The sequence below is a fragment of the Poromitra crassiceps genome (genome assembly GCF_964638095.1).
Source record: "Poromitra crassiceps genome assembly, chromosome: 8".
Lineage (NCBI taxonomy): Eukaryota > Metazoa > Chordata > Actinopteri > Beryciformes > Melamphaidae > Poromitra > Poromitra crassiceps.
The window spans coordinates 30,355,201-30,427,289 of record NC_139629.1 but is presented as its reverse complement, the minus strand read 5'-3'; the positions used below and the strand labels follow the sequence as shown (position 1 = coordinate 30,427,289).

Below are 72,089 nucleotides of genomic sequence, written 5' to 3'. Positions count from 1 at the left end.
ATTCCCACTACCATCTTATACCCACTCATCCTATACCCCCAATACCTACATCTGAGTATGTGCAGAACTTGCTAGGGCTGCCACGATTATCGCATTACCGCGGTTATACAAAAAGTCATGCCCATCGCAGGGTCAAGCTGATTCTTGCATAATCGCTTTTTTTATGTTTTTGCTTGTAAAAGTTATGTGATCTGAAATAAATGCATTAGTTTTTAAATAATCATTATAATTGTGTGACATATTTTTTTCCACAGCGTGGAAATTTCCACTCACCAATTGGCAGTTTTCTGATCGGAGAAAGTGCTTTGATCTGCTGGCCGCGATTAAAAGGAGGAAGCACTTGCAGAAAAACAAATTATACTCACAAATCTCAAATGAATTTCTGTATTGCATATGTCGGATTTAGTCTAAAATAATCTGCAGAAACTAATATAAAAAGCTCAGAACAAAAATGTGTTGCTGGTAAATGAATTCCGCCTTTAAAGAGCACATCATTCAGCCGCGCCTACCCCACTCCACAGTCTGCAACTCTTGTGGGTACCCATAGAACCAATCATCATTCAGATATATTGAGGTGAATATGGCCATGCCTGTTTTTCCGTTGCCAAAATTTTGTAAAAATTTTGAGCGGTGTTTAGCCCCCCAGGTGCCCCACTAACTGCCCCCCCCCCCCCCACACACACACACACACGCCTCTGTACATCGCTGATGCAACACTTGGGTACTTCTGGTTGTTACCGGGAGGTGCCCATGCGGTCCAGAGCGGAGCTGACTCACAACTACAGGTGAGTGTAGCCTACCTCTGATTCAATCATGGGTATTTATGAATTATTGCTCCAGTTTCTGATCTTTCTTTCTTACATTTACTCCAATTGTAAATAGAATCTGTTGTTGACTCACCCCCATTAGAGATATTATACACCCTCGCTTATGCTATTGGGCAGGGACATCAATGGTGGCTTAAATCATGACATGTGTAGGTATGGATGTTAGCTGTTAAAGAGACACACCACATCATAAATGTTACAGCTTACAGACCCTGTCGCAGCCAGGAGTATAACAGTATACATAGTGGTTAATGTGACAGCCAGTAATGAGGTGGTCATGTCCTCCTGCTCCCGCTCTCTACTTTATACATCCAATCATAAATGGCCTCTCTCTCTGCATAACAATTCAAATTTGATCACTTGCAGATGCGGAGAAATGACTTTCCCTCTGGAACATACATTTCCTCTTTTTTTGTTGCGCCTAATGCAATTAGAGAGGTGCATTACTGGGAGTGAAGATTGGAAATGGAGCGGTCTGGGAGGGGGAGGAGTCAGGATAGAACGAAGTGAGTCAGAAGAAAACGATAATGTCACATGCTCCTGTGAACCCGGAGGAGAAAGTGCAATGAGAAGATGTGCTGCCATCGTGAAAGCTGCATCATCAGAAGTCCTTGAAATGGGAAACACAAGAAGTCTTTCTTTCAGCTCGTCTTGTTTCATAAAATTATGATATAACTATATTTTTGGCATTTATGAATCTAAGGAATGCTTGTGTTTATTTTTTGAATTTTATACCAAGTTCCAAAAGGGCTCCTCTTTAAAAACACATAAGCACAATCACAGGGATAAGACTGAAATAATGGAATAGGGAAACGGGTATTATCTTAATAAATCCATGCTGCACACTCAAAACATGGGAAAATAATCAAGCAAGCTAAAAAAAAAATGCTTATTGGTCTTTGTGCATGTAGCCAAGCTTGATTAATCAGAGTGGTTTATTTATTTAAATCCAGCATGGAGCATTTAATAGTGGCCATGATGTTTAACATCCATTACAAAGCTTGGCTACAGGACTGATGACCTACTGTAGTGAGCAGAGTGACTAAGGTGGTCATTTATTTCATTTGATGTATCCATTTTCTTCCTCTCTTCTCCTCTAGATGTTATATTATCAGACAGTAGATGGACTGTTCCAATTTGTTACACTTCTGTGTGATTGTTCCAAACAATTAACCGCACAGCAAAGAGAGGAGTCAATGTTTCTTGATATATGCCATTCAGATCAGAATAATTAGTCTAGTCATTAAGTTTGCTGATAATATTTCTATCATGTTTTCAAGAGAGGCCAGTTGGTAGGATTTGACAAACTTTATTTAGCAATCGGACTGGGGAGGTGGGTGGGGCAAAACAACGCTTCGGAGGACGGCTTCAAGGGAGATGGACTGCCGTGAAGCTAGCTGCTGCTATGATCGGCCAGAGAGAGAGAGGTGGCGTAGAACCCTTGCTATATATATGAGGATTAACTGACGTCATATTTGACGTCATAGAAGACGTCATACTAGGACTTTGACTGACCACGTTATGCTAGAACTTGACTGACGTCAGGGGATGATCGGATTATGCATGAGTGGCCTTCTGCTTGAAATATGGTCTGGAGACCTCACTTCAATCATGAGAGGCCAGTTGGTAGGATTTGACTAACTTTATTTAGCAATCAGCATGCATGGCAAATACTTTGGCGCATGACTCCATTGGCCAGTGGCGCTCCTCTTGAGGCAAGAGGAGGGCACCTGCATAGGCTAGGAGATCCCCTGCATAGGCTAGGAGATCCCCCCCCGTGGGATCAGGAGTCAAGACTCGTTGGTGGCGGACTGGGGAGGTGGGTGGGGCAAAACAACGCTTCGGAGGACGGCTTCAAGGGAGATGGACTGCCGTGAAGCTAGCTGCTGCTATGATCGGCCAGAGAGAGAGAGGTGGCGTAGAACCCTTGCTATATATATGAGGATTAACTGACGTCATAGAAGACGTCATAGAAGACGTCATACTAGGACTTTGACTGACCACGTTATGCTAGAACTTGACTGACGTCAGGGGATGATCGGATTATGCATGAGTGGCCTTCTGCTTGAAATATGGTCTGGAGACCTCACTTCAATCATGAGAGGCCAGTTGGTAGGATTTGACAAACTTTATTTAGCAATCGGCATGCAAATACTTTGGCGCATGACTCCATTGGCCAGTGGCGCTCCTCTTGAGGCAAGAGGAGGGCACCTGCATAGGCTAGGGGATCCCCCAAAAGGAAGATCTGATTACCGGAGGTTAATTGAGATCTGCAGGCGCCGGTAGTTGATGGTACTTTTCTGGCCTTCGACCTTTTAGCGACTTACAGCTATTTGCGGCTGGCGCTCCCAACTCGGTCGGGCCTTCGATCTTGATACATTAATGTTTAACTTGGCGCTTCCCAGCTTGGCCTACTTGGCCGCCTTGGCTCCTCACCATTTTAACTTGGCCTTCTTGGCCCCCTGACTTGGCCTTCTGACTGGCCCTGGCTTTCTCTGGCTCTCTCTCTTTCCCCCCAAAAATTAACCGGGAGATTTACTGCGCCTTACTGGGCGCCGTGCTTTTCGGGGAGCCACCACCAACGAGACATTATTTGGCACGGAAGTCCGGGACACTGTTCGTTGCCATGCTTGCCGATGAAGGGAGGAGGGTCCTTTGGGCCGCCGGTATGGCCACCCGCTCCGGGCGGATGTAGCTGGAGAATGCTGATGAAGACCGGCGGCCCGTTTACTGGAGGGAGGCGGAGGACACTCCTTGCACGGCGGCTGAGGTGGCCGCTCAGATCCTGAAGGAGTGGCTGGAGAAGTTCTTCGTCGGGAGGTTGCACTTCTGGAGCGTCCGCTTGAGGTGCAGGACGAACCAGGATCTTGTCATGTGGTGACGAGGTGCGATGGGGAACAGGGGAGCCGGGGGCCGGTCTGGGGCCTGAGCGGTCTTTCCCCTGATTTTGGGCTTAGCTGCAATGCTGTATGGGTCAGCAGTCATTACGTGATGAGATTGATGAGCTGAAAATAAACAATATGACACATGGACAGGATCGCTAGCTGGAGAGGCAGACAGAATTCACCCGATGCAAAATTCTTATGATAATAGCTTCAACGCTCTCAGCCCTTTCAGGGACGATTATTTCAGAATTACGAGCCAGTAATTCATGGGAATGCAAGCATTATTAGTAGCTATTTGAATGAAAATATACGGTGCTGGCCGGTGATGATGTCCTCAGATGGCGACCATCTTTTCCCCCCATGGGGAAGTCTGGGCAGATTCACGGTGATTGACGGGACCCGGCCTGGAGAAGCACTGATGCTGAAGTGCCATGGCATCTCGGGCACTCTGGACAGACCGGAAGATCCATGGGGCAAACGGTTCATTCTGGCGGCAACCCTATAGAGCTGAAATGTAATGCTTAATGCATGGGATATAAAGAACTGGTTAATAAACAAGTAAAAGAAAAACAGTGGTTTCACCAGCTTGCGAGTGCACCATAGACTGCTAGTTGCAACCATGGACCCATCATAAGATGGACTGGGCATCACACTGGTTCAGTGAAGCCGCTGCATGTTAGATCGCCGCTCTGGCGGTTGAATCCAGCATTGGGTCACGAGGCCCGCCTCCTCATGTTAGTGGTTGGGAAAATCAAAACCGAAATAGTCACAGTATACGTCAGATGGTTTTTTTTTTTTTTTTTTTTCAAAGGTGGTTTGTATCATTTTTAGATAGTCATTATCATGCTAATGCCTGTGCAAGTGGTCATTTTTCTGATCTTTTTTTTTTTTTTTTTAAGTAGTTATTTGACATGTAAAAAGGGGATAAAAATGGATGATTGGCAGCTGTGGCAGCCAGTCTCGAGCCGTCATTGGCTGGACAGGCTCTTCACATTATAGATCTATCGTCATAGACAAGACACGCGGCTTCATTGTTATGTAATGCTGCCTGGAGGTCGGGTGGCTCTGCTGGGTGTGTGGGGCCGGGAGATGGGCTCTTAGCTTGGGTAGTGCAGGCCTGGAGGTCGGGGTGGCTCATGGGATGAGGCCTAGTAGTAGGCCTACACACGCACCGTTAGCTCATCGCTAGCGGATTAGCATCACGTACGAACAGACGTTTTATTTTTGTAGGCTATTAAAGCAACAAACGTTTTTTATATGCATATCTGGGGGAAATGCTTTGACTGTGGGGATGTTCGTTCTTCACAAGCTCCTCTCTTAGTAACGATATACCAGGCGATGGACCGGGCAGCCTGGCTCGCGCACTCAATGGGCTAATGTTAGGTTGGGCTGAGGGTGAGTGAGGCCTGCCTCCACTTCCGGCCCGCGCTGAGAGCGCTGAGAGCACTCAGCAGCAGTGCGGAGATCTGAAGTCTCCGACAACCAAAATCAGATTTTCGTACAGGCGTCATTTTGATAAACTGATCTCGTAGTGGGAATCTTCCTGGTTACTTTCGGCGAGACAAAAATATTACAACTTAAAGTGTAATATTTACGGAGCTAGACTGTATATAAATATGCAACGCACTGTGCGCATTCTAGAAACAGCAGCTCAGAGGGGCGTGGAGCTCTCAGAGGTTCTCAATCAAGGGTGCTACTGCGCAGACTCTGGTTCACTGATCTGGCCGGATTTTGGCTTCAAAAACATACGGGGAGGAGATAGGGACACTCCCTCCATTCATATTATAACTCAATGGCTGCAACTTGCAGTGATATGTTATGGTAGGCCAACATATAACAATGAGATTCGCTGCCTCTTGTTACGTGACTAGCGTGACACTGTATTATTTTAGCTTTGGTATTATTTATGGTAAAAGAAACGCCAAGGCATTTCACTTTGAAATTCGTTAAGAACAGGAAGTGGTGTATTAAGACTGGGTAGCTTGACACGGAAAAAGACGTCAGCATCCCCTGGGCCGTCTGACTTCGGTCTGAAAGTTATAACACTCATTCGAACTGATGCTAGGACATGCTCCATGGGCCAAGGGTGTTTTGAATAACCCGTTGCGTGATTTTTTATTTTTTATTTTTTTTACCGGCATATCACGTGATCTCAACAACGTGCTGTCAAGAAGAATTGGGAATGAAATATACGATGTGCGGTGATCATCAGGCAGCGACATGACATCTTTCAACTCACACAAACTCCCGTTTATTTACGGTTAAAGACTTAACTGCCCGGTGATAGCAGAGGGATCCGCGCCTGCTGTACAATTGACCACGGGCGAGGTTGAGGGGACTGCCTGGTGCTGCCTGCTTACCTGGAGAATTGCCTGGGGACGCGATGATCGCGGTGCGGAAGCCTGAATGCTTGGACGCCTGGACACCCGTCCGATGAAGAATAGTGGGGCTGCATGCATGCTGCTTGCTGAACGAAAATGTTAGTCACTGATTGTCAGTCTGAAAGTCTGTTGTTGACTTGGGGCGGACTCCTGGCTGGAGGGAAATGGCCGCTTTGCTTGAGCCGATTTGCTCCGTGAATGGAGATAGCAAGGAAAAGATTGACGACGTGCAAGACAACGTAGAACATGGCGTCTCACGGCGGCCCCTCGCAGTGGAGCGCCCCGCGTTGGCAGCCTGCGGCCCGGCCGTCTCGGAAGGCCAATGCGCTCCGTGCCGATCCGGAACAGAGTATCGTTGTTTGAGCTGTCGTCGCTGCCCATGGACTGTTCTGGCTCGGGATCCGACATACCAGGAGTGGGGAGCGTTGAGAGATCCGCGGGGATTGTCCACGGGTAGAGAGGACTTGGGGGTGCTGATTCGGTCTGCAGATATGGTGCAAAACAACGCTTCGGAGGACGGCTTCAAGGGAGATGGACTGCCGTGAAGCTACTGCTGCTATGATCGGCCATAGAGAGAGAGGTGGCGTAGAACCCTTGCTATATATATGAGGATTAACAGACGTCATATTTGACGTCATAGCAGACATCATACTAGGACTTTGACTGACCACGTTATGCTAGAACTTGACTGACGTCAGGGGATGATCGGATTATGCATGAGTGGCCTTCTGCTTGAAATATGGTCTGGAGACCTCACAAGTCTGTGTCATGTTAACTGGTGTATTCAGAGCAAATAGGGAGATATAGAGCATTATCATCATGCTCTATATCTCCCTCTTTGCTCTGAATGAGTGAGAAAAGGAGAAAATACTGAATAATTACATCACAACAGTATCCTAATGTTAATTAAAAATGAGATATTCCTCTAAATATGGCTAAAAAAGGTAAAAAAAAATACATTTTTCTTTATTTAAAATGATATATTACTCTAAATATGGCTAAAAAAGGGGGGAAAAACTCAAATTTGTAACAGTCACAAATATACCTACTACATAGAGAGCCAAAGTCACGCCTATTAGGTATTAGGTTAGGCAAACGAACCAAGGGATTTCATCTGCCATCCTTTTTCCCCATAGATAGATATTTCGTAAGATACTTACGAAAATAGTTTGACTTGGTCAATGCAAGCGATTCAGCTATATTTGCAATCACGAGAGACCTAGAATATTTCACCGAAAAAAGAAAATAAAGTTTTGGTCTGAGTTTTGGTCTGAGTGAAATGTTCTATAGTCTCCTGTGATTCCAAATATCGCTGAATTGCTTCATTTGACCAAGTAAAACTATTTTTATAAGCATTTATGAAATGTAGATGAGAAAAGAATGGTGGAAGAAATCAATGATGACATCAATGATGACATCACAATTGCTTGTTTACATGAGACATAACTGCTTTTAACATCAAATATAAAGTGCGGTCCTGATTCATTGACATCCGCTGTGTGTGAGTGAGAGCAACCCGGACCCTCCGACACTTTCGTCACTTCTCCTGCTCTGCTGCGTGGGCGGTCCAGAGTCCTCACCCAGCCAGTCTCCTGCTCTGCTGCGTGGGCGGTCCAGAGTCCTCACCCAGCCAGTCTCCGTCTCCCTCCTGAACAGAACCGAAGCCACATTGGAGCAGCAGGTTCTCCCTCCTGAACAGAACCGGTGCGGGTGCTGCCACAGTGGGTGTGGCCGGCTCAGGAGCCGGGATCAGAACAGCCCACCAGGAACCCCTCCCTGAAGCAGCAGCTCTTCTCCTACGCCATCCTGGGCTTGCTCTGTCTGAGGCTATGGGTCTCTTCTGTCTGATGGTGGCCTTCCTCATCCTGTTCTCAATGAAAACCTGCAGCCACACAGCCACAGCTCCCCAGTCCCCTCACTTCTCCCTCTCTCCCACCTTCCCTTCCTTTCCAAGGGTGGTCTCCAGTATGGCTGGACAATATAGCCCAGAAAACTATCGGTTAATAATAATTATAATTATAATAATAATTAATTAAGAATGAATAATTAAATTATTAATTATTATTACATCAGTCGATATCCTAGGCAAAAATTCCCTGGGGGCCCCTCCATCCTCATCACCATTTTATTAATAACCTGACACCAATGAAAAATACATCAATATTATCATTGGAATTTCTCAAGTTCCTAGGACATATCTTATTAGCCTATTCATAACTTTCATACATGGTGCAAAGTAAACTTTTTTGTCCACTGGCCAAATAGTGAATGTTCAAATGTTACCAGCCACTCAATGGATTAGCATTGTTTGTTTTTGGCTGGTGGTGAGTGAATCAAATCTACCTACCAGCCACTTGCAGATTTAGATTTTATTACCAGCATTCGGCTGGTGAGTCGTGACTGGTGCTAATTGTGTGCCCTGCTTTCATAGCAATTAATAGCTTAACTATTAGCTTAGCCAGGTTAACTAACGAAAAAGAAAAAGTGACACCATTGCTAGCTGAATTTATTCAAATAGCCTATCTCCCCATAGGTTATACTAAAATAACAGTATTCAGTTGTCTGCCTAATCATATCTGCTCCACTTGTTTTTCCCCACATCCTCTTTTTTCTCTTTCGTTTTGACTTCCAGATCAATTAATTTACTTCATTCACTTTCAATTCAAGAGAATACGTGAATCATGCCATTTTGACGGGAAGGAGTTACATACTTGACTTGAATTGAAAGTGAAAGTGAATTCACGTCATTCAAAATTGTCCAGGCCAGGGGATGACATGGAGCCCCTTTAGGGAGGTTTCAATGCCATTGCAAATTTTCCATTGGTTCTTTAATGGATTGAGGGTAGTGGTCACTGCTGTGGAGTAAAGTTTGTAAGGCCTCAGGGGGCCCGAACGGACTGGGGCCCCAAGCAGCTGCCTGCCTTGCCTGTTCACAAGCTGCCCCTCTGCGTGTGTATTAAATCCCAATACTGACGTTGTCTGAGTCTGTCATGCCATGCTGATGCTATCCAGGAGCAACATAAAGCTAATGTAAGCTAGCTAACACAATACGAAGCTTGTTGCAAATTGTATCATGCATATGTCTGTGTATTTGTTCTGTTGAATATATGTAAAACAGCCAGAAGTTTTTCAGACGATGTACGATGGATGTTGGTCAAATAAGCAGGAGGGTTCTGGAGCTGTTAAAGAGAATGAACATTTTTGGGAGCATCTTGTTAATGTGATTTGATAGATCATTCAAAAGTGTAAAGCAATGGAATATCTGCTAGGGAGAAAAAATGTTTTATGGGAGGGGCAGGACGGATTGTTCAAAATATGTGATTTTATTGGTTCAATTGTTTATTGTTGTTGCCTTTTTGTTGCCTTTTTCTCTCTTGTTTTATATGATATTTTGGGTCTTTTTTGGCGTTGTCAAATAAGCTAAAAAGCTAAAAAGGTGAAAAAGTCCTTTTTCATTTCAGTGTGACGAAGACTCACCACAACCACAGTTTTTCCATCTTGGTCTGTGCTTGAGTTCCTGGAATTCTAAAGGATGGAATTAAGTTTGGCTCGGTGTCAAAGAGAGAGGGAGGACCAGTTGAATTTTCTTGGAAAGAACTGGTAATGTACATTTTTAGGAGTTCAACAGATGTTGTGACTTGGTACTTGTATATGTAAACACAAAGAGTATGTACTGTATATGTAAACACACAGCATAAGAGTATGTATATGTAAACACACAGCATAAGAGTATGTATATGTAAACACACAGCACAGTTCCCTGATCTTTGATAATGTCATGGAGGGAGCATCTTGTTCCTCTCAGCTATAAGTTTACTCCCACTGCCACGCCCCCGCATGTATGGAACATTAAAATTGCGACAATAATAATTTAATTATTAATAAAAGAATAACAAAATTAATGAATTTGTTAATTAATTAAAAGAATAAAAAAAACGATATACAGAACAAGATTGGTATATCTGCTTTAATTGCTTAATTTCCCCCCCATTTATTTATTCGTTTTTCATGGCGCTGGCCAGCCGGCCCGGCGGGTCAGAAGATGGTCAACTCAGGAGACTCACTGAGTGAAGCTGGGAATGGTTGGTTTGGATCCCCTGTAGGTTTGCTCAGCTAGAGCTGCGAGGCCATAGGGAGGCTGACCCGCGGCTGTGACTACTGCGTTGGCAGGAGCTCAGGTCCAGTAAAAGCCTCATTACAGATGCTGGGCCACAGAGAGCTGTGGTGTGACAGGTGGTGCGGCAGAAGGTGTCATAGGCAGCAGGCGTGCTGGAGTATTGAGCTGTGCCACAGGCGCAGGTGCTGACACTGGAGCAGGTTGTTGTGGCATCAGCAGGAGGGGCCGTCAAGACTGGAATTGCCTGTGGCGGGTAGCTGCACGTGGTGGAGCTAGCTGAATGGGTGCTGAATTCTGAGAGGTGGACTGGAGTGTGTCAGCCAGGCGGCTATACGCAACCTTAAGAACGTCTAGGAAAGTGTCTGGCATACTGGGAGGCTCAGCACAAGCTACTTGGCCATCTCTCAAGGTAACAAGCTTGGTTACTTCGCTGAGCTTCCTTGGCTTGGTCGAGGGCTTCATCTTGGAGCCACTGGGCTTCCTTGGCCTGGTCGTTTAGCCGTTTCCATTCCTTCTCAGCATTGAGCTCGTCCGCTGTACGCTTACTGGATCTGCTGTGGCTGGATGCACTTCTTTTGGATGTTCTCCAGTGTCTCTGGCCGATGAAGTCCACCTCATAGTCGTCCCAACGATGTAGAGGACGGGCCTGATGCTTCGGACGAGCTCCTTCTCTGTTGTAATCCCTGCTAGGGATAAGCGCTGCTGTCTGGCTCGAAGGACCAACATGGCCTGCAGGGACTTTAAAGTACTGTATGAGTTGATTCTCAGTAGTTAGCTGGCACTCACGCCGTTTGTGGTTGGGAAAACAAGACGACCAGGAGGACCAGTGACTGCGGGCTGCTGCTTGTGGTTGGGTTGCTGTGGGCTGTAGGATGGTGCTCGTCATCGTCAACTCTGAGGGTTGTACTCGTGCTTCTTCTTGTTCTTTGGTGTTTTGGATAAGGTAGGATTTGGGTTGGAGCTCTGGAGATGCTGGATGAATGCGTGATGCTGACACAATGTGAGTGATGACTGCACAAGTGTGATTGTGGTGATGGGGGCTTTATATAGTACCAGGAGAAGGGCATTTATGATGTCATAACTGATGTCATTTATGATGTCATAACTGATGTCATTTGGGCAACTGACGTCACACTGCAAAGGTGACGTCATGGAGAAGGTGACGTCGGAGATGGTGACGTCATTTAGTGACGTCATTTGGGCTGAGGGGTATGACAGCATGGGGTGCTCTATTAATGCCTTATTTGGTCTTCCATGATTGAAATTCAGTCTACGACTACACTTCAATCATGAGAGACTCTTAATATAATTTTAACAAACTTTATTGAATCAGAATAGACGGTTTGAGTATGGCGTATGACTCCATGATGTGACGCTCCTCTTGCTTATGAGAGAGGGCGTCGGTGCTTTATGAGATAGGACATCCCCCAAAGGAATTTAAAGTTATTTCAGGAACTGGGAGAGTGAAAACGGGGGTCATGGAGCTCGCCTGGGGTATGCTTTAGTCAGGTCGTGGGCTGACAGGGGGAGAATTTATGCATGCCGGGAGATGAGGGGCTGACCGGGGTTTTTTAAGGCAAAGCGGGGATGCAAGGGAGTGGATGTGGATAGCCCGGGCATGGGCGCATTGAAGAGAAAAGGAGAGTTTGATCGCCACCAACGAAGTGCTTGTTGCCTCTTTAGTCATGGAAGGAGGGATCTTTGGGCTGATAATATGGCGTCTTGCTCTGGACGAATGTAGGATGCATAGGCTGATGAGGACCAGCGCCCCAGTTGTTGAAGGGAGGCGGAGGACACCCCCTGCATGGCTGCTGATGTGGCTGCTCCGATCCTGAAGGAGTGACTGGAATAGTTCTCTGCAGGGATGTTGCATTTCTGGAGTGTGGTCTTGAAGTGAAGGATGAACCAGGATCTTGTCATGTGATGATGGGGAGAGATGAGGAAAAGGGGGCCAAGGGCTGATTGAGGTTTATGCAAATGCCGGAATGATGGGTTATGCAGATTGTCAGGACATTGGCTGACTTGTCAGGACGTGGGCTGACTGAAGTTTAAGCAGGATGCAGGGATAATGGGTTGAGCAAGTTGTCAGGATGTGGACTGACTTCTCAGGACGTGGGCTGACAGGTTTAAGCAGAATGCAGAGATAATGGGTTGAGCAAATTGTCAGGACGGGGGCTGACTTGTCAGGACATGGGCTGACTGATGTTTAAGCAGAATGCAGGGATAATGGGTTGTGCAAATTGTCAGGACGTGGTCTGACTGAGGTTAAGCAATGGCAAGGACACTTATGGGGTTATATGCAAATTGCCCGGCATGGGCACCAAACGGGGATTGGGAGAGAAGACCACCACCAATGAAATGCATTAATACTTCCTACCAATCATGGAAGGAGGCATATTTGGGCTGATAATATAGTAGCTTGCTCTGGATGGATGTAGGACGCATATGCTGATGAAGACAGCAGCCCAGTTGTTGAAGGGAGGTTTCATGACATCATCGATGATGTCACTATGCATCAGAGAGGGATTTATGACATCACTGAAAATCACTAGGAGTTATGACATCACTGATGATGTCATCAGTGCTCGCTGACATCACATTGTGACATCATGATGCACCAAGCAATTGTGATGTCACCAATGATGTCATCAGTGATGTCACTCGAGCAATTGTGGGGGGGAAATCGAGCAATTATTTTGTGATCCAAGCAGCTAGCTACGTTAGCTTCATGTTTCTTAGGCCTACATGTAACGTTAGCTTTTGGAGTTAAGACACAAATCCTGGACGTTTCATTTTGGCTAAAGCACGAGGTTCTCTATGGTTTACGCCAGCTCTGGGAGTGCGGCGATGTTTGGTCACAACGAGCTTGACCGCTGCCTGCTGAACTATATGTACGCTAGGCCACGGCCAGCTAGCTAACATTAGCCACAACAGCTAACGTTAAAGTCATTGACTGTATGTTAACGCTAAACAAATCCGCTGCCTCCTTCCCACGTATGGTTTAACGTAACACCAGCTCAGACTTTCCCCTAATCTCAGAAACCTTGCGGGACATGTATTGCAACGTTTATGTTTGGCTGGCGTCCATCATCGACGGCGCCGCCCATGGCTGCTGTGGCGTTACTGTGCTCTTATGTGAAAAAAGATTAATGCACCTTAATGCAAAAACAAGTTCCTATATGTTACATAACATAATGGTGAATAAATGATATCTGATTCTGATTCTGATTCTGATGGCTAGGCTACAGACTGGCTACTACTGGGAGAGATGCAGCTGCCTGTGTTTGGTGCCTCTGTTAAAAACTCTGTGCGGAAACAAAGCGAGCGAGACAGGTTCCTCTCCTTCCAGCGCTGTCTGGGCCGCACAGGAGTTTAAACTGACGGACTGTTGTGAAACAAAACACTCGGTGTAGCGGAGCCTCTGCGGTTATATAACCGTGACGTTTTAAATCGTGGTTAATAGTCAAACCGGTTAACCCCTGCATCCCTAGATCAGTGTGACATCATGATGTCAGGAGGTCCATTGCCCCTCTGGAAATTACCCATATAGCCTCGGCCAAAACACACAGGATGCGGAAGCAGCAGAGCGTGCTGAGAGAGTTCTCCTTTTTGGACAACAGTGCTCCAGCCATGACGTTGCAGTGGAACATCCCCCCCCCCCCCCCCCCCCCAGATTTTTTATCCCATTTTTATCCCCCATTAGTGCTAATCTAATTTATTTATCCTGGTTGCTGCTCCACCCTCTGCCGATCTGGGGAGAGCCGAAACTGGCTCCATGCTTCCTCCGAGACATGGGCAGTTAGCCAGCCGCTTCTATTCACCTGACAGGGGAAGCTTCACTGGTAGGACATAGCACGTGGGAGGTTCACGCTATTTCAACCAGTTCCCCTCCCTCCGAACAGGCGCCCTTAACGACCAGAGGAGGCACCACATCAGCAACCAGGATATTGCATGTTTTGGTGAAGGCAGGCCCGTATCTAGCTATGAGGTCACCGAGGTCCGGACCTCGGTAAGAATTTCAGAAAAAAAAAAAAAAAGCTCCATGGAAAGCATGGAAAACACGGGATCGCAGGCAGGCAGGAAGTCATCTGACACCGCGTCCACGGTGACTTGATTTCACTTGACAAGCGCAGGAGGTAGGAGCAGCAGGAAGACATGGTGACTGCCTGGCGAGATAATTGAAAGTGAGCGAGCTGCGAGACAGTGAGCGAGTGAACGACAGACGAGGTGAGTGAGTGACACTGACAGATTTTTTAGCAACAACCAAGAAAGTAAGTGTCTAGTCTGTCTCTTAAGTAATGTTACCTGTGTGCCACGTTGGGAAGCTACTGGCTAATCATGCATGATGAAGGCTCAATTAAGGCTTGTTATCAATCAGTGCCATGCTCCCGAAGTCAGGTATGCAGGTGGCTGTTTCATGCATGGTTTCAGTTTCATGACCCAATAAGTAACAAAAAGAGGTGACTTTGTGTGTTGTGTACGGCTTGGGTTGTGTACCTGTGTTTGTAGGTGTCATTTTGATATGAATTTTGCTAAAACAGTTTGTGTTTGTTAGTTACAATTATGTTGACAGGAGAGCTGAGCAGGTGGTGACATGAAAGAGAATATACTGAATAATGACATCACAACAGTATAATCCTAATGTTGATTTAGAATGAGATATTCCTCTAAATATGGCTAAAAAGGTTAAAAAAAATCATTTTATTTTATTTAAAATGATATATTACTCTAAATATGGCTAAAAAAGGGGGGAGGGAAAAACTCACATTTTTTTCGGGCACCACCAAATCCGCCTCCCCTTGCCATGTCTGGACCTCCCCAATTTCGAAACTCTGGATACGGGCCTGCACGAACGTCACACGCCGTGTGTAGCACCAAGTGCCAGAAGGGGCATCTAAAAACAGTCTAATGATCATGATTCATAATCAATAATTAAATATGATAGCTCGGTCTCTCTCCAAATGCAATGTTTTTAACCTCATATCGCTGAGGATGTCTTTTTTTATATTATCTGTTGGCCATTTTCCCTTTATTTGGTAGGATAGCTGCTATCCTATCAAATAAAGGCAAAAATGGCACACACACACACACACACACACACACACACACACACACAAAATAATAGGGGTGGAGCCGAATCCGGTATTCGGAAAAGCCCAAATACGTGTTTTTTTTTTTTTTTTTTTTACAAATCTTTAATTTATTTCAAACAGATATTTATGAAATTCTTTGTTTTCTCTCCCTCTGTGTGTCATGGATGTGTAACTAGCCTGAGCTTTATGGGTTTGTTTGTGTGGCTGAGTGGTGAGTGCAGTTGTCTCTATTCTGATAGACTAGGGATCAAAACTCGCTGTGGGAACCCTCCTTTGCAGTATAGTTTATTGAACATTTATGTTAACACTTTAGTATCCTCAAATTAATTAGAAGTGGAATAAAAACTCAAAGAAGATTGTTATGCCATGCAACTCTTAGCAACCAAGTTGAATTTCATCCACTAGGCATAAATATTACATTTCAATCATAAAGGTTCATAAGAAACAACATTACTGGGTCCAAGACATTTCCAGTAGATCATTGTGGAACCTTGCCCTAAAGCCTAAAGAGTAAATGTGGAGTGACACCAGAGGTTTAGAGCAGGTTTAAGCAGCCACCACCACCCCCCAAGCTGAATGTACCTGAAGGTAGCCTCGCTTTCGTGTGAGAAACATGGAGAGAGAGAGAGAGAACAGAGTTAAGCCAAAATCCCGCTGTAAAAGGTTTGACCTGGTAAAAAAAAGAAAAGAAAATCAGCTTTTTTCAGCATTTCAGCTGTCAGTTAACATAAAGCTGGTGTGTGTGCGCGCGCGTGTGTGTGTGTGTGTGTGTGTGTGCCACGGTATCCTGCAGTCTTTGATACGTCATCTGGACCAGATCTTTCCAGGTACTAAATCAGCTGGGATCCACTAGATCTGGATGCTGATTGATCAGTGTGAGGGAGTGGTTCTGTGTGGTGAACAGGCCATTGTCCAGAGGCCATAACGACAAAAGCTCTTTTCCATATGTGAGCTTCTGTCGGCTGTTTTTGGCTCCAGTTTGGATCTCATTATCAGTTTCTCATCTTATTGCAGATTTCTCTGATCCATGTCCACTGCCAAGGCTATAAAGACCATGTGCTAAACTGAGGGACTGCTGGTTACACTTCAAGCCTTGGCAAGTGGCACACCAATCAAAGTCTGAGGACCCAGAGGGAGATGACAACAGTTGTATGATGGGCTTTTCGACACTTAACAAAAACATTTTCTCTAGTGGCAAATAAATAAGAAGTTACCCAGCAGTCAAATCACCTGGCCTAATGGACAAGGTGTATGATTTTGGATCAGAAGACAGAGGGTTTTAGTTCCGAGTGGTAAACCTTCTAGTTCAGCAATTCCAGAAGTTTCTTTTAGAGCTTCAGGCATTACACTATGATTGGTAGTAGTTGTCAGTTTGTGACATGGTTTTTCCACGAAAAAGGTGCACATAATGCGTAAAAGCTGGGGGAGTGTGAGACGAGAGAGACAAACAAACAACGTTACATTTGTCTGTCATGCATTAAAATTAAAGTAACTAGCCTGTTTTGAAAACGTAAGGAGTGGAAAGTACAGATATTTGTTTTAAATTGTAGGGAGTAAAAGTAAAAAGTTGTCAGAAAAATAAATACTCAGTAAAGTACAGTTACCTGAAAATCCTACTAACAGTTGTACTTAGTTACTTCCCATCTGTGGGTTTAGGCATGAGGAGTGATGGTTGGTTAGGTTAATATCAGGGTAAGAAAAAGAACAATGGAAATAAGCCTTTTGATTGATTGACTTTATTCTGGGGGTACGGTGGTGCAATGGTAAGCGCTGTCGCCTCACAGCTCGAAGGTCCTGGGTTCGATTCCCACCTTGGACGCTGTGGGTGCTGGAGTTGTGACCCCCCATATCTTCAGTGCCCACTGCCCAGGTGGGCTATCTCGTCGAAAGGGCCTTTTTGTGTGGAGTTTGCATGTTCTCCCTGTACCCCCCAGGGGGTTCCTCCGTACATAACCCCCCCCTAAATACATGCAGAAGATCGTCATCCGACCAGTGACGACAACATCTGAAGTTGGTCCAATGAAGGTCCCCGGGCGCTGGAAAGAAATAGCGACCACTGCTCCTGGCCTGCCCCCTGGAGGAAAGTGGATGGGTCAAATGCAGAGGACATATTTCACCGGCCACCGTCAGCATGAGTGCGTGTAGTGGCCGCATGCATGTGTTGTAGTGTGTTCGTGTGACAATAAAGACGGGCTGCCATCTGAAATCGTGTTTCATGGATATAGAGACAATAAAAGATCCAAGGGATAACATGTAAAAGTGTAAACACTTATTTCCAACATGGTCCCTGATGTTTTATTGTGTTCTCAGCCTCAATGATTTTTAAAATGTACTGTATGAATTCCTGCTGGGCAGTTGTATATCTATCTTTTATCAATTATCAAATAAATGCAATCAATCAATCAACCAATCAATCAATCAATCAACCAATCAATCAAAAGGCTTATTTCCATTGTGGACTTTTTCTTACCCTGATATTAACCTAACCAATCATGCCTAAACCCAACCAATCATCACTCTGCGAGCCTAAACCTAACCAATCACTCCTCATGCCTAAACCTTTGCATGTGAAAGTTTTTGCCATTGCCTTGTGGTCACTTGTAGTATTAGAGCTTAAAAAAGATCTTTGGCTAAATTAATTTAAAAACTAAATTTATTTTGAATGTGCTAATGTGCTGGGTGCCATATCTGGTTTTATTTGGAGGTGGGGGGGACTTCATTATAAAGTAACTTTGAAGTCATGAAAATTGACTATTTTCTTAGCACCCCCACAGATTGGTCTAGCCTCCCCCGAGCCCCGCCTTCCCCCCCCTCGAAAGAATCCTGGAGCCGTGCCTGTTCCTTTCATTTTATTGCTCAAAATTGTAGTTTGTAGTTTGAGTAGTTAAACTACACCAAACTGACCAAAAAGTAGTATAACTTCTTGAGTCAGTACGCAAATACGAATGTAGTTGAACTACCAGCAAGCTGCTACAAAATGTAGTTCAACCACATGTAGTTCACTACTCCCCAACATTGCCGGTATTTGATATAGTACTATAGGCCTACATAAACACGTGTGTGTGTGTGTGTGTGTGTGTGTAGCAGATATTCAGGTTAGTAATTATTTGCTTGACAAATGGAAAAGTTATTCGGCAATCAAGGTCATGTGATACTTGATTGATATTAGCATATAGATAGTATTCCCATGTCACTAACATTTTCCTACCAATATGGCGCTAAAATACACAGAGCTCATTGGCTGTTTGTGTCATTTGATTGTAATCACCTGTTAATTGATTACAATCATCTGTTATTTTCCTACCAAGATGGCCGTGTGGTGATGTAACGGAATACTATCAATATATTAAGCAGGAGCAGTATGACATCGCCGCCTGGAACATCCCGAAAAAGAATTTCAACTGTCTTGAAGTCAGTGTAAACCGGCCAAAATTCTAAATGTTATCCATTTCCTTTGTTATTGTCATCTATAGTGGTTATTTGCATAAAAACACAATTTGATTAGGAAATCATTGTATCTTTATTTAAATATGCTTTGATAAAAAGATGATGTAACTCAATTTGTAACTTGTGTTACTTGACAAAATAACTACATGTAGGATATTACTGAAATCCTATTGGTAATAAGTTACTTTAATGCTTTACCCCGACACTGTAAGACAATACATTACTGACATTACTTTCCAAGACTTCTCTGTCAGACCATATTCGACATCTGAGTACAAAAGGGCATCACTTGTGTTGAAAAGTAGTGGGGACATGTCCCCATTTGACAGCTATGGCCACACCAACCTAACCCTAACCCAACCTAACCCTAACCCTAACCCATTTGACAGCTATGGCCACACCAACCTAACCCTAACCCAACCTAACCCAACCTAACCCTAACCCAACCTAACCCTAACCCAACCTAAACCTAACCCTAACCCTAACCCAACCTAACCCAACCTAAACCTAACCCTAACCCACACCACACCTTTGAAGAACTTCTCAAGTGAAAACTGAAAAGCTGTGACAGAAATGACCTGACCTCGTGAGGCTCAGTGGCTCACAGAGTTTGACAGCAGCATGACAGCTTTGAGGTTGTGGGTTCGAGCCAACATATCCTCCAACTCATACGACCAATGACGTCGTATCACTGCAATACGACCCTATACCACATCTGCTAGACTAGCGCACCTCAGTGGCAGAGAAAAAGTACTACGTGACTTCTGCCCAAAAAGCAAGTTGAAACAGTGACTTAGGGTGTGGGTTTGGGTTAGGGGTAGGGACAGCAATGCATTGATAGCTGAGGGGTTACGACAGGCAGCTGTCAAGCCAGCTGCCCCAGGTTCAAATCCTGCACGGTTATATTATTTAACCAAATTCTGTGACTGGGCTGTGATTCTAGGTCGTGTTCAGCTGCTTGTACAAACGACATATCCAGTTGGAGGTCAGGCTGGTTCGAGCCTAAATTGTTGCTGGTGGAGAGAGGTGGGGCTATGGCGCCATCGGTTCAGGAAAGATGCGTATGGGTTGTAAACACGGAAATGCAAGGGTGGCGTCTTCAGATTTATTCACTCTGGGACCCGTTTTCAAAAATTAGCGTATACTCTCAGAACGCTGGTTCCGTCCGGACGAAACGTCTATACGAGAAAAAACTTTAGCGGATACACCTAAACTCGTCTCCGTGTGGACATGGCCTCAGTCAGTTTTAGACAGTTTTGAAAGTGGACACCCAGAGGAAAGACTGAAAAGCAAACTGTGCCCGAGTGGCTCAGACAGTTTGATTGCTGCCCAGCAGTATTGAGGTTGTGGGTTCAAGCCTCAGTCAGTTTTGAGGTCGTGGGTTCGAGCCTCAGTTTTGAATAGCGAGAGCCAGAGGAGAGAGAGAAGAGCGAAGGGGAGCTGGTGGTGAGTTGTTGACCACAGAGAGATGCAGGAGCCAGTGGGTGGCCGGTTTGATACCCGCTCCGCCACCTGGTGGTGGTGTAAAAGTAGTGAATGTGTCACTTCATTTCCTGCATTCTGGTGAAAATGTATTTTTATGTTTTTTAATGCATCAATGTAAAGTCCTCTGCTACTCTCAAAATGAATGTAAAGGAAATAGTCAATGGCAATAAGAATAAAGCACAGTTGCATCGATTATATTAAGGGTCTAACTGACTGAAATCAGTCTGTAGAATGAGTTCTGCCACCTATGTGTAATGCAACTAATATAATGTAATAGAACACATTGTTGTTAAGCCATGCTTCTATGCAACCTGCTACAAGCCATTTAGCCAGATTATCTTTGCTAGTGTGAAATTTGACAGCCGATCAACTAGAGGGAGCAAGAGAGCCCAGGTCACCTTCAAATAAACTAATCAGAAGAAGCCATGTTTTGTTTTTTCAAGCTAACGCTGCTCTCTCAGCATACAGAGAACAGCATCGTGTAGTTTGTCAGTTGAAATATGGTCGGTTGATTTAATAATCCCTCCATCACACATTTTGTACTGTAGGTAGTTCATTCATTTAGCAGTGTTCTTCTCAACTTATTTTCTCTGTCAAACAGAACTTGGCATTGTGTGATTCACAATTGTTTTAATCTTTCAACAGGTGTTAGTTATGTTCAAGAGGTTATTTCACTTGTGGCATCGCATAGATGTCCTAATTTATTGAGGTAAATCTCAAAGTCTCAAAATAAATATTCTATAAGTATGCTACGACAAATTTCCATGAACACTAGGTGAAAGCAGACTCCATGCGCGCCACTAAGCTGTCAGGTTTTGTTGACGTGTCATGAACTGGAGTTTGTACCGTTATATTTGCTTTTTTTAATGCAAAAAACATATAGTTCACACAGGATCCATGATATTCAAGTGTTTATTTTTTCAAATAAATATTATATATATATATATATATATATATATATATATATAAAATCTGGAAGCGCAGAGTATCGTCATGGGGTAGCTGGCTGGGGGCATGGTCAGGGTGGGGTAAATCCTCCCGTTCTCCCCATTCAGCATAGTTAGCGATTAGCCGCTAGCCCAGCCCAGCCCAGCCGGCTTGATGATTCAACCACTGCAGTAAACGCACATCTGAACAGACGTTTATGTACCTGCTCTAGAATCCCCAATCCTGTAGTGTAGAGCCGCAGCACCGTCCTTTGGTGAATCAGCCCATTGAGATATATGGGGGATTTTACCCCACTCACGCGCCAGCCATAGTAACATTTTGTGGGCGTTCCCACACAGACCGACTGTATCTATATACCAACATGTCATTTTAAGGCATCTTCCCAAACTTAAATAATGCCTCCAGATCGGCTATCGCCGGCGGAGGCATAAAAATGGTCATTGACAAAACATGCTTACCAACTCAAACTGTTTATTGAAAACCATGAAAAAACAACTACATGCTATTTGTGTTAAGTAATTATTGGGGAGCTGGGGAGGGGAAGTTACAGCGAGAAAACACCACCATGTAGATCTGCTTTAGGAGGTGTCCATGGTCTGTACACTTTCCTCCACCACCTCCAAGTTCAATGGGGTTATAGCCTTCGTCAAGATTGCGGTTGTTCCTCTTTTGTACTTGTAGTCACCAGTTCTACAGAGGAGAAACAGAACAGGAGAAACAGAACAGGAGAAGTTTACAACAATTCAATAAGCCCTGGTTGGGTAACGGATTCCACACAGCACAGCAAACCTTAGTGCTCCAATCAGATTTTTTGCTCAGATCAGATTTTTTGTGTGTGGCTGTTCACGCAGACTTTTTAAAAGTGGCCCATATCAGACTCCAGTGTGAACAGATCACGGACATGACCCGCATGCGCAGAAGAACACCAATAACGTCACACGCTACGCACTGCTGTTCTATGTAAACCCGGAAGAAGACAACAGTAAACATGGCGGTAGATGACGATGTTGTTTCATCTGTTGTTTACGGTTTAATTTACAAGTTATTGTGCAGTGGAAGCCAGCGAATACGGGAGCAGATGATAGTGAGGAAGAGGAGAAAGAGAGCCAACATTTGAATGATGGCTTTCTGTGGAGCAATAGCTGCTACTTCTTGCTAATACTTATAAGGTCTAAAACCTCACTGTCCCTCCACTGATTAGCTGCCTCACAGCTGTCCTCCATGTTTGTAATCACAATCTGCCCGCTTGGTCCTCCCTCCTCCCGCCAGCGCAGAATAGTGACGAATGTCGCTCATATTGGCCAGATGTCTGTTCACACCAAAGTCACATTCCGAAACATCAGATTCGAATCTGATGTTTTTCCACATTTGAAAGTAGCCCAGGTCGTCTTTAAAAATGTCACTTTCAATGTGACTTGTACTGTTCACACAGTCATGAAAAAGACTGATCTGAGTCACTAAGGCTACGTTCACACAGCCATCCTTAGTGCTTGAATATGACTTGATGCTCGCATCTGATTTTCTTGTGTGGCTGTTCACACAGACTTTTTAAAAGTGGCCCACATCCGACTCCAGTGTGAACAGAACAACAACAATAACGTCCCACGCAGCGCAGTCCTGTTCTACGTAAACCCGGAAGAAGACCGCAGTAAACATGGCGGTAGCTGACGATGTCGTTTCATCTGTTGTTCACGGTTTAATTTCAATGCCCGCGTGTTGGTCCTCCCCCTCCCTCCTCCCGCCAGCGCAGAATAGGATCACCATCAAGGATGCCAACTGCCATAAAACTCAACAGAAGAAGAAGAAGAAGAAGTCACATTGAAGCATTAAGTCAGATATGGGCCAGATGTCTGTTCACACCGGAGTCACTTTCAAAAACATCAGATTCGAATTTGATGTTTTACCACGTTTGAAAGTAGCCCAGGTCGTCTTTAAAAAAGTCACTTTCAATGTGACTTGTACTGTTCACACAGTCATGAAAAAGACTGATCTGAGTCACTTAGGGGGGGAAAGATTAGATTCAAGCACTAAGGATGGCTGTGTGAACGTAGCCAAAAATGTCCTCTTCATCATCACAGCAAGCCGGTCTGGACACATTTAGGAGAGAAACAGCCATGCAGTTTTGTTTAAGTTGTGTGATGTTGAGATTCAGCAGAAAGAAAATGTATCAAGACAAAATGAGAGAAGACAACTGAGTTAAGTGGGTTAGTCGTCAAATAAGCCACACTGACACTGCTGTTAGCTTTGCATTCTACAAACACGTCTTTACTCACAGGTGCAAGGCTTCAAGCTCATTTAGGCTTCTATCAAATCAGCCAAGACGACACACACACACACAAAAAACATGAATTGGTCATTCAGTCAATAAAGCTAAGTAAAGGGTGTGTGTCCACATAGCGCTGGCCAGTGTTTTTGTTGGCTTGGAAAAAGACTGGAGCGGATTTTGTGAGGAGAAAGGTGGAGCGGGAATCGGCCCTTTGCAATTGGTTTGCTGGAAAAAGTGGTTCACGAACTTCACATCACCCGGTCCACTCTGAAGGACAAGGGTGCTTTAGTAAGGAGAGGGTTCTTTAGTGAGGAGAGGGTGCTTTAGTGAGGAGAGGGTGCTTTAGTGAGGAGAGGGTGCTTTAGTGAGGAGAGGGTGCTTTAGTGAGGAGAGGGTTCTTTAGTGAGGAGAGGGTGCTTTAGTGAGGAGAGGGTGCTTTAGTGAGGAGAGGGTTCTTTAGTGAGGAGAGGGTTCTTTAGTGAGGAGAGGGTGCTTTAGTGAGGAGAGGGTTCTTTAGTGAGGAGAGGGTGCTTTAGTGAGGAGAGGGTGCTTTAGTGAGGAGAGGGTTCTTTAGTGAGGAGAGGGTTCTTTAGTGAGGAGAGGGTGCTTTAGTGAGGAGAGGGTTCTTTAGTGAGGAGAGGGTGCTTTAGTAAGGAGAGGGTGCTTTAGTGAGGAGAGGGTTCTTTAGTAAGGAGAGGGTTCTTTAGTGAGGATGGTGCTTTAGTGAGGAGAGGGTTCTTTAGTGAGGAGAGGGGTGCTTTAGTAAGGAGAGGGTGCTTTAGTGAGGAGAGGGTTCTTTAGTGAGGAGAGGGTTCTTTAGTAAGGAGAGGGTTCTTTAGTGAGGATGGTGCTTTAGTGAGGAGAGGGTGCTTTAGTGAGGAGAGGGTGCTTTAGTGAGGAGAGGGTTCTTTAGTGAGGAGAGGGTTCTTTAGTGAGGAGAGGGTGCTTTAGTGAGGAGAGGGTGCTTTAGTGAAGAGAGGGTGCTTTAGTGAGGAGAGGGTTCTTTAGTGAGGAGAGGGTTCTTTAGTGAGGAGAGGGTGCTTTAGTGAAGAGAGGGTGCTTTAGTGAGGAGAGGGTTCTTTAGTGAGGAGAGGGATGTTTCAGAGCACATGGCACTTTCAGTTAGTGCTGCAGAATGAAAGCCCTGACAGTCAGACACTGTGGTCACATGTCTGGCTTGGCTCCTTACCTGACACCCTTCTTGTTGGCCTCATCATGGGGTCTGATGTAGTCCACCTTGCCCTTGGTGATGACACACAGGTCAATGTTGCTGCCAGAGCCCAGGTCATTGAAGATGCCTGCTGCGATGGCATCGCGCACAAGCCGCTTGGCGTCTTCCTCCTACGAGCAAACAATCAAAGCAGTCAGTGACTCATTCTAAATATGCTGTTTTCACCTGGCCAAAGAAGGCACATAGAAACGCTACAGAGTTTGAATAGACTTAGTAACGTTAGTTATACATGTTATGAGCACAAATTATGCCCCCCTCATACACATGGGTAAGACCTTTAGTAACGTTAGTTATACATGTTATGAGCACAAATTATGCCCCCCTCATACACATGGGTAAGACCTTTACCCAAGCCTGCGTGTGCATTCTGTTGTCACTGCGGGCCATCCCTGGAAATGTGCTTTTTATTTACCACAGCTAAAAGGCGATGCTAACTTAGCATCAAAGCTAGCGGGACCTATCATCATTGCCTGCTTACTGCTAATGCTAATCCCATGTCAGAAAAAGTCTCCAGATCGCTAACGTAAGTTTCTTTTGAGAAAGATTGTCTCCAGGGGCGTCTGAGTCGGATGCAGTATTGTGAGGCAGCCAGTGAAACGTTAAACAGCAGTGGGGAGGGGCTAACAGCAGTGGGGAGGGGCTTGCTGACTGACTGGACTGTGAGGAGGGGAGGGGCTGGCTGACTGACTGACTGTGAGGACAGCTGAGGTTTATTTATGACGTTATGGTATTCACCTATTCAAAGAAAACAATTAAGACCTTTACCCTGTAAACGAAATTAAATACTTTTTAAGGCCTTATTTTGAGGATTTAATATTTTGAATACTTTAACTCATTCAGGGCCAGTTTAGGACTGCCAATATTTAGCACAGGCCAAAGATTTTCATAATTGTTGGTCATCTTTCAAGACCCACAGTAAATTATCTATTAGCACCAGAGTGATTTGCAATACCTCAAAATGAAGATGTACGTCTCTGGGTTCACCAGGGAAAAAAAAGTGAGCTTTTAGCATGTTCTGTACTCTACTTATAGCCATTTATATACACCCTGTTTTCACCCAAAAAGTCTGTTTGAGAAGAGAAACAGGAGAAAAATGCATTTTTGTAAAGAAGACAATCTCAGTCAGATCTCGCTCTCAATTCTTTTATTTTGAACTGTATTGACATCAGACATGTAAATACTATTCGTTATGATACAAATGACAAAAAAATAATAATATATATATACACATGAAGTGCTTTTTTTACATTCAACAATGCAGTTTACTCAGTGTGAGTGTGAATGTGTGTGCGCGGGGCCCATGTGTGTCTCTTTAGATTACATTTCGTCATTTATTATCCAAAGCGACTTACAATGTCACATTGTCAACATTAGTGGAATCAACTGTGGAACATCATCTACACAGATACACCCTTGCAGCAGTAGAGTAAAACATCAATGTTTTTTTTTTGTTTTTTTTTTTGTTTTTTGTTTTTTGGGGGGGGGGTTTGGGGTGAAGAAGGGGGGGGAGATGCTAGATGGGGGATGGGGGGAGGGGGTTTGGGGTGGAGAAGGGGGGGGGGAGATGCTACATCAAAAGGGTTAGTTCAGGAGGGACTCAAGTGGAGCTTGAAAAGGTGAGTTTTTTTTTCAAAGGTGGACTCACTGAAAACTAAAATAAAAAGTTGAGAAAAGAAAAGGAGTTTTCAATCTTCGGCGAAAGATGGGCAGGGATTCGGCCGTCCTGACCTCAGTGGGGAGTTCGTTCTACCACTGAGGGGAATTTACTCTATGTCACAATATATCGTCCCACAATATATCGCGATATCAAAACATGACAATATGTATCGTTGAGATGAAATCTCATATCGCGAGAAAAATAAGCTGAACATGGTGGCACTGATCTGCATCTGATTGCATGCTCGCTCTCCTTTTCATTGCTTTGTTTGAACAGACGAGGGACGTTACAGACACTGAGGATGAAAATGGTGAAATTACTCAAATTAGCGTGAAGGATGCCCCCTCAACTTACAAATCGATCGCAAAAAAATCGTCCTGACCTCAGTGGGGAGTTCGTTCTACCACTGAGGGGAATTTACTCTTTATGTCACAATATATCGTCCCACAATATATCGCGATATCAAAACGTGACAATATGTATCGTTGAGATGAAATCTCATATCGCGAGAAAAATAAGCTGAACATGGTGGCACTGATCTGCATCTGATTGCATGCTCGCTCTCCTTTTCATTGCTTTGTTTGAACAGACGAGGGACGTTACAGACACGGAGGATGAAAATGGTGAAATTACTCAAATTAGCATGAAAGATGCCCCCTCAAATTACAAATCGATCGCAAAAAATATCGTATCGTATTGTTATCGTGAACCCAATATCATCTATTGTATCGTATCGTGAACCTAGTGTATCGTGACACCCCTAGTCTTTATAGTTCAGAGTGTCATGGTAGACCTCAAAGCAGGGGACCCTGCACAAGGGGATGCGGCAGAAGTTGCACTGGAAACGTGTCTCCTTTCTCTTGTCGTTGGTCTTACACACTTTGCATCGCTTTGCTGGGTTGTCATTGTTGGGGGTGGGGTCATTCCTGACAGGGAAATGCTTTGCCAGGTTGGCAGACAGCCTACTCGGACGGTCAGCATATGGAGCTCTATGGAGCTTTGTGGCAGTGGTCCACGCCTGTATCAGACTCTCCTGGAATGCATGCATGGTCTGCACTGTGCCCTGTGGGTTTTTAGCTCTGTACAGGACGAAGGCGTTGTGGAGGCAGATTTCGAACATGTACATGACAAATTTAGTAGTCCATTTATAGGATTTCCTGATGAACGGATAGTACGAAATCATTTGATCTAGCCTATCAACACCGTTCATCGACTGGTTATACTCTATCACAGAGACAGGCTTCTCCTTCACCACCTTCCCCCTCACACCTTTCTTCCATGTCAAGACCTGTCTCATCTCGTCCTGGTGAAATGTGGACACCATTCTGACAACATTTGTGTCCCGCCATGCCAAGCACAGCACCCGGTCAGTGTGGAAGGCAATTCTGCCCCCTGGTTGCAGGGTGGCCTTCTCAGCATGGTGTACAGCTGGTGGTTCTCCTCTATGCTTTCGCAGTGTGCCACATACATGTGTCCCCAGATTTAGCAGGATATCACACATGGTAACAGAATTATAAAAGTTATCCATATACAGTTTGTAGCCCTGCTGTTCCAGCCCCAACAGGAGACCACACACTGTATCTACAAGAGATTTACCGTCTCCACAATAAGGCATCAAATTATAACAAAATCCTGTCTGGGACTCACATAACACATAACTTTTGATCCCGTAACGCACAGGTTTCTGTGGGTTAAAAACTTTAAAACTCAATCTGCCTCTCCACAGTAAAGTTCCTTCATCTATTGAGATGTTCTGGCCTGGCTGGTAGAGTTCCTGGAACTTGTTCACTAGCATATCCAAGATTGGGCGGACTTTGAACAACCTGTCATCCTTGTTTCTCACTGCTGTGTTGTCAGTAAAATGCAGGAAACGTGTAATGATCTGGAATCTGTTTCGGGACATTGTCTTACCAAAATAGGGGGTCTCCATCACCTCGCTCGTGGACCAGTAAGTCTTTAGGTCAGGCTTTACAATGAGCCCAGTCAGGAAAAGGAGCCCTAGGTAGGCCTTCAGTTCTGGAATGTCAACAGGTTTCCATGCCTCGATCCTCACACTTGTTGCGCCAGCCTCAATTGTCTGCTGTGCATATAAGTTGGTCTGGTCCACAACATACTGGAGCAGCTCTTCCGTAAGGATGAGTTCAAGGAAGTCGACCGGCTTGTCCGACTCCAGCGCAGCAGCACTGTTCAGCAGGCCAGGAACAGCAGTGAACGGGATGTCCTCCGGCTCCCACGGCACCTCATCCATGCAGTACCATTGCTGCTCTGGATACAGGATAGGTGTTATAAAAATATAGAAATACAAATACATTACTATAGCACACTCACACACACACAAGCTTGTAGATCAGCTATATTGGGCAAAGAGGGAAAATGAACATACCTTTGGTGTCTTTCTTTTTCCCCTTCTTCTTGGGTTGCTGTCCCTCCATTCGCTCTCCATCTGCACCACGGCCTGTAAATAAAGAAATACATACATTACAATACAATTTACAACACACACACAACATGTATAATTGTGAGCTTGTAGATCAGCCATTTTGGACAAAGACACAAAAGAGGGAAACAAGATCTTACCTTTTGATCTCGGTTGTTTACTAGATGTGGGCTCACTGGGTTCTGCAACACTCGGCTCGTCCTCATCTGAAATAAAAGCAACATATCCTCAGTAAACTATATAATCACATTTAGTACAGAGAGACAGTGTATTGTACTAGTGTCTCAGTAAACTATATAATCACATTTAGTACAGAGAGACAGTGTATTGTACTAGTGTCTCAGTAAACTATATAATCACATTTAGTACAGAGAGACAGTGTATTGTACTAGTGTCTCAGTAAACTATATAATCACATTTAGTACAGAGAGACAGTGTAGTGTCTCAGTAAACTATATAATCACATTTAGTACAGAGAGACAGTGTATTGTACTAGTGTCTCAGTAAACTATATAATCACATTTAGTACAGAGAGACAGTGTAGTGTCTCAGTAAACTATATAATCACATTTAGTACAGAGACAGTGTAGTGTACTAGTGTCTCAGTAAACTATACGATCATAGAATGCAGAGACAGTGTAGTCAGTAGTCACACACACACACACACACACACACACACACACACACACACACACACACACACACACACACACACGACATCATTACTGGGACTTTGTGTGAGTGTGATGACATCATCACTGGGACTTTGTGCGTGAAGCTGGTACTGGTACTGGTACTGTCTGTACAATATGCATATATATAAACAACAAAATTACTCCTTACCACGATCATCGGGGTCCTGTCGCATTGGATTCCAGTCCTCCTCGCCCTCGACATGGACAGCTGGCGACGGTGTGACCATCTCCTCTTCAGAAGAATGGGAGGTTGATGGCTGAGAGTCAAAGTCACTTTCAATGTAATCCCGGGGCGTCTTTGCACGGCGCAAATGCGCCCTGGAAAATGGCTCTTCCTGGGGAATCATGTCTGTTGTTGTGTTGCCCTCGATCTCCTCCTCGTCACTAAGTTCTGACTCAGTCTCGTCTCGCAAATGCGCCCTGGAAAATGGCTCGTCCTGGGGAATCATGTCTGTTGTGTTGCCCCCGATCTCCTCCTCGTCACTAAGTTCTGACTCAGTCTCGTCTCGTTCGAGCTGGGACACAGGAGGCTTGGGTTTGGGACCAGGCGCTGGGACCGGATCGATGGTGGTCACGGGTGTGACAACCGCAAACATCTCATCCAGTGTGCGCTGCCCAGCAGCAAGGCCAGCAGCAAGGCGAACAGCTCGGGCACCGCCGCGCCGAGGGGCGATGCGGTGTTTGGTCTTTTCTTTTGACTTCACCATGACTGACTAGACTATGACTACTACAACTAACTAACTAAACTAAACTACAGACTATACTACAACTAACTAACGCTAACTAAACTGACGACTATAGGCTACTAGCTACTGTAATCTCTTCAACTTCAACTTCAACTCAACTCAGCACACTGTCACAACCGTACACAATGGCGTCTCTTTCCTACTCTGCAAAGAGGAAGCGTTTCTCACGGCTTTTGTCTTCTTGCCACCTCCCCCATTTCAAAAAAACAGCTGCGGTATGTGTTTGATCGCGTGTTGTCGGCTACCCTTTGAAGGCAGGGACCTGTGTCTGTGTGACAGGCTGGGCAAGTGTTTGCTGCAGGCGCTGCACCAATAAAAACAAAAACACGTCAAAGACGTCATTGGCCCTCTGGGCTATTCCTGATAACACGTCAAAGACGTCATTGGCCCTGAATGAGTTAAGACCTCCGCGGGGACCCTGTGATAACAGGATCTCTACTGTACCCTGCTACAGCCATTTGATTGCCTGCGAAAATATGAGTGTTGGCAGACCACTCGCGGCCCACCTGCAGTACCTCCATGGCCCACCTGCAGTACCACCATGGCCCACCTGCAGTACCTCCATGGCCCACCTGCAGTACCACCATGGCCCACCTGCAGTACCTCCATGGCCCACCTGCAGTACCTCCATGGCCCACCTGCAGTACCACCATGGTCCACCTGCAGTACCTCCATGGCCCACCTGCAGTACCACCATGGCCCACCTGCAGTACCTCCATGGCCCACCTGCAGTACCACCATGGTCCACCTGCAGTACCTCCATGGCCCACCTGCAGTACCACCATGGCCCACCTGCAGTACCTCCATGGCCCACCTGCAGTACCACCATGGTCCACCTGCAGTACCACCTGCAGTACCACCATGGCCCACCTGCAGTACCACCATGGTCCACCTGCAGTACCTCCATGGCCCACCTGCAGTACCTCCATGGCCCACCTGCAGTACCTCCATGGCCCACCTTGGGAATCACTGAAATAGAGGCTTCTCCGAGAAGCCGTTTGGGTGTAATATGTCGGCAGCCAGTGGAATACACCACAGCAATCCAGGTGTTACAGGGTTCCCACACCTTTTTCAACATCAAATTCAAGGACTTTCCCGGCCCAATTCCCCAAATTCATGGAGCCAACACAGCCTAGTTTGAGACACTTTTATCAAAGTGAATTACTGTTACAACACTGAGATCTTTTTTATAATGAAAGCTAGCAGAAACTCTCAGACAATTAAAAAGAGGGAGGCTTGAATCAGGGATTCCGCTAGGATTTTTTCTGGCCGGCCAATGGAGCCGGCAAGATTCCAGAATTCCGGCCTTATAGAATATTTACAGGCACAGTCAAAATGTATTGAAAAAAAGATAGATGTAGCCTAATCATTTCTTAAATACATAACATATTATTGCAAACGAAATCTTAATTTTAAATCATTTTTTGATTTCAAAATAATTATCTAACTATTAACTATTCACTGCGGTCTGCGTTTGCAAAGGGAGCGTGCTGCACAACGCTCCTTATTTAATTAATTCAGTTCGGGTTTGCAGACCCATTAAGATTAAACAATAAAACACAAAAAACAAAAGCTATTATCCAATCGTCCAACAAATGTATTTTATTATAGTGAATGAACTCGTCACAAACTTTGTGAACTGAGTTTGTCATATATTCCCGTTTAATTAAGCCTAAAGAAAGACACTGGCGGGCCTACATTAAATGTCTCTTTGCATCGAAGAACGAGAAATTAAATAACTTGAAAGATAATCTAAATTAAGAAGTTGCCTACCTGCAACAAGCCAGAGATGAGACCTGCAGTCAGTCAAACTTTATAGCCTATATTTTCTGAAGCGGTCTATATTGACACGATGACGAGGGACTGCAGCTGGTTGACAGGCCGGCATCCAACTCGCTTTCAGAACGGACTCATAGCCTACTTCACAACATGAGAATATTTGCTTTACTTTAACTCATTGAGTGCCAATGACGACTATAGTCGTCAATTCAAATAGTAACGTTGAGTGCCAATGACGACTAAAGTCGTCAATTGCGTTTTTTGACGGTGGGACGTGGATCAAAGCCTCCTGCATCTCCTGTAAAAATATTGTAGCTATTGAAGGCGTATAACCTATTTTACGGACCCATTAGGTGGCGACAGTGCTCTCCAGATTATAGAAAGTTGAGGAAAAACAGCAGAAAAAGCCGTGATGAAAGAGAAACCGATGCATGAGCCAGAGCGGCACAGATTGCTCTGGCTGGAGCCAACGTTAGCTGCGAAGAGCAGCCAATCCGCTCCCACAAATGAGCCCCTCTGTCTCTGCTGCATAGTTTCTCCACACGATTAGCCGCCAGAAAATAAAACCAAAGCCAAACCATTTTCATGAGAATGGTTTGGCTTTTCAGTGTCGCGCTGGGAGCCGGCGCACAAGGCGGAGCGCTCCGAAAATAGACTGGGTGCAACGCACTTTGAAACGCGCAGCAGAAAGCCTATAATCGGACGCAGCTTCATCCCAGCTCACAACCGAAACCCCAGAAACGCAGACGAACTCAGTGAGCCCCATCCAGACTCCCCCGACGAGCGGCCGCCATCCGAACGTGGATCCGCAGGCAGCAGAGCCTGCCATAGCAGGCAGCAGAGACTCGCCTGACACACGCAGCAGCCAGCAGAGCGAGCAGAGCCACCAGAGACACTCCCACGGAGGAGGAGTTTGGAGTTGAGGGGGGTGGGGGTGCTGTTTATTGAAGGAAATTACTGTTCAGATGTTTCAGGTCAGAAAATATTAGCTTCAGAGTCAGTGATTTGCTTGAAATGCTTAATTTCACAAAAGGCTGATTATCTCAGCTTCTAGATGGAAACGTCTGTTTTTACTGAAATCAACCTATCTTCTCCGGCTGATAACTAAAGAACGGAAAATGATATCAATAAACGTCTCAATAAAAGTCTCATCGTTCTTTGGGCATGTTCGGTGTTTACATAGTAATATCACACAATATTCTGCGGGCCTCGAGAAATCACTGAAAACGCTCTGAAACTCTGGCACTGGGAGCGTCCGTTCTCCAAAAGTGGCTGGCACTCAATGAGTTAAACTGAAGGGCAAAGGTAAGAATATTAGCCTTGTGTTACCTGTAGCCTACATCTGAGAACAAAATCCTGTGTTGCATCTTGTGAGCTTTGAGATGATGCTCCATAAAGTCGTTCAGATGAATAAATGAAAGCTGCCCATTAAATCCTCCTCTTAAATGGCAAATCAACTGAGGTTCTAGTAGGTTATTTATGCTGAAATGATGTTGACATTAGTGGCTAAATTAATGGACATAATAATAAGCTTTACAACCTGCAGAGGACTTCTCTGTCGCTGCGAGAATTCTCGCAATACGCCTGCGGCAGTTTCTTCATGATCAGCGCTCCGCTACATGTGCAAAGCCAACTTGCGATTGTAATATCAACCCAACTTTTCCTCTCTGTGGCGGCTTCTCATGGCTGGTTGGATCTTGTTCTGGACCATCGTTACATAAAAAGAACTGGTCGAGGGATGTCTGCGTTGACATTTCGGTCTCTTGTGTCAAGCCAAAGCGCTATCGGCTGCGGGATGCTGCACAGCTGCAGTGTGCGGCTTTTGCGTGGCAGTTATTTTTTCTCTTTTTCACCCAACACTCAACATAACAGCGGGGCGAAAATATATAAAGTCTATATTTAAGTTGTAGCTTATGGCAACATCACTCGTCACACAATATTGCGCTATTTTATATAATGAATTAATTTATTTGGCATTTCCAACCGGCTACTTGAGCCGGCGACCTTTTAATTTGCCGGCCCACGGCAACAAATACCGGCTAAAAGCCGGCATATACCGGCTAACGGAATCCCTGGCTTGAATGTGTGAACTTGTTAGCAGACTATGTGGTCTCTTGTAGGGGTCTCACGGTACACAAAAGTCACGGTTCGGTACGTACCTCGGTTTTGGGGTCACGGTTCGGTACGAATACGGCACGTTACGAAAACGGGGAAAAAAAGCAACAAATCCCAAATTCTGTTTTTTTCCCTTTGAATATGTCTGAATTCTGCTTTTTACGCTATTTATACCATCAGAAATAGTGTCTAATATGTGGGAATGAATAATTGTCCACTATTTAATAAGATCTAGGCAATCCACACAAAAAGGTTTTACTCTAGAGCAGTGATTTTCAAAGTGTGGGGTGCGCCTCCCTCTCAGATGTCTGTATTCCAGCTGTTTGACAGGGCAAAGGCATTTCCCCCCACTTTAAATCTTTATTGTACGAGTTTGTAAACAGAGTGCAGGTGTGGAGTAGCCTAATACTCCCACCAACCCCTCCCCCTGTTGTATTTGTTTTATGTAGCATTTGCGTTTGATGTAAGCACTAATTTGGAATCCTATCTAAAAGCGGCCACTAGGCGGCAGTATTTCTTTAGTCAACGTCAAAATACCTACATGTTAAGTAGAAGAAGAATAAAACGGCAGAAGAAGAAAAACTTCTAAACCCTGTTGAAAGATACCCCCACTGTCTGACAGACAACGGGGTGGGTTTCACTTTCCCAGTAAGTATGGGAAAGAACCCTGTCAGCGCCTTAACGTTATTGGATGTGAGTTTTGTTTAGCATAATATGATTACGTTCGGTCATCTAATGGATTATTGGAACATGACAAGGAGTCATCCCCTCTTCCTTGGTTGTCTGCATCCGCAGATGTCTGGTTGAGTCTGCTTGACCGCATCACTCATCCCACGCGATGTAAGTTGCTTGTTTACAAGTTAACAGCTTTGTCAGTGTTATGTAACGTTTAGCCGCAACGCGCAACTATAAAGGACTTTGTCGCGGCTACGTAGCGTTACATTGGCAAGCTTACCTCGTTGGCTTGATGATGACAGAATTTGCAAAACAGCTTATCGCCACAAAACGTCCCATTCTGTGAACGCGGATTTCTATGGCCCTTGTGTTGTTTTGGTGTGTCTTCTTCTGTGGCGTTTAATTAAATTCAATTCAATGCCGTTCAAACAGCGTTTAGGTGCTTCTGGATTTGACGTATTCGTCGTGTCGTTTCACGTATCGTGAAACGAGGTACCGTGAGGGTCGTACCGTAAATTCACGGGACGAATACATGTACCGTGACACCCCTAGTCTCTTGCCTTCTCTAACACAGCACAGCAAAACAATATACTGAATTGTGTAAGTTGAGCAATAGAGAGAGACTTATTTATTAGTTTAAGAGCTAAGTAACTGCTTGCTTGTTTATTTCATTCATTCAAAACATAAATTCAAGCATTTTCAATGACCCATGTCTATTTTCAAAAACTTTTAAGGCCTTGATTTCTCTTTCTTTCTCTAAATTCACAAACTTTCAATGATTTCAAGAACCCGTGGGAACCCTGGCCTGTACTGAGTAGTGACACCTGCTGGGAGAGAATGTGTATTTGTGTGGCACTCACCTCCATGTCAGGCTTGTAGCGGTCCTCAAACACGGCCATGGCAGCAAGGGACCCAGAGCCTTTAGAAAAGAAGAGAAAATAACTGCTTACAGCTGCAACCATTAAACCATTAATCAATTAGTTGTTTGACAGAAAATTAATTGACGACTATTTTGATAATTGATTCATCGTTTTGAATTTTTTAAGCCAAAATTAGCAGATTCCAGCTTCTTAAATGTGAATATTTCTAATCTGCAGCCAGCCATCCAGATTACTGGTATGACCGGCCAGACTCACTCGTACAGGAATCGGAGTCACAAACAGATGGAATTAAAATGTGTCAGCTGGTGGTTTTGTACGCGGGAGACAAAGCTACGGCTTCAGCAGACGAGTTGTGACTAACGTTAGGTTGGCTGGCATGACAATGACATCTTAGCATGTGTTAATGTTAGCATCGCTAGCGGGATGCTAGCTAACTGTCAAGCCAATTCTGGGATTACTAACGTTACCAAACATGTGAGTCAAGATCGCTAAAATGTGTTGTTGACAATATGACTATGCTGTCCGTTAATGTTAGACCATCTAAGAGCAGCCATCTGCTATGGTTTTTCACTGTCTGCAGTGCACAGTGAGACTATCATTTCACAGCACACTGTGGGATATGTCACTAATCACAGTAACGTGAACGTCCACAATCATGACCACCATTACATAATGTTAGGCAAACTACAGATGACTAAATAAATGGTTAATGATCATTTAATGACAACAATTATAGCCAATGAGCTGCATTGAGTCATTCTTATCTGCTAAGACCTTCATAGTGCATCATGAGAATGGTAGCCTACTTTAATTGAATTAAACTAAATTGTAATGTATCAGAGATTAATCATTATGTCCTTAAATGTGCTCCTAACTTTTTCAACTGAGGAGCATAATGTAAGGTGATAATCACATCACAGACACCCAGTTCATAAATGCTGCAATACTTCAAATGCAAAGGCTTCCATCAGTGGGCGATAGGCTCAATCCCCACTGTGTTAACTCAGTTGGTGATAGTGACTTTAACAGACGTTTATTGACATGAAAATCTTTGATCGTATCATTTAATAAATTGCCAATATGTATACAACATGACAAAGAAGGTAACACTTAAAATGTATTATTGCCGTGCCAAAAGGCGTAAAAAATGTGGGTGCACCTAAATGATGTGCTGGTGCACCTAAATTAAAAAGTAAGGTGCGTGGGTGCACCTAGTGTAAAACGTTAGTCTGGAGCCCTGCATCTTGCAACACTGATCCAAATTTCCCACCATTTTATACACCAAAGGACGAATCGATTAATCGAGGAAATAATCAATAGATTACAGCTATCGATTATTTTAGTAATCGAGTATTCTACCGATGATCAAATAATCGATTCCTGGATTAATACATCTCCAGGATTGTGACTTGTAATGGTCGTTCTTTTCTACTGTTTGTTTGCTCTGGAGAAAAGCAGCCACTGTGTGTCTTTGATTAGGCTTGCATTCGGTACTAAGCACAATAAAAAGACGATGGCTTCATTTGATTTATTCTGATATTATATTCAATAAGTCAATAAGCCTTAGGCCTCATGCCATCTCCAAATAGCACTTGATAATGAAACCATATTAGCTTTTAGACCCATTAGAATTCTCAAAAATAAAGACGAGTGCTTCTCTCAAAGGGAATGTTGCCCCTTAAGCCGGAGATATACTCGCGAGTTGATGCGGACACGGACAGCTGCAGCACCGTGGACACGTGCTGCGCGTGTTTATACTCGTTTCTGCTGCAGCACCGTGGACACGTGCTGCGCGTGTTTATACTCGTTTCTGCTGCAGCACCGTGGACACGTGCTGCGCGTGTTTATACTCGTTTCTGCTGCAGCACCGTGGACACGTGCTGCGCGTGTTTATACTCGTTTCTGCTGCAGCACCGTGGACACGTGCTGCGCGTGTTTATACTCGTTTCTGCTGCAGCACCGTGGACACGTGCTGCGCGTGTTTATACTCGTTTCTGCTGCAGCACCGTGGACGCGTGCTGCGCGTGTTTATACTCGTTTCTGCTGCAGCACCGTGGACGCGTGCTGCGCGTGTTTATACTCGTTTCTGCTGCAGCACCGTGGACGCGTGCTGCGCGTGTTTATACTCGTTTCTGCTGCAGCACCGTGGACGCGTGCTGCGCGTGTTTATACTCGTTTCTGCTGCAGCACCGTGGACGCGTGCTGCGCGTGTTTATACTCGTTTCTGCTGCAGCACCGTGGACGCGTGCTGCGCGTGTTTATACTCGTTTCTGCTGCAGCACCGTGGACGCGTGCTGCGCGTGTTTATACTCGTTTCTGCTGCAGCACCGTGGACACGTGCTGCGCGTGTTTATACTCGTTTCTGCTGCAGCACCGTGGACGCGTGCTGCGCGTGTTTATACTCGTTTCTGCTGCAGCACCGTGGACGCGTGCTGCGCGTGTTTATACTCGTTTCTGCTGCAGCACCGTGGACGCGTGCTGCGCGTGTTTATACTCGTTTCTGCTGCAGCACCGTGGACGCGTGCTGCGCGTGTTTATACTCGTTTCTGGAGTCACAGATGAGGACGTGTGAGGAGAGGCATCCCAAAAGCAGGTAAAACACTGTGGGAGAAGTGAGAATGTTGTTGAAAGGAGGAGAGAGCGATGATGAGGGCTCGAGCGGAAGTGTAGTTTAATGCACAGCGAGTTTTCGAGATCGTGCGGTATGCGGGTGTCTGCAGAGAGGCAAACCCTCTGACGACGACATTTACGTCACGCGGACTGTGACCGACTCTCTGATCCGCAAAGTACTAGGGCTTTAGCGTATAGTGTTAAGAGACCTTGAGTTCTACAAAAGCGCCATATAAATGACATGTAGTATTATTATTATTATTATTAATGTGAGTGGCCTGGTGACATCATCAATGTGCAAAAAACGAATTGAAACTAACTAATGACAGAAAGCTGACAACCCACAGGGGACACCTAGTTGTTTTTGTCTTGACTGAAGGGCGTGACATGTGTACCAAGTCAGAGCCAATGTGATTACATTCACTTTCTGGGATGTATTATAAACATGGCTGAAAGGCAATGGTACACATCACAATTTGTAGGTTTAAGAAATGTTAAATATTGTCATAGTCAAAGCCACAATGAGTTCTCTAAGCAGCTCTAACTGAAATATGAGAAAGTTGTAGAAAACACCGATAGGTAGATGAGAGGTTTGTGTTGACAGCTGGGTGTGAGACAGCTGGTTGTGAAACAGCTGGGTGTGAGACAGCTGGTTGTGAAACAGCTGGGTGTGAGACAGCTGGGTGTGAGCTGGGTGACAGCCGACTCACCCATGGTGACGTAGGGCAGCTTGTCAGTGGAGCCATGAGGGTAAATGCTGTACAGGTGTGGGCCCACACAGTCCACTCCACCCAGGACCAGAGCAGCACCGATGTAGCCTTGGTACCTGAGGAAACACAGAGGCAGTACTGCTCATTTACATGTTCACAATGTTTCACTAAAACAATAAAAGCAAATTAAAGACACAAAGCTGGTGTTAATTATGATTTATGCAGATAGACATCTGGGCCCTGCTAACTAGGTCCTACCACTGTATAGATCACACATGGGCAAAATACGGCCCGCGGGCCACATCGCCACCTGTGTGGCCTGCGATGGAATTGCAAAAAAAAAACACAGTGCACCTGAACGCAACATGCAAGATACCCGCTGAATATGTGTCCAAATGTTCATGTCATTCTGGCCAATACTCCACTTCTGTTATAGCATTTCAGTCTGGAATATGGACTCTTCAATAATCTTTATGACTAAAAGGCTACATTGAAGTAGAAATTTAAATAACTCAAATAACTCATTGGTTTTGGATTTATTTAGCTTCAAGACTGCATTTTTGTTCGTGTGACCCTCAACACAGGCTTTGATCATCCCGGGACACTTACTGATACTTATGCTTAAATTAACCTACTCATATTCTGATTTATTTCAAGAAAGACATTTCAGCTGGTGGAAATTCTAATTGGCTGGTAACTTTAAAATCTAGCAGCCATATTGGTAGGTGGTCAAAAAAGTTAATTTCAAGCCCTGCAGGGAGAGCAGGTGGTGACATAGGAGTGAGTGAGGAAAAGGATCAAATATTGGTGGTTCTCTCTCTTTCGTGTATCGTCATTCATATATCCAGCTTTGTGTCGTGTAGCCATGCCCTCGTCTCAGGTCCCACTCGGAAGAGGCCCTCCTCTGAAGGTGGTCTATGCAGGGGACAGGTGGTGATCACGTGGTTGGCAGTCTGCTCAGGCTCCCCGCACTCACACGCTGCACTGTCGGTTAGGCCCCACTTCTTCATGGACGCTTTGAAGCAGCCAACCCCTGTGCGAAGGCGGTTCAGGAGGGTCCATTGCCGGCGAGGTAGGTCTAGTGGTGGTTAAGACTGAATAATGACATCACAACTGTGAAAACAACAATTGGCCCGCCCGAACCTTGAGTGCTATCGCAGACATGCCGAGACACAATTTACAGAGTAACATCATTAGATGTGATTACCAATCACTGCTTTAAATGGTCTAGTGATGATACATGACTTGGTTATCGCTGATTGCTGTGTTGACTGACTGGCATTTATTATGGAGCCGACGTTCTGGTTCACTGTACATTTATTTACCGTACTGTCAAAGTCCGTTGACCTCGTTTGTTGTTGAAAACAAACTAACTCAAACACAAATAAACTCCCTGATGTGCTGCTTGCAACAGAGGCTGGGCTCCGCCCCTTCACATGGGGAGCGCAGCAATTTTACAGCACAGTTTGCATTTGGCGCGTCTTGTCTGTCTCTTTGGCGAGCCATAATCCATACTCATCTTTGAAACGCAACATATTGTTGATTGTCCAGGTTTTTCATGACCGTACGAACACTCACGATGTGTCCTAGATGCAGCGTTAACCGTGTGGTGTAACGTTTGTGTTGGTGAACAGTACGTATGTCTGTCTGTGTGTGTGTGTGTGTGTGTGTCTCAACAGTACGTATGTCTGTGTGTGTCTCGAGATTCTTGTCAACTAGCGACCTGTAGCTAACCAGCAGCTCGCGCTAACAGCGCTGCTGCCAAAAATAGCTGATGAGCTGATGCCGTCGGAACGGTGTGACGGAAACTATTAGTGGTTTCGGACCAGTGACTTTTTCAAACCGTGGTATACTTGGAAACCGGCACATCTCTAGTCCCCATCCACATTTTCCCAGTCAGCCATTTGAACTGGTGTCCCTTTTATTCTGACACTGTAGTAAGATGAGGCAGTCTTTTATTCTGACACTGCAGAAAGATGAGGCAGTCTTTTATTCTGACACTGCAGTAAGATGAGGCAGTCTTTTATTCTGACACTGCAGAAAGATGGGTCAGTCTTTTATTCTGACACTGCAGTAAGATGGGGCAGTCTTTTATTCTGACACTGCAGTAAGATGAGGCAGTCTTTTATTCTGACACTGCAGAAAGATGGGTCAGTCTTTTATTCTGACACTGCAGTAAGATGAGGCAGTCTTTTATTCTGACACTGCAGAAAGATGAGGCAGTCTTTTATTCTGACACTGCAGTAAGATGAGGCAGTCTTTTATTCTGACACTGCAGTAAGATGAGGCAGTCTTTTATTCTGACACTGCAGAAAGATGAGGCAGTCTTTTATTCTGACACTGCAGTAAGATGAGGCAGTCTTTTATTCTGACACTGCAGTAAGATGGGTCAGTCTTTTATTCTGACACTGCAGTAAGATGAGGCAGTCTTTTATTCTGACACTGCAGTAAGATGAGGCAGTCTTTTATTCTGACACTGCAGTAAGATGAGGCAGTCTTTTATTCTGACACTGCAGAAAGATGGGTCAGTCTTTTATTCTGACACTGCAGTAAGATGGGTCAGTCTTTTATTCTGACACTGCAGTAAGATGGGGCAGTCTTTTATTCTGACACTGCAGTAAGATGGGGCAGTCTTTTATTCTGACACTGCAGTAAGATGGGGCAGTCTTTTATTCTGACACTGCAGTAAGATGAGGCAGTCTTATTCTGACACTGCAGTAAGATGAGGCAGTCTTTTATTCTGACACTGCAGAAAGATGAGGCAGTCTTTTATTCTGACACTGCAGAAAGATGGGGCAGTCTTTTATTCTGACACTGCAGTAAGATGAGGCAGTCTTTTATTCTGACACTGCAGTAAGATGAGGCAGTCTTTTATTCTGACACTGCAGTAAGATGAGGCAGTCTTATTCTGACACTGCAGTAAGATGAGGCAGTCTTTTATTCTGACACTGCAGTAAGATGAGGCAGTCTTATTCTGACACTGCAGTAAGATGAGGCAGTCTTTTATTCTGACACTGCAGTAAGATGAGGCAGTCTTTTATTCTGACACTGCAGTAAGATGGGGCAGTCTTTTATTCTGACACTGCAGTAAGATGAGGCAGTCTTTTATTCTGACACTGCAGTAAGATGGGGCAGTCTTTTATTCTGACACTGCAGTAAGATGAGGCAGTCTTTTATTCTGACACTGCAGTAAGATGAGGCAGTCTTTTATTCTGACACTGCAGTAAGATGAGGCAGTCTTTTATTCTGACACTGCAGTAAGATGGGGCAGTCTTTTATTCTGACACTACAGTAAGATGGGGCAGTCTTTTATTCTGACACTGCAGTAAGATGAGGCAGTCTTTTATTCTGACACTGCAGTAAGATGGGGCAGTCTTTTATTCTGACACTGCAGTAAGATGAGGCAGTCTTTTATTCTGACACTGCAGTAAGATGGGGCAGTCTTTTATTCTGACACTGCAGTAAGATGATGCAGTCTTTTATTCTGACACTGCAGTAAGATGAGGCAGTCTTTTATTCTGACACTGCAGTAAGATGAGGCAGTCTTTTATTCTGACACTGCAGTAAGATGAGGCAGTCTTTTATTCTGACACTGCAGTAAGATGATGCAGTCTTTTATTCTGACACTGCAGTAAGATGGGGCAGTCTTTTATTCTGACACTGCAGTAAAATGGGGCAGTCTTTTATTCTGACACTGCAGTAAAATGGGGCAGTCTTTTATTCTGACACTGCAGTAAGATGGGGCAGTCTTTTATTCTGACACTACAGTAAGATGAGGCAGTCTTTTATTCTGACACTACAGTAAGATGGGGCAGTCTTTTATTCTGACACTGCAGTAAGATGGGGCAGTCTTTTATTCTGACACTGCAGTAAGATGGGGCAGTCTTTTATTCTGACACTGCAGTAAGATGGGGCAGTCTTTTATTCTGACACTGCAGTAAGATGGGTCCAGGGCTCGACGTTAACTTTTAAAAGTGGTTGCCGGAGGGGCAACCTGGCAAGAGCTTTTGGTTGCCCGAATAAAAATATGGTTGCCCAATTTTAGTCGCCTTATATTTTGAGTAATTAAGATACTAAGCCGGCTTAATAATGACGATGTGACAGAAAAGTAAGTATAATAGTCTATAGTATAGTATAATAGGCCTATTCAGTGTGCGCACCGGGTGTAGTAGTAGTAATAATGATAATAATAATAATAATAATAAATTTGTGTCATTTCGTTTTCTAAACAAATCTTATTTTTTGTTTTTATAATGCATTTGCACTGAAAGGATTTAACTAATATTTGTGAACTTTCATTTTCATATATTTTTTAACAGTTATTGTTCATATTGTGCTTAATTTATTAATTAAAAGCGTTATTGATAATTAAGTAGCCTACCCTCCTCCAGGCCCAGCTCCAGACCCAAGTTACAGAGGGGGCCTGCCCCTAGCTTGGGGGGGCCAAGCTACCCAAGGGGGGTCCGGGGGGATTCTCCCCCGGAAGAAGATTTTGTACATTTTAAAGTAAAATTTGTCAACCTGGTGCATTTGAGAGCAAAATGAAGAGGCTAAATCTGTGAAGAACTACACACATCTCTAATGTGTTGTGACTTTACAAATAATTAGGCCTAAACAATTAATATTAAGTGTATTTCCACATTGTGGACAAATTGCATTCATTGTGACAAATTTACAATAGTTAATATCCAGCCAGAATCATTGCAAATGGATGTTCAAAGTAACAGTTAGCAATAGCATTGAGTTAATCAATGCCTAATGACAGCCAGATTCCATGTTAAACTTTAAAACAGAAAAACAGAAAAACGTTTTTAGCAAAAAAAAAAAAAAAAGATTTTTTTTTTTTTTAATGGGGGGGGGGGGGGGGGGGCAGTTTGTTGAATGGGGGGGCCCGGCCCGGTCAGGCGGCCCGGTCAGGCCCGCCCCTAACGCCGGGCCTGCCCTCCTCATGTTCATTCAGGGATACTATGATGACAGTGGTTTGGGGCCCCCACTCTGATGTTGCATAGGGCCCCAGAAGGCCCAGAAGCGGCCCTGCAATCCCTCTCTCTCTCACCCCGTATGAGAGGCTGACAGGCCAGGGATGCAAATCATTCCTCAGCACATATACGCGGTGGTAAAACGTTTTTGAAGGATGTCCTGGTCGAGGTCTATGTTGTAGGCTTGTTGTAGGCTACATGCTTTGCAGTATAGCGTTATGCTGGAATTATGCTTGAAGTTTGGACTGTCGCACGGAAATGAGAGACTGAATCTTGACGAGGAAACGTGTGGAGCGTTTATACACTGTGTGGGTTTCTGCTCGCGGAAGTGAGCTGGAGTCTTGAAAACTCCACTTTGTCCGCCCAGCCGCGTCCACGTAGTTACACAATTCGGGGTGTGCACGGCCAGGCGAAAACCGTCTGCACAGCAGCCTTGTGGAGGGGCGCATCTGCTGATTTGACTCACTTTTCCGTGCGGACACTCGCCGATGCGGGGAGCGCACTTGTTGTAGGCTACATGCTTTGCAGTATAGCATTCGTTTTCCGTCCCGTTCAAAGACGCACTAGTATTTCACCTCAATGACAATTTCCTCGTCCTTTGTTTCTGTGCGGGGCTGCGGGCGGACGAGGTTCTTCTTGCGTCTTGCAGCCGCTGTGATTGTGTGCGAGCAGCCCCACCTGTCCCAGTCAGTACTCGTTAAACATACCGCACGTGCAGCATGCATCACGTAGGTTCCGACTGGTAATTAGTAACATCGTTTTGATTGTAACAGCAATAAAATGTCACATATATGTCACTCACAACAAGTATTAAAACATTTATTTGGTGTATATTTTGCTGTTTGCTGCTGTACATATTTTGTTGCATGTTAAATCGTGGTTGCCCCTGGGGCAACCAAAGACCAAGAAATGGTTGCCCCATGTTTTTTTTGGTTGCCCGGGGCAACCGGGCAGCCGTTAATGTCGAGCCCTGGGGTCAGTCTTTTATTCTGACACTGCAGTAAGATGAGGCAGTCTTTTATTCTGACACTGCAGAAAGATGAGGCAGTCTTTTATTCTGACACTGCAGTAAGATGAGGCAGTCTTTTATTCTGACACTGCAGTAAGATGAGGCAGTCTTTTATTCTGACACTGCAGAAAGATGAGGCAGTCTTTTATTCTGACACTGCAGTAAGATGATGCAGTCTTTTATTCTGACACTGCAGTAAGATGAGGCAGTCTTTTATTCTGACACTGCAGTAAGATGAGGCAGTCTTTTATTCTGACACTGCAGTAAGATGATGCAGTCTTTTATTCTGACACTGCAGTAAGATGAGGCAGTCTTTTATTCTGACACTGCAGTAAGATGAGGCAGTATTTTATTCTGACACTGCAGTAAGATGAGGCAGTCTTTTATTCTGACACTGCAGTAAGATGGGTCAGTCTTTTATTCTGACACTGCAGTAAAATGATGCAGTCTTTTATTCTGACACTGCAGTAAGATGGGTCAGTCTTTTATTCTGACACTGGAGTAAGATGAGGCAGTCTTTTATTCTGACACTACAGTAAGATGAGGCAGTCTTTTATTCTGACACTGCAGTAAGATGAGGCAGTCTTTTATTCTGACACTACAGTAAGATGAGGCAGTCTTTTATTCTGACACTACAGTAAGATGGGTCAGTCTTTTATTCTGACACTGGAGTAAGATGAGGCAGTCTTTTATTCTGACACTGCAGTAAGATGAGGCAGTCTTTTATTCTGACACTGCAGTAAGATGAGGCAGTCTTTTATTCTGACACTGCAGTAAGATGAGGCAGTCTTTTATTCTGACACTGCAGTAAGATGGGGCAGTCTTTTATTCTGACACTGCAGTAAGATGAGGCAGTCTTTTATTCCACTGCAGTAAGATGAGGCAGTCTTTTATTCTGACACTGCAGTAAGATGAGGCAGTATTTTATTCTGACACTGCAGTAAGATGGGGCAGTCTTTTATTCTGACACTGCAGTAAGATGGGGCAGTCTTTTATTCTGACACTGCAGTAAGATGGGGCAGTCTTTTATTCTGACACTGCAGTAAGATGGGGCAGTCTTTTATTCTGACACTGCAGTAAGATGAGGCAGTCTTTTATTCTGACACTGCAGTAAGATGGGGCAGTCTTTTATTCTGACACTGCAGTAAAATGAGGCAGTCTTTTATTCTGACACTGCAGTAAGATGATGCAGTCTTTTATTCTGACACTGCAGTAAGATGGGGCAGTCTTTTATTCTGACACTGCAGTAACATGAGGCAGTCTTTTATTCTGACACTGCAGTAAGATGAGGCAGTCTTTTATTCTGACACTGCAGTAAGATGAGGCAGTCTTTTATTCTGACACTGCAGTAAGATGTTTTCTGGTGCAGTCACCACCTTGTGGGACCATCATCAGAACCTCACCTGAAGAGCATTTGCTTGAGCATGCGGCAGGCGGTGGCCACGCGAGGCAGCCTGCCCGTGGAGAGGGCGTGCAGCTCCAGGTTGGAGGAGATGATCTGAGTGGTCATCTCCGTGTCTGCAGCTGTGCCTGCTCCGCAACAACTGGAGACAACAGGAACGTGTTTGAATCATGCAACATCATCCTGGGTCTAATAAATACAGCTTATTCAAGACATACAAGCAGCTGCAATGCAAGATTCCTTTCTATGCAAAAACCTAGTGAAAATGTAAATATCCAGCCTTTTTTTTCCAGTCTATTCATAGTATTCTATTCCCATGATGCCACATGCATTTCCAATATGGCGCTTTACTAAACACACTGGCTGTTTTGGTCATTTGATTGTAATCGCCTATTAACTGATTACAATCAGCCAGTGTTGTCCTACCAAGATGGCCATGTGACGATGTAACAGAATACTATGAATAACACAAAGTCAAAAGCAACTGTCAGTCACTTACTAAATGTTGGGGGAAATGTAGTGGATCTTGGAGCAGTTCTTGTCTGCCACGATCATGCCCTCAGTGGCTCTGGTGTCTGCTCCGAGGACGATGCCATCCTGCAGAAGCAAAGAGTAACACATAACTGTTACGTTTGAATTTGGCAGCGTAGACAGGATCCCTGCAGCATGGATATGGTGATGTTTATTTCTATATCTTTCTAGCCGTCTTGATGAATTGAATAACTTGCTCGCCCTGTTTGTCCATTTGAGGCTTCCGTAAGCCGGGTGTAGGTCACACGCAGTGCGTCTGTGTTGCAACCTTGAGACAAACTTGAGAGGATTAAGTTTTCTCTTCTAGCAACTTTATTCTCCCCGGCGCTATTATTGTTGTTTTGACTTTCTTTTCTGAAGCCACCGGACATGGAGACGCAAGGCAAGGCAAAGCCTGACCTTGGGTCAAAGGTCAGGCTCAGAAAATCGCCAGGTTTTAGCGTTAAAATAGGAGATATTGTTCTCACAGACAAGGAATCAGTGAAATATCTCGGTTGTGTCCTGGAAAACAGCTTATCAGGGGAAAGCATGGCTCAACAAGTACTTTGGAAGATCAACAACAGGACTAGATACCTAGCCAGAATCTCCCGGTTTATAGATCAGTCCGCGATGAAAATACTTGCTGGAGCACTTATACAGTGTCACTATGACTATGCGTGTGGCTCCTGGTTCAACAGCGCCCCCAAAAGTCTGAAAATAAAACTACAGACATCTCAAAACAAGCTAGTCAGGGTAATACTAAGGCTACCTGCCCGAACCCACCTTGACGCATCACATTTTAAGAGCATGAGATGGCTAAAGGTGGAAGACAGAGTCAACCAAATAAGGATGTGCCTAGTTCACCGAATCGTGCACGGGGTAGTGCCAGTGTACTTCAATAACTACTTCAACCGTGTCAGGGACACCCATACTTATTCAACTAGACGTAGCTCAACTGACTTTGTGCCAGTCAGATTCAGGAGTTGTATGGGGAAGGAGTCATTTTTATATTCTGCAGCTGTCTTTTGGAACAGTCTGCCCAGTGACCTGAAAATAGTGAACAGTGCTGATAGATTCAAGTCCAGCCTAAAGACATGGCTCAAAAGGGACTATAATTAGCCTAGATATTCAGTTTTAAGGCACTTTTACATGTTTTTATGTGACTATGCTATGTCTGTGATGTATGTGATGTGTTGTGATCTTTACGATGTCTGTACGATACATGTTTTGAACACTTCGTTCCCCCACCCCCCTACAAGGACCACAATGGAAATAAGCTCTGAGCTTTTTTGTGTCTATCCTTGGCAGTATCCCAGACTGTGCTTCTGTCACATGTTATTTATATATTGTCAAATAAAGTCATTCATTCATTCATTCAAGCATGTACACACTCTCTCAACTCTCTTCCTTAGTCTCACCAGAACATAAGGGCTGTCTACGATTATGAAAACAAGATAATTGACATCAAACGATTTTGCGGCTCTTGTCTCTCTCGTTCTGTCTTGTATTGTAAATCAAGCGCACCCCTTCCTTTGCTTGGCCCCTCCCCCAAAGCCCAAAGAAGCACACCAGCTCGAGTTGTGACTGTCGTGTGAAGAGCCACATTTCACAGAAAGAGAGCCGCTGGTCGAGAAGAGAGGTGAAACAACGTATGTGGGGTGGAAACACTATGGTTTCGCCGAGTTTAAAGGTCCTTACACTGCGCATATCTTGCACTGTTTGTTCCAAGTCTGTGCCTGTGATTGACAGGTGGGTCAAAACTCGCATCGCAATTCCGTGCCGTATATTCGCATCGCTCCCGATGTGTAAGGACCTTAACTGATGTGTAACTTACACATCAAGAGTGATGCGAATATACAGCACGGAATTGGGATGCGAGTTTTGACCCACCTGTCAAGATATGCGCGGTCGTGGCATCACCCCGCAACACGACCTCTCCCTCTGTTTAATCACTTGAAATCCACTCCTACATATACTGTATATTTATTTTAGTTTTTATTTTATTTCTAAATCTTTGCACTTTTATTATTTATTTATTTTCAATTATATCTAAAATCCAAAGACATCCAATGTTAAAAAGAAAAGCCAGTGTCAATGTTCAATAAATGCATGATGTTCTCAATGTCAATTATGTCAATAATCGTGTTAAATAATCGTGATCTCAATATCAATCAAAATAATCGTGATTATGATTTTTGCCATAATCGAGCAGCCCTACATACTGCACAGCATTTTCACCATTCATTTTCAGGTGTCCCGCAAATTGATGTCCCGCATTTTGTGAGAGAGAGAGAGAGTGCGTGACCGCGCGCGAGAGAGAGAGAGAGAGAGAGAGAGAGAGAGAGAGAGAGAGAGAGAGAGAGAGAGAGAGAGAGAGAGAGAGAGAGAAGAGCTGGGGGCACAGACACACACAGCTGCTCCTGTCTGCACACACACAGCTGTTCCTGTCTGCACACACACACAGCTGCTCCTGTCTGCACACACACAGCTGCTCCTGTCTGCACACACACACAGCTGCTCCTGTCTGCACACACACAGCTGCTCCTGTCTGCACACACACACAGCTGCTCCTGTCTGCACACACACAGCTGCTCCTGTCTGCACACACACACAGCTGCTCCTGTCTGCACACACACAGCTGCTCCTGTCTGCACACACACACAGCTGCTCCTGTCTGCACACACACAGCTGCTCCTGTCTGCACACACACACAGCTGCTCCTGTCTGCACACACACAGCTGCTCCTGTCTGCACACACACAGCTGCTCCTGTCTGCACACACACAGCTGCTCCTGTCTGCACACACACAGCTGCTCCTGTCTGCACACACACAGCTGCTCCTGTCTGCACACACACAGCTGCTCCTGTTTGCACACACACACAGCTGCTCCTGTCTGCACACACACACAGCTGTTCCTGTCTGCACACACACACAGCTGTTCCTGTCTGCACACACAGCTGCTCCTGTCTGCACACACACACAGCTGCTCCTGTCTGCACACACACAGCTGCTCCTGTCTGCACACACACAGCTGCTCCTGTCTGCACACACACAGCTGCTCCTGTCTGCACACACACAGCTGCTCCTGTCTGCACACACACACAGCTGCTCCTGTCTGCACACACACACAGCTGCTCCTGTCTGCACACACACACAGCTGCTCCTGTCTGCACACACACACAGCTGCTCCTGTCTGCACACACACACACACAGCTGCTCCTGTCTGCACACACACACAGCTGCTCCTGTCTGCACACACACACAGCTGCTCCTGTCTGCACACACACACAGCTGCTCCTGTCTGCACACACACAGCTGCTCCTGTCTGCACACACACACAGCTGCTCCTGTCTGCACACACACAGCTGCTCCTGTCTGCACACACACACAGCTGCTCCTGTCTGCACACACACACAGCTGCTCCTGTCTGCACACACTTGAGACTAGGGTTGTGCGATGTCAGTAAATTATCCATCGTGATTATTCCACAGTGAACCATCGTGATCCACGATGGCATCATCATTGGCGGGGGTGGGGGGAATAATTAATAATTTATTAAGTCGCTGCGGTGCGGTAATGCCATTCATTGCAATGCGTTCATTAACAACTGGACAGCTGAGCTCTTCACGGAGACCAGCGGGCTTGGATAGGCTAATATTAGCCTCTGTGCTAACAGCACAGAGCCAGGCGACTGAATGAAGCAGTGGCTCTCACTACCAGCAAATTGAACAGCGCAAATAACAAAACGTTAACGTTACAGGTCCTCACCAACAATGTGTGTGTGTTGAATTTAACTAGCTGGCAGTAAACTGACTGAATTACTGGCTGATATAACGTTAGATTCGCGTGGGCTTTTGAACCTAATGAGAGCGATTTGACGAGAGGAGAGTTGAGAGAGAAACACAGCTGCTGCTGCTGTAGCCTCAACGCGAGACTGATCAGTCATTCAGACTGATGCGTCTAGCGTTGAGGCTGCTGCTGTGAGCGACTTCTACTTTCACTTTGGAAACAGGCGAGTTAAATTCACAGTTGAAGACTTGTACTCACTTTGGGTTGAAAACAGGAAAGAACGTGAAGTTTCTTCTTTGTCTTAAAAGTTTTCACAACAAAATAACTGACTTCTCATGCGCGGGGGACGCCCCGGCGTCATTAAATAAGCGCACCCAGTGCAGAGAAGCACTAAAGAGGAAGAGGGGAGGCTTCTCTGAGTCTGAACTGGGGGAGCTCGTTTAATGCTGCCGGCGCGTCCCCCACGTGTCACGGTGAGTTGACTTATTATTTTTTATTATTAAAACGTCACAAATTTATTTCGAACAGATAATTCATCACGATGATCCGATGTAGAAGGCTCAGAGGTCGATGGGGGGTCGGCCAATCACGATGGTCGATGCCATCGTCCATCGTGCCAACCCTACTTGAGACCACACGCAGCTGCTCCTGTCTGCACCAGTGTTGGGCAATATTACTGTCTGTGTAGAGTAACTCATTACTTATTACACTACTTTTGCATTACTTTTACCAAAACAACAGCAGCAGCAGAATGACATCGCCGCCACGGAACCATCCCGAATTTCAACCGCCTTGAAGTCAGTGTAAACAATCCACAATACTAAATGTTATTCTTTTCCTTTGTTATTGTCATCTGTAGTGGTTATTTGCATAAAAACACAGTTTGATTAGGAAAGTATTGTATCTTTTTTTAAATATGTGCTTTGATTTAATCAAATGCTACTCAATTTGTAACTTGAGTTACTTGACAAAGTAACTGGTATAATATTACTGAAATCCTATAAGTAATAAGTTATATTACTGAGTTACTGCTAAAAGTAATATATTACATGTAATATGTTACTTTTGTACCCCCAACACTGGTCTGCACACACTTGTGGCTCAGGGTGAGAGATATGCAGGATAACAAACAGGGTTCACTTCACACACTGCTGCCTGTGCACTGAGCTGCCTGAGTATTCCCACCCAACTAGTAGCAATAATAACAACTACCAATGGCCAAATTCGTACCCATACTAATGATAATAATACTACCCATATTAATGCTACAGTGCATCTTGGCACAAAGCTCTTCAATGTTAACTGGAACAAGAGCATCCAGTCTTTAGATCAATGACTGCTCCTAGTGCTAGGAAGGTTCCTAGTAGAGGATGGGTCAAATGCAGAGGATGAATTTCCCCAAGGGGATAAATAAAGGATAACTTAACTTAGATGTCTTCTTCACCACCACACCCATAGATTCCATTCTAAGCTGTGCTCTCATTGTAATGTTAATGTTTTGTTTAAATGTATGTAGTATGTAGCCTACGACTAGTAGGCTATATAGGGTTCAGTAGGCTACCGTAAATTCCGGACTATAAGCCGCACCTTTTTTCCCGTTTTTTGGGCTTTTTTGGCCCCTGCGGCTTATATAACGGTGCGGCTTATCTATGGATTTTTTCCAAAAAAAAAAAAAAAAAAAAATCTCTCTTTTTTAGCACTCTTTCTAACTATAAATCCTATATAACTATAATAAGTTTTAATTTCCTCTCTTGCCCTCTTTTCACCACACTGTATGACACTGTATGACACTGTGTGCACTGTAAAAAACAACACAGGTGGTGTTGTGTTATGTTGTTTTGTTGAAATGTTAATAAATGGGAGCTTCCTCAAACAGCCATCTCTTTCCCGACAATCCCCTCTGTGCATGAACCCTTACATATGGTAATTAAACATTAAAACACAATAAAAAAAATAAAAAAAAATAAAAAAAAATACCATTAAAACACCCGCGGCTTATAGTCCGGTGCGGCTTATATAAGAAAAAAATAGTCAACTTTGCAGGTGCGGCTTATACACCGGTGCGGCTTATAGTCCGGAATTTACGGTATATTGTTCTACTAGAAAAGTCTGACTAACTCTAATATTATGGGGCTTGGAAGGTGTTTCATATCTGAACAGAAGCCATGACTCCCATCCCATGTCAGTACCGGTCGGTTCTGTTTTATTGTAGCCTACACACATTTTAGTCAGATGTGTTGAAGAAGAGCCACTGTGAAACTTAAACGTACGCTTACTGTATTTAGCCAGCGTGGGAGTTTTGAAGGTGCATTCAAATAAAATACCGTAAATTCCGGACTATAAGCCGCACCGGTGTATAAGCCGCACCTGCAAAGTTGACTATTTTTTTCTTATATAAGCCGCACCGGACTATAAGCCGCGGGTGTTTTAATGTTTGTTTGTTTTTTGTTTTTTTTGTGTTTTAATGTTTAATTACCATATGTAAGGGTTCATGCACAGAGGGGATTGTCGGGAAAGAGATGGCTGTTTGAGGAAGCTCCCATTTATTAACATTTCAACAAAACAACATAACACAACACCACCTGTGTTGTTATTTACAGTGCACACAGTGTCATACAGTGTCATACAGTGTCATACAGTGTCATACAGTGTGGTGAAAAGAGGGCAAGAGAGGAAATTAAAACAGAAGTGGATTTATAGTTAGAAAGAGTGCTAAAAAAAGAGAGATTTTTTTTTTTTTTTTGGAAAAAATCCATAGATAAGCCGCACCGTTATATAAGCCGCAGGGGCCAAAAAAGCCCAAAAAACGGGAAAAAAGGTGCGGCTTATAGTCCGGAATTTACGGTATATTCAAGTTTTTATTAAGCAAATTGTGTGACTCAGAGGGCAAAGCGGAGGGGAGAATAGCTTTTTTTTTGTGTGTAAGTCAGATATATCCCAATTTTAGACTCAAAGCATCGGTAACGTGTCCCACATTGTCCCACACAAACGTACTCTTTGTCCCACATTTGGTTTGCTGGGATCTATCTGTGACTGTGACAACATGACGGGTACAGATATGAATCATATAAAAAGTAGAGCGCGCACATCCACTCAAAATGCAGGTGCAGGACAAAAGCAATGAAACATATAAAAAGAAATAAGAGTCTGCACACTGCTCGACTTGCTCCCAGTTGATTTATTTTTAACGTTTCGGTCAACAAGGACCTTCTTCAGAAAATGAAGAAGGACTCTCAATTGCGAATGAATTGCGGACTCTATTTCTTTTTACAGATATGAATCAACCAGAACCGTAGACAGTGATGGAGCATGGAGGGGGAAGGTTTTTGTCCAGAATCTGCTCCAGCTTTGGAAAATTCAGCTCACAGACACTGTATATTCAAATATTGATTTTTAGACCACTCAGTCACTCAATGAATAGAGAACCATGAGAAAATGGACTTCTGCACAACCTAACCCGAACGCAGTTTTGACTTGCTCATTACTGACTTTCAGCTACTTACCTTGAAAACGATGCCACAGATCGTAGTGCCTGTTTTGCGAGCTGCAGGCAAGCTGCATCCCAATTTGTTCACATCAGTTAGCAAAGCTGCATTTCTGAAAAACAAAACAGCAAAAGCACTTGTATAAGTAAGTCATTAAGTATCGTATATAAACTCACTCACATAGAAGTCTTTGTAACGGTTACAGACAACGGTGTTCTGCTTTCGCTCAGACTTGAAAAATGCAAGACACTGCCATGCTGGAGAGCTGGCTTCTTCTGTATTGTGTCACATGTGTGGTGCCGGCCGGGTGAGACCAACGCTGCTGTTCGCGTCACTAGCACTGCCCATTGTCAAGGGATATGATCGGCTGTTTATGAGCTGGGGCGGGTGCACGCTCGGGGTTTGTCTGTTAAATGATTGGCTGTTTATGAGCTGGGGCGGGTGCACGCTCGGGGTTTGTCTGTTAAATGATTGGCTGTTTATGAGCTGGGGCGGGTGCACGCTCGGGGTTTGTCTGTTAAATGATTGGCTGTTTCCGTGTCACTCGTAGCACACTCCATTAACAAGGGACACGATATGAGGCACGGAGCAGAGGAGAAGCGCTCTATCGAAACGTTCTAACTATTTTTGTATTGTATTGATGATGTCTCTATCGCCGATAGTGCTGCACGATTAATCGAATCTCAATCGCGATGTCAGCACGTGCGATTACATAACCGCAAAAGCCAGTGTGTGTGTGTGTGTGTGTGTGCCTCGTCTAACATTACAGCAAATAAACAAACACGTTTCTCTGCCATCACACAGGACATCAACACTAGCGGGAGACTTCTCCCACTCCCGCAAATAAGTAATGTGATGCACAACGTTAACATAAACATATAACATCTTACCGAGAGGGAGAGAGAGCAGCCATGATCGCTAACAGCTAAGCTAATAATAACTAGCCGATCAGAAAAGCATGTAAACAGCCGTGTGATTAGTGAGAAAGTCAGTAAAAGAAGGAGAGAGCTGCGGGTGCTTATGCAGAACTAGTGCACGAAGTGTACAGCAGATAATGAGCCGCTGTGATGAAGAATATAGCAAGATTAACCGGGCTGAGAGGACAGAAAACACTCGCAGCTGCCTGCAGCAGCACCTCCAAGCTCCTAGCCAGTCACAAGACGCCTTCAGGGTCCCTCGATAAAGTCTGCACGTTACCTCGCATCTCTCTCAAAAAAAGAAGAATCACGTTTAAGGCCATTTGTAATCTGTCGCTACAAAAGAAATAAACTGGGTGTGGGTGTATTACTCATTGTATTACCAGACAGACATGTAATTAACTTTGCAGTCTTTGCCATCTATGTGCTGTCAACAGTGCTGCAGTTTCTATTTTTCTGGTGTTTCTTTTTTCCATGTTTGGGACAGGCAAATGTCTCAAACAGACTGATATCACAGGATGTTGTATAGTAGCCTGGGTAAACCCATCCCCCACGTGACCTGCTCTCAGACCTGTTCTCAGTCACTATGGTCTGGTCCCCCGCCTGTGCTAAACGATTTCTTGCGGTTGTTGCCCCCCCCCCGATAGACCGCTCCATTACGCAACCGTCATCCAACCAGCTTTGTGCACAGAGCACATGCGCAGTGCAGCAGATGGCGTCATCGCTCTGCGACCTTTGTTGTTAGCAAGCGAGCTAACACTTTTCATTTCAGTACTGCTAGCACGCAAATGGTTACAACCAGCTACAAGAAGAGAGAACATCGCGTGACGGTGGTCAGGGAATGAAAGAGGAACAGGACTACTGTCTACACGGACCCAAACCTCGATCCCTGCTGCAGATGGCCGCAGATCTGGAGAGATATTTGTGGCTGTGAAGAACAGTCATCATCTATACAGCTGCTGCCAACCTGATGAGGAAACAGGCGTGCTTGTTATGCTGGACACTGAATGCCAGACTGCAGACTTCATCCTCCAGTGCTGTTCGCCTCAGGACTTGAAGGCCTAACGTTGTACCATGGACTGTATACATTCTGTGCTAATAATGCTAGCATGCTAACATCCTTTTCACACACACACACTGAATATACCGAAATGCTAGATTTGATCATGGACTTAACGCTAATGTTAATCAAAAACGGCCGCAGTCATAACGGTAAGGTGTGTTTGACCTAATTGAAATATTAACGTTAATGCCCTCACATTTCAGCGTGGTTACAGATAAACCTATTTAACGCTAGCTAGCTACAGTAGACTTTTGGAGGCGTTAATGTGAATGTCATGACGTAGTGAGCGTAGTATTATACTGTATATTATACATAATCCAGATGTAACCTAGCTATAGCTAGACGTTAAGAGGTTAGCGTGAATGCGACTGAGACCTGACATTACTGGCTTGATATCATATTCCAGATGCAACCTAGCTAGATAAGCTCCACACGGCTGTATGAGTAGCTACAATCAAATGTATCAAGCCTTGATATCATATTCCAGATCCAACCTAGCTAGCTAGATGTTAAGAGGTAGGAATATACCGAAATGCTAGACTTGATCGTGGACTTAATGTGAATCCAAAACGGCCACACTCATAACGTTAAGGTGTGTTTGACCTAGCTAGAAATATTAACGTTAATGCCCTCACATTTCAGCGTGGTTACAGATAAACCTATTTAACGCTAGCTAGCTACAGTAGACTTTTGGAGGCGTTAATGTGAATGTCATGACGTAGTGAGCGTAGTATTATACTGTATATTATACATAATCCAGATGTAACCTAGCTATAGCTAGACGTTAAGAGGTTAGCGTGAATGCGACTGAGACCTGACATTACTGGCTTGATATCATATTCCAGATGCAACCTAGCTAGATAAGCTCCACACGGCTGTATGAGTAGCTACAATCAAATGTATCAAGCCTTGATATCATATTCCAGATCCAACCTAGCTAGCTAGATGTTAAGAGGTAGGAATATACCGAAATGCTAGACTTGATCGTGGACTTAATGTGAATCCAAAACGGCCACACTCATAACGTTAAGGTGTGTTTGACCTAGCTAGAAATATTAACGTTAATGCCCTCACATTTCAGCGTGGTTACAGATAAACCTATTTAACGCTAGCTAGCTACATTACTGGCTTGATATCATATTCCAGATGCAACCTAGCTAGATAAGCTCCACACGGCTGTATGAGTAGCTACAATCAAATGTATCAAGCCGATATCATATTCCAGATCCAACCTAGCTAGCTAGATGTTAAGAGGTAGGAATATACCGAAATGCTAGACTTGATCGTGGACTTAATGTTAATCCAAAACGGCCACACTCATAACGTTAAGGTGTGTTTGACCTAGCTAGAAATATTAACGTTAATGCCCTCACATTTCAGCGTGGTTACAGATAAACCTATTTAACGCTAGCTAGCTACATTACTGGCTTGATATCATATTCCAGATGCAACCTAGCTAGATAAGCTCCACACGGCTGTATGAGTAGCTACAATCAAATGTATCAAGCCGATATCATATTCCAGATCCAACCTAGCTAGCTAGATGTTAAGAGGTAGGAATATACCGAAATGCTAGACTTGATCGTGGACTTAATGTTAATCCAAAACGACGTTAAGGTGTGTTTGACCTAGCTAGAAGTTAAGAGGTTAGCGTGAATGCGACTGAGACCTGACACTACTGAAGTGAATACAAGTGACCTATATTTTTCAATCCTGTCTTTGAATAAAAGTTGTACATTGTGTTATGCTTGAAAACCATGTCTTTGCTCCCTTATGTGTTCACAATTACAACAAATCTGTATGGTTTATCTGTTGGCATTAAACCGTGGTATTTCCTTGGGTGATATTCCATATTTGTCATTAAACCTAGCTGTTCACATAAATTTGCAATGATGATCGACCACGTGAGATATCACAAGTAGCCTACTTTTATTAAAAAATAAAATGCAAAGAGAGGTTTCCTTCTCTAACTATTGGTGCGTTCACAAAATATTTACACGAGATTTTTTTTATAAATAATAATCAATAACGTGGATAATGATGACATCTGCAGCTGCTGGACGAGAGACAGAAGAAACTACGAACGAAGATTGGAGCAGAGGAGGACATGACTACAGAGAAACTTAACCGACCAGCACTCTGCTTCAATCAATGAATGCTTATAAAGCCTAATGTTACTGTAGCCTGGATGACGTCAGCTAATGCTACCCAGCCTTCCAGCGTTTATCTTCCATAGTGCATTAAATCATAATCACAATGCGAAGACATTAGCTGATCACCACAGAGCTGCACAGACAAGTTTATCAGATAATTTCGCCGTAAAATGTGTCCAGGTGATCAGCTCTGAAGCCCCGGCTTGTATGGTCCGCTAAAATCCGATTTCGATATAGGTGTTATTTTGATCAATATTGTATAGCTGGCTAGACAGAGGAGTTTATCTGGAATCAGTGTGACAAGATCCCTGCTGCTAGCTTGTCTGCCTTTCTGTGTCAGAGTATCTAGCTACATTATCTGCATTACATGCTACACCATGCAAATATATTTCGATATAATTCAAACAATTAGCCCACTGTACTACTGGACTGTGTATTGCTGTGAATAAGTTAGATTTGATTGTGTAAAGTGTATCAGCTTTAAATATCCAATATATACAGCATTAAACAAACGACCAGCAGCATTCAAATGTGCAAAAACGTTATATTTATTGAAATGTGGTGATCTCATGTCACATTACATAATGTTATGCCCAAATGGTCTACTGCCCAGAAGCGTCACTTTACATGTTTGGTAGGGAATTATTTTAATTATGTTAAACCAGCGTTTATCTTCCATAATGCATTAAATCATAATCACAATGCTATGAAGACATTAGCTGATCACCACAGAGCAGCACAGACAAGTTTATCAGATAATTTCGCCATAAAATGTGTCCAGGTGATCAGCTCTGAAGCCCTGGCTTGTATGGTCCGCTAAAATCCGATTTCGATAACGCTAGGTGTTATTTTGATCAACAGACCTCAACCTCAACAGCTGTTTTCACTTGAATTTCCTCACGTAGTTGCATAGCCATATAGCTAGCCAGCTAGTAGCTAGCTCGGGAGCTATGCTTTAGAGAGGCCAAATGCTAACGGCTAGGTAGTGCTAAGCCGCTGCAGCTGTTACACGTCATTGACAAAGACGCACTCTCTGATTGGCCGATCACGGCAGGACTGATGTTGGCAGTCACGCCGTCACTCATTGGCTGCGGGGTGGCTGCGGGTCTGCGCGGGTCTTTCAATCGCCCCAGAAATCGATCTGAATGGCCCGTTCGCTAGACGATAGTGACTGGGAACTGAGAGAGCAGGTCACGTGGTGGCTGGGTTTACCTAGGCTAGTTGTATAGAATACATGGCTATATAATTTGATAAAGATTTTATTATTAAATAAAAATGCTGTATTATTCTTAAAATGTTTTATTTTTTGAAAGATAATTTTATTTCAAATTGTTTTATTTAATTTTAATTTAATGTATTTTAGTCTGTGATACCTTGAAACTGTGGTATTTTTGTCCAAGGTTATCATACCGCCAAAAACTCATACCAGCACATCCCTAGATACCATTTGTTTATTATATGACAATCGCAATATTGTCCACAATAATCGCAAATCGTGCAGCACTAATCACGATATATATTGCGATCGTTTTATCGCCCAGCCCTAGCATAACTATATTTTTTGATGATGATAACAGAAGTTGATAAGATAAAGTCAGAAGATAACTGTAAAAAATAGTTCAGTTCACAGTTTACAATTAAAAAAACAACATCCATGGAACATGCATCTGGTGTAGCTAATTATATTATCAAAGAATCAAATTCAGGTCAACCCTAAATCCTCTATACTTGTGTGCTGCTGATTGACTATGGCGTTTGTACAGTGAAGAGGCAATATAACACCATGCAATACTGGAATAATGATACTCCATACCGTCTAACATGTCTTCTTGGCAATAAAAAGGTAGGCTAGTAATTATGTTCTGAAATCATCAAGCAGATAGGCTGACTTTTTTTCTTTTTTACAACAATGACGCATAGTAATACCAGTTATTGTCCCATTCCTAGTAAATGCCTGTCTGTCATGACATTTTCATGTTCGTGAAAGGGAAACGATTCAAATAATTCATATATAATCTTATTTTATTCTTGTTTGGCTAATTGGAGCATTGTTGGTAGTGATATCCATCTTCATATCTATTCCATCGTCATATTTATATGAATAGATGACAGTTGCTATGAATGATACATAACCTAATGATGATGGCGAAGGCTCAAACAAAATGTAAATGCTTTCATATTTGTATACACACTTCTCCTCTACACTTGCCTACACAGAGACAAATGAATAGCCCCCAATTAGAGAATCAGCAATATGCCACCAGTGCCGTTGTATCCCACCAACCACCTTGGGCTGATAAATAAACTACCGATACTCCTGTTTCAGGAAAGCATGAGAATACTAACTGACATCGCCAGATCAATTCGCAAATGCATCTGCCAGAGCAAATGGAACATGCAAGGATGAGCTCGCAGATTCGCCAGGTTCCTAGGCTATGAGGGCGCAGCATTAACGTAGCTAACTACACGTTATTTCACGTCACCGTAGTTAGTTAGCAGCAGTAATTAAATGTGGATTGGGCTAGAAAATATAGCTGTCATTAACATTACTAGATGTCATTAACATGAGCTCGCACACATTAAAAAAAAAAAATTTTAAACGTTTACTCATTGTAAATAATATTAAAAGTAATATTCTTAGCAACAGCTAGCGTTAACATGGCTAACGCTAATTAAGCGTTAAACATGCACATTTTCCACCGCTCATCTGCTTTGCTGTTGCGTTTTCACAGTCATAAGTTTTTGTGTCCACCCATCTCTAAGTTAAAGAAAATAACCATTGATACAATATGAGAAGACGCAAGTGAAGTTAGGCTCCACGTTCATGTTCTTGTTTAGTGATGCTGCTCTCTGCTAGCGTGGCCGAATCCCTGAGTCACTGTGTGGAAGCCGGCAGAGTTTTCATCACTTCACCTCCCGCAGAACACACATTTCAATGTTTCCCATATCTGAACGCGTGTTTGACACAGCGCTGTCTCCGGCCCTGACTTAAACCGTTTCTGAAAGCTTACCTCTTGCAATTTTCGAAACTGAAACCTGCGCCTGGTGGCCTGCTCACTGACAAAGTCGCCATTTTGCCGAATTAATGTTTGTGCTTCCGGGAAGTGAGGCAACAAGCCAAGTAGGCGAAGACATGTCCCGCCCCACTCTGCCTGTAATTGGCTTACCTTGATATTTTTGCCTTAACCCAATCGTCAGTCTTCATGCCTAACTCGAGCCAGAAACTCAACCCAATCAGAGGCAGAGGGCGGGACAAGCAGCGGGTGACGCTGCCTTCAAGTGTTCTTCGTAAATCCTGTATTCAATCGAAAGTTTATTTGTTTATTTGTTTATTTAAAAGCATCCCCATTAGCTGCCGCCGAGACGACCGCTAGTCTTCGGTCCAAACACAATAGACATGATATTACTAGCAAACCAAGTAAAATGCAGTAGTAAAATAGCATAGAAAAATTATAAGAAATAGTAAAATACAATACAAGCAAAGGCAAATCACAGAAAAACAGAGTAAAAAGCAATACAATGATTATGTAAGAAAAACAACAATATTTTGGTCAGCTATAGTCATGTAGCTGGCCTATTAACACTGTACTATTAAAAATACATAAATAAAGAGTACTCCTACTTGAATAGGATTTGTCCATATCTCTTTGCAGCTGTATCTAGTTTGATATCATGATATCAATATAGCAATATATTGATATCATGATATCAATATAGCAATATATTGCCCAGCACTAGTTAGGCCTATATCCTATTCATTATTCGTTCTATGGTTGTATCGCTCTGTACCTCTGTACCTACAGATTAAAGTGCACCTGTTGTGTATGTAACCTTTGGGTTACCGTCATTGGCATTCGTCACGCCCACTCAGTCAGCTCCCCTGATTACACACAGCCGCTTGTGATTAAATACCTGCCACCTGGGTCCTTCCACCTTTCACTCCCATCTGTGAGCTGGTGCTGTCGGCTGTGTGGCGTCTTCACTCCCTCATTGAGCTGCTGTGGCGTTTTCCTTGTTGAGGTATGTGGCGAGCGATCGCTTATTAGCAGTGTTGGGAGTAACTAGTTACTAATAACTAGTTACTGTAACTGAACTACTTCTTGCAGTAACTAGTAATCTAACTAATTACTTTTCAAATTTAGTAACTCAGTTACAGTTACTAAAATAGTAACTGGGCTAGTTACTAGTTACTTTAGGACAGGCCCGCCGCACCCCATTACGCAGAGTACGCAGACTGCGTAGGGCATCATGTGACTGCGGGCACCAAAAAAAAAAAAAAAAAAAAAAAATTCACTCACTGAACAGCAGGCCAGGCGCCGCCTACTGGTTTACTAGTGGTTTTATTACATCATTCAGGGTGCATCTCATTGTAAAATTGGACTCGGCCCAAATTGGGCTTCAAACGGCCCAAATTGGGCTTCAACCGGCCCAAATCTGGCTTCAACTGGCCCAAATCTGGCTTCAACTGGCCCAAATCGGGCTTCAGACGGTCCAAATCTGGCTTCAAACGGCCCAAATTGGGCTTCAAACAGCCCAAATTTTTCGCCGCCGCCCTTCGGACGCCGGCACGCACGTCGGCCTGTATCGGCCTGGCCTGCTTGGTATCTAATGCCCGGCCTGAATTATGATCCCAGTCCGCCCCTGCTTGCATGTACAGTTTAACAATCACTTGTTTGCTGACATGTACAGTAATTCTAACAATTGTTTGTTTCCCACATGTAATGAAATGTGAGATACACTAGTATCGTTCATAATTAATGATTTTGCAGTCTTTCGTTTGACAGTTATTGAAAGTTTTACGGGGGGGGGGGCACCACAAAACAATTACGCTTAGGGCACCCAAATGGCCAGCAGCGGCCCTGCTTTAGGACATGAAAATAACGGACAACTTCAGAGGATTATCTGGTTTCTGATCCTCAGCCTCCCCAATAAGTGAATGTTCAATGCCACACTGTGACACAGCAACACTAACATAATGTGTGCGTTATGCAACAATCGAAGCAGACTTTTAAAAGTAACACAAAAGTTACTTTCCCGAGTAACTAATTACTTTGAAGTACCTAGTAACTTTAAAGTAATTCAATTACTTTTTGAGAGATGTAACTAGTAACTGTAACTAATTACCAATTTTCAGTAACTTGCCCAACACTGCTTATTAGCCTGTGAATATGTTCACCCACTTGTCAAAGCGCTCGTTAAGCCGTACATTCTTTTAGACCTGTCCGTGCGTGGCTCCCGACCGTGCGTGGCTTCCGTGTTTGGAGACGGCCTGTGTGTGTCCGCTCAACACGGTGGTACAGCCAAGGTACAATCTCTGTCTGAGACTTGACTGATCAATCTCATAGTGCACATATAAATGGTATCAGTTTTTAATGCATGTATATTTGTATCCTTGTGCCTCATAGTCAGAAACGGTGTGAAGCCCAGCGTACGTGTGTGTCCGCTTGAGGCAGTGTTGTGCACAGCCAAGGTACACATTTTCTTTTATACTGGTATTTTTTTATGTGTTTTATCGGGACTAAAGAATGTTTTTGTCTCCTTATAGAACAGAGATTGCCGCTGCTGCTTTGCTTTCCCTGTAAATTAACTAAGACACTTGTATTCTTTTATTGCTTTTATTTGAATTATTTCCCAGTTGATTTTAATGACCTTTTACTGAGGACTAGCCTGTTATTGTTCGGAGTCAACTTTGTCTAAAACGGAAAGAAGTGGCTTCGCCATGTTGGTGTAGGTTGGTGGCATATGGTGGTTCCTTCTGGTTTGCACATGCATTTGTTTTAGTGTGCTTTTGTGTGGTTCTAATTTGATGGTGTGGTGTGTTTTATACCACATTGCTGCTACCAAAGCAACTTGCTCATAGCACTCTTGCACTTTTGCAAATTTCTCCAGTAACAATTGATTGGCTTTTAGTTTCGTTAGGTCATTTTTATATCCTGGATATTAACATGTTGTTTTAACTTGTCTTGATAAAAGATTTGTTCACTTATTTTACTTGGTAGAATAAATCATCTTTTATTGGAAATCCCTCTTCTCCCGTCTCTGATTCTAAATTGTGGATTCCTCTGTGCGGGTGTAAATAATACCCTGTTGAGTTTCAAGGTGGTCACACAGTGATCTTTATATAGTCTTTGGGTGAAAGTCCCAAGGTGGCGTTGTCAACATTTAATACAATTGGCCGAGTCTACCTGGCTCGGTTACAAATTGGCGCTGTCGGCAGGATCCACGGTCAGAGACGTGTGATTATTGGGAGATTTTTTTTTTCTCTGTGTTCCGATTTCTGTTTTGAAGTGCACTCAAGTGGCTTGTGTTTTTAAGGCAAAGCAGCAGTTGGTGCTACGTGGGACCCGTTCCTCACCTGGACAATCACCCAGCATCCAGTGCCCTACTGCTAAACGGCTATGGAGGAGGAACTGCTGCAACTGAGGGAGCATGTGAAAAAGCTCCAGGCAGAAAAGGACTCTCTTTTGCAGCAACAGTCTGGTGAACAGTCAGGAACTCGTGCAACAACTGTGCACACTGTCAATGACTCTGCCCCCTCCGAACGGGTGTTCTACCTCCCCTAGGGAGAGAAAATGCCCCTTGTTCCGAGGTGCCCATGGCATTGGTGTAAATGAGTGGGTGGAGGAGGTACGCACTAGTATGAGAGCCAGACATGTGGGACCCCCGTGACCAGGCATATTTTATTTTTGACCATCTGGAGGGAGAAGCTAAAGATGAGATCAAGTATAGGCCCCGGGCTGAGCGGGAGGACCCTGACCACATTTTTATGATTCTGCGAGACCTGTATGGGTGCCGAAAATCGTACGTTTCCCTGCAGGAAGATTTTTTTTCACGTAAACAGCTGGAGGGGGAAACCTTGCAAGAATACTCACATGCTCTTTACTGTCTCATGGAGAAAGTTGTTGCTAGCGCCCCTAGTAGAATGCAGAACTATGCTGTGCTGCTCCGTGACCGGTTTATCGAGAATGTTAATGATTCTGCTTTGCGCAGGGAACTGAAGCAGCTGGTCCGTGCTGACTGTCTCCTGTCATTGCTAGATGTTCGTGCTGAGGCCATTAGATGCAGTGGTGTAGTCTACGTGCAACGCAGGTAGACGCAATCTACACACTGCGAAATTATTCAGATTTGCGTATGCGCACTGGGAAATGCGCTATGATACGTATCGTTTTCAATTTCCATTCATAAAATTCACCCTGTGCGCTCTGTGTGTTACCCTACGTCCACACACAGCACCCAAGCATTGCCTTTACCCACGCTTTTAAAGGCGTCCTTTTTAGTCAATGAGGCTGTGTACACAGGGCGCCTCAACGTGAACCTTCTGTGTACCCACGCCTCGCCTGAGCTGCGCCGATTTTTACATGAGTTCTATTTTCAAGCCGACAAGGGCGTGAAGGCAGACTTTTTCTGTCAAGCCAGGAAAGAAAAACGCGACAATATCTGTGGGAAATGGCAAAGTCAACTGAATTTCAAAATAAAATGTTGTTACAGCGTTGAGCAGAGAGAGAGAGAGCGAGAGAGAGATTGACGGGTGGCTATCACGTGGGGCTTTCTCCCCATCGGCAAACAAATCTTCAGGAGAGAGAATAGCGACCGATGAAGCTGATGGCTGAAGCTATTCTGTAAATTTGGGGAGGAACAACAACAAGAAATGGGTCGAATCTCCGCCCACTTCCGGCCGAAACCACGCCCCCCCGGGGTCAGAGTCACAGTATACCCTCTGAAAAAAGGTAGACTACACCACTGATTAGATGGGAACAGGAGAGTAGGCCAAACGCTGGAGCTCATAGGTATTCTGTCCCGTCTCTTTGTGCCGCCCAGAACTCTAGATTCCAGGGCCAGGTGGACCGTGCACCCACTAGTTCCACCACCTCCCAGATAGAGAAGTTGGCAGTTATGTTGCAGCAGCAACAACAGGAGCAGATTAATCAGTTGAGTCAGAGCCTTCTCAGGATGCAAGCCCCCCCCCACGCCCCACCAGCTTTGCCCGGCCAAATACTGTCATTTGCAGACGGTGCCAGCAGCCAGGTCATTATGCCAGAGATTGTGAAAATGATAGAGTACCATTTCAGCCCAATAATTTTGTTCATGCTCCACAGGTTGCAGCTCCCACTACTTCCCAGCAGGCGGGAAACTAGCTCCCTCGAATGTGCAGAGCCAAACGTTCGGAGGGGACCTCAGTGGCTCCATACATGATGGTGCAGTAGGCGAGACCGTGACAGCCCGGCTGATTGCCCCTTGCCCTCAGTTTTATACCATAAGGTAGCTTTTATAATTATTGCTTTTGTAAAGTTTGATTTCCTATTAATGTGATGTTGCTTTTGGGGGTATTAATGTGATGTTTCTTTTGGGGGTATTAATGTCATTTTGTTTTCTTTAGCTCCAAACAACCAACATTTGAGGAGCTGCCACTGTCTTTCCCAGACTCTAGAGATTTGAATGTGTTTTTTTAGTAAACTCACTGACCGGGCCTAAAGCCTGTGTGGGCCTTTTCTGCTTTTTAGAGGGGATTTGGGTGGTGGAGCGGCCATTTTGGTTTGAGTATTTGGTTGGTGTGCTTTGAGTCACCTTGAGTGCTGCATAACAGCCTGGATCCAGTTTGAGCTTTGATGTTTCATCCAGACCTTTCTTACACGTATCCAGACCTACCCTTTACATGCCTTCCTACTACTCAATGACAGCATTGTAAATGGGTGGAGTGTGCCTTAACACTAGAAAGAGACAGTGGTCATTTTGACCTTTTTAAAATGTATATGTGCAATACCTTTGTTAAATAAAAAAATACAATGTTGCCAATACCTAACTTTTCCTAAATGTCTATATTGTAATTTAAAATATTTTTTATATGAATTATAAAAACGGCTAAGAATATATTATCATTTTTACGATGATGCTTCGCCTCGGACGGTTCACGCCTCTCGCGTCGTCCCTTAAAAAGTGATAATGTACACCTCGTCGTGCATTAACCCTTACTTAACTTATGGATGTAGCCTAGTTGAACCAAATAGTTTTACAAGCTAACATTCTTTAGTAGCACGGGACCGTGGAACTGGGTAACCCGCCCAAAACAAACTGAGTGCATGTGATTTTTTTTAAATAAACAAGACACGTATCGGTTTTTTAGCCCGGCTATAACAAAAAACCCAACTGATTCGTAACAGATTTTAAGTAATGTTATAACAGTCGAGCGCACTTGGTGAGAAGCAAGACAACAGTAAAACGATCAGGTTTTTGTATTGAGTTTGGTGTCAGTGGACGCGACCCATAACAGAGCGAGCCTCGTGCCCATAGCCTGCTCCACAGCGCCGCCGCCGGAAGTATCGGTTCTGGTGCGTGTACTGCACTGTTTACAATTGTGAAGGCTACCAGTGACGGAGCTACGGCTGGCTACTGCTAGACTGCATAGTTACTAGGTAGAAACAGTTATGCCCCGCTATGACTCTTCCGGGTATGACGTCATCGTCTACCCTACAAGACCTTTTACCCAGGTAGTGAGCCCTTCTTTTTTTCTTTTTTTTAAATAAACCAATGGGTGACGTCACGCTCAGTTGGTTCACATTTGGTGTAAATAGCCACATATTTACAACAGGGTGTAAATAGCCACATTGTCTATTTACACCCGGGTGTAAATACTGTAGCGCCTGCCCTTTTTTTAAGTGGCCTGTCCAGCAATAGTTCATCCAAAAATGGGCCAGTATTTGCACATTCTACTGATTGACTTCAAATGACATCACTGATTACATCACAATTGCAGAGTGGACAAGACACTGGACCCCCTGATCTCTCTCCCCACAAGCTAACCCCCCCTTCCCCCCGAAGTCTATAGATCCCTCCATGTGAAGCATAAGGGGAGAATCACTGATGACATCACAATTGCTTGAGTGACATCACAGATGACATCACAATTGCTTGAGTGACATCACAGATGACATCACAATTGCTCGAGTGACATCACTGATGACATCACAATTGCTTGAGTGACATCACAGATGACATCACAATTGCTCGAGTGACATCACTGATGACATCACAATTGCTCGAGTGACATCACTGGGTTGAGTCAGACAGAGAGAGGACTACATGAGCTACAGTATGAAGGCTTTACTAAGAATCAACTTCTAGTTTTAAAGAGAAAAGTTGAAGATTTGACAGATTTGTTTTGTTTTGATTTGATGCTTCTCTGGAATTGAAATTAAATGAAGCACTGAGAGGAAAACAGACAGGAAAACAACAGCACAAGGCTTTTAGAAGATCAAAGAAGAAGTGGAGTAGAGTGGGATTTCATACAAGTGTCAGAACAAAATGGATTATCTCAGCTGGAAGCAGTGAACCAAGCTGTGTGTCGAAACATGGAGCTGAGCAGCGAGCAGACACGAGCCGTCAGGAAAACCTTGAAGGAGCCGTTCTCCAGTCTGTATTGGTGTGGCCCTCTGCTGGGCGAGGGTGGATTTGGATGGGTGTTTTCTGGATACAGACTGTCTGACGGCCTACAGGTCGCCATCAAACAGCTTAACACTGACCGCATTCAGCGATGGGGCGTCCTGCCCGGTGAGGTGAGTCTGGTTCCCATGGAGGTGGTGGTGCTAGCGCAGCTGTCGGAGGCCCGGGGGCCCGGGGGCGTAGCTGGGGGTCACGAGGGCGTAGTCAGGCTGCTGGACTGGTTCCAGGACAGTGGGCGGGGCTTCATGCTAGTGCTGGAGCGCCCGCCACAGAGCCAGGATCTGTTCGACTTCATCACCCAGAGACGAGTGTTGAGCGAGGGGCTGGCCCAGAGCTTCCTGCGTCAGATCCTCTCAGCTCTGTGCTTCTTGCAGGCTGAGTCTGTGGTCCACAGAGACCTGAAGGACGAGAACATCCTGGTGGACCTGGAGACGCTCCACCTCAAGATCATCGACTTCGGCGCCGCAGCACCGCTCAAAGACTCTCTGTACCACGAGTACGATGGCACACGGGTGTACAGTCCTCCCGAGTGGGTGGAGTTGGGCTCGTACGCGGCGTGCTCGCTCACCATATGGTCTGTGGGCGTGCTGCTGTTTGACATGGTCTGTGGGGACATCCCCTTCCGACGCGACGAGGAGATCGTCACGGCAACGCCCAGATTCACCTGCCGCCTCTCTACAGAATGCCAGTCCCTGATTCGCTGGTGTCTGTCCTACCGGCCAGAGGACCGGCCCACCCTGGAGCAGATCCTGTCCCACCCCTGGATGGAGGGAGAGACGGAGGAAGTAGGAGCCTAGCACCTCTTTGTAGCCCCGCCCCAACCTGAACACATGGGACTGTGGGGCGTGATTTCTATTCGCACATAGGATAAGCAATAACCACTCCCTGTGGCGCCGGGATTGGCCAGGAGCATTGAAGCTTGGGACTAAAGCGCCTGGGTTTTTTCATCTTTTAAAATAAAGATGTTTAAAAAACTATTGCTTGTTACATTTTCAGTGCTGTACCTTTTCTCTGGGTAAGAATTGAGCTTGAAATTAACGATATGATACATTATATTATATGAGCTATGAACGTGAACACAACACAGTTTATATTATTGCATGTTTTTGTAGATTGTGTACATTGTGTAGATTACAATTATTATGCTTATTATTATTATTATTACTATGATAAGGAAGGTAGGTACCATAATTAATTTCAATGTCCGCTCTCGAAATCGCTGTCCAGTGTTTGTGGTGTGGGAGATTCCAGCTGTCAAAAGAAGAAGACAAAAGACTTGCTCCTGGCCAATCCCGGGGCCACAGGGCGTGGTTATTGCTTATAACTTGCTTATATTGGTTATTGCTTATGTGGGTAATGCCGTGTCTAAGGGAGCGGACAGGACGTAGAGGACTCTGTCTCACACTGGACTTTAACCAGTAGCAGAAACGTACGATTTGTAGAAATCTACAGGTTTTATAAGTTGAGCTCCGCCGTTTTTAGGCTTCGCTTATTGGATGGATATCCCTCGCGCTAGCTTTTGACTGAAAAAAGTGAACTATCCCTTTAACGTCCAGAGAAATGAGGAGGAGATAACCACTAAATCCTCCAATCCTCTGCAGTTCCACTTTCTCTTCACACTTTAAGGGAGTGATACAAAAAGTGTGATTACTCTGCAGTGCTGTGGACTGATCTGTCTCTCTACAGATGATACTGTGCTGTGGACTGATCTGTCTCTGTACAGATGATACTGTGCTGTGGACTGATCTGTCTCTGTACAGATGATACTGTGCTGTGGACTGATCTGTCTCTGTAGACGATACTGTGCTGTGGACTGATCTGTCTCTGTAGACGATACTGTGCTGTGGACTGATCTGTCTCTGTACAGATGATACTGTGCTGTGGACTGATCTGTCTCTGTAGACGATACTGTGCTGTGGACTGATCTGTCTCTGTACAGACGATACTGTGCTGTGGACTGATCTGTCTCTGTACAGACGATACAGTGCTGTGGACTGATCTGTCTCTGTAGACGATACTGTGCTGTGGACTGATCTGTCTCTGTAGACGATACTGTGCTGTGGACTGATCTGTCTCTGTAGACGATACTGTGCTGTGGACTGATCTGTCTCTGTAGATGATACTGTGCTGTGGACTGATCTGTCTCTGTACAGACGATACTGTGCTGTGGACTGATCTGTCTCTGTACAGATGATACTGTGCTGTGGACTGATCTGTCTCTGTAGACGATACTGTGCTGTGGACTGATCTGTCTCTGTAGACGATACTGTGCTGTGGACTGATCTGTCTCTGTACAGATGATACTGTGCTGTGGACTGATCTGTCTCTGTAGACGATACTGTGCTGTGGACTGATCTGTCTCTGTACAGACGATACTGTGCTGTGGACTGATCTGTCTCTGTACAGACGATACAGTGCTGTGGACTGATCTGTCTCTGTAGACGATACTGTGCTGTGGACTGATCTGTCTCTGTAGACGATACTGTGCTGTGGACTGATCTGTCTCTGTAGACGATACTGTGCTGTGGACTGATCTGTCTCTGTAGATGATACTGTGCTGTGGACTGATCTGTCTCTGTACAGACGATACTGTGCTGTGGACTGATCTGTCTCTGTAGACGATACTGTGCTGTGGACTGATCTGTCTCTGTAGACGATACTGTGCTGTGGACTGATCTGTCTCTGTAGATGATACTGTGCTGTGGACTGATCTGTCTCTGTACAGACGATACTGTGCTGTGGACTGATCTGTCTCTGTACAGACGATACTGTGCTGTGGACTGATCTGTCTCTGTACAGACGATACTGTGCTGTGGACTGATCTGTCTCTGTACAGACGATACTGTGCTGTGGACTGATCTGTCTCTGTACAGACGATACTGTGCTGTGGACTGATCTGTCTCTGTAGACGATACTGTGCTGTGGACTGATCTGTCTCTGTACAGATGATACTGTGCTGTGGACTGATCTGTCTCTGTACAGACGATACTGTGCTGTGGACTGATCTGTCTCTGTACAGACGATACTGTGCTGTGGACTGATCTGTCTCTGTAGACGATACTGTGCTGTGGACTGATCTGTCTCTGTACAGATGATACTGTGCTGTGGACTGATCTGTCTCTGTAGACGATACTGTGCTGTGGACTGATCTGTCTCTGTAGACGATACTGTGCTGTGGACTGATCTGTCTCTGTACAGATGATACTGTGCTGTGGACTGATCTGTCTCTGTAGACGATACTGTGCTGTGGACTGATCTGTCTCTGTACAGACGATACTGTGCTGTGGACTGATCTGTCTCTGTACAGACGATACAGTGCTGTGGACTGATCTGTCTCTGTAGACGATACTGTGCTGTGT

At 44.5% G+C, this 72,089-nt stretch overlaps 1 protein-coding gene and 2 pseudogenes across 3 annotated transcripts in view; 2 read left to right on the top strand and 1 right to left on the bottom strand.

Annotated features, from left to right (window-relative positions):
• The window catches only part of LOC310780640 (CCR4-NOT transcription complex subunit 4 pseudogene), a 2,391-nt pseudogene extending 2,336 nt beyond the window's left edge, over nt 1-55 (top strand). The window contains exon 1 of the transcript in view: nt 1-55. This exon is cut by the window's left edge and continues 2,336 nt beyond it. The product of the transcript in view is annotated as a CCR4-NOT transcription complex subunit 4 pseudogene (transcript).
• A 21,579-nt stretch (nt 56-21,634) lies between these two features.
• On the bottom strand, nt 21,635-61,393 carry LOC310781840 (proteasome subunit beta type-7-like). Its single transcript, XM_083642472.1, has 8 exons — nt 61,305-61,393; nt 54,179-54,272; nt 46,875-46,972; nt 46,377-46,517; nt 38,986-39,101; nt 35,645-35,703; nt 24,639-24,790; nt 21,635-21,873 (listed from the first exon to the last, which is right to left on the bottom strand). The coding sequence occupies exons 1-8, from the start codon at nt 61,364-61,366 to the stop codon at nt 21,762-21,764; spliced, it is 834 nt and encodes a 277-aa protein (XP_083498598.1). The 5' UTR covers nt 61,367-61,393; the 3' UTR covers nt 21,635-21,761.
• A 7,246-nt stretch (nt 61,394-68,639) lies between these two features.
• Nucleotides 68,640-69,527, top strand: LOC310780639 (serine/threonine-protein kinase pim-2 pseudogene; annotated as a pseudogene). Its single transcript has one exon. The product of its transcript is annotated as a serine/threonine-protein kinase pim-2 pseudogene (transcript).
• The last annotated feature ends 2,562 nt before the right edge of the window (nt 69,528-72,089 follow it).

Excerpts from the sequence above, each read along its gene's own strand:
- LOC310781840 (XM_083642472.1), bottom strand. The coding sequence starts at position 61,366 with ATGGCGACTTTGTCAGTGAGCAGGCCACCAGGCGCAGGTTTCAGTTTC. Across the intron at positions 46,973-54,178 it reads TCTGTGGCATCGTTTTCAAG|GATGGCATCGTCCTCGGAGC; the intron begins GTAAGTAGCTGA and ends TTGCTTCTGCAG. Across the intron at positions 39,102-46,376 it reads CTCAAGCAAATGCTCTTCAG|GTACCAAGGCTACATCGGTG; the intron begins GTGAGGTTCTGA and ends GTGTTTCCTCAG.